General features: G+C 37.5%; 2 protein-coding genes and 1 long non-coding RNA gene across 3 annotated transcripts; all 3 read left to right on the top strand.

The window, feature by feature from the left end:
* Positions 1-19800: 19800 nt before the first annotated feature.
* On the top strand, positions 19801-21751 carry LOC122646810. Its single transcript, XR_006330698.1, has 3 exons — positions 19801-20259; positions 20498-20536; positions 21629-21751. It is a non-coding gene; the product is annotated as an uncharacterized LOC122646810 (long non-coding RNA).
* Positions 21752-25204: 3453 nt separating this feature from the next.
* Positions 25205-40052, top strand: LOC122644979 (protein SENSITIVE TO UV 2). The gene is made up of 13 exons (XM_043838334.1): positions 25205-25345; positions 25511-25829; positions 26289-26399; positions 26587-26665; positions 28086-28183; positions 28293-28648; positions 30602-30670; positions 32928-33010; positions 35283-35621; positions 35735-35841; positions 37206-37366; positions 37906-38102; positions 39629-40052. The coding sequence occupies exons 1-13, from the start codon at positions 25205-25207 to the stop codon at positions 39894-39896; spliced, it is 2328 nt and encodes a 775-aa protein (XP_043694269.1). The 3' UTR covers positions 39897-40052.
* A 16395-nt stretch (positions 40053-56447) lies between these two features.
* Positions 56448-68849, top strand: LOC122645915 (NADH dehydrogenase [ubiquinone] iron-sulfur protein 6, mitochondrial-like). Its single transcript, XM_043839322.1, has 3 exons — positions 56448-56677; positions 68433-68517; positions 68654-68849. Exons 1-3 carry the CDS (start codon positions 56528-56530, stop codon positions 68761-68763), a joined length of 345 nt encoding a protein of 114 aa, XP_043695257.1. The 5' UTR covers positions 56448-56527; the 3' UTR covers positions 68764-68849.
* Positions 68850-70725: the final 1876 nt, after the last annotated feature.

The following is a 70725-nucleotide window of genomic DNA, read 5'->3' as shown; positions in this document are numbered from 1 at the left end:
CAATGAAGAAGAAGAGAAGGGAGAAAACAGATTTCAGGAGAGAGAAAAGAGGGGATGAACAGTTGACGAGAGAAAAGAGAGATATTCAACTCAGTTTTCAAATAAAAATATCCATATTTCACTCACTAATTGATTGGGGCTCAAATGCTTCATAGGAAAACAGAAACAGAATTCTAAATGACCTCAACTACTTCCTAAGCATGCAATTAAATTTCCTAAATAACTTAAACAATTTAAATAACTCTTCTGAACAGATCCATGACTAGGAGATGGGCCCAGAAGACAGATAGCTAATAAAATTTCAGAATGGAATAACTTCCTAATTAATAGCTAACGAACCCCACAGCTATTACTATTGATGCTTGAACCAAAAGACAACTTTAAAAACTATCCTATGTATATACCCTACATTATCACAATACAACCAAGACACAAAATAAAGGGTCAAGCCACATCCAATGGTGGTGATCATGCTTCTACATCACAGTTCTACACAACATTTTAAGTATCTTAACGTATCCGCCGATACTAATCGATACGTATCTTATATTGAGGGTATCAATATGATACGGCACCAATACAACACCTAGAAAAAGTATCAACTGTATCGGATCAATACATGACCCGATATGGTGGATTGATGCAGCTGGACATTGGGTTAGATAGGGATTCTTTGTAATTTTCTTATTTTATTCATGTTATTAGAATCATAGGAAGGTAAAAGTCCAATTTTATTTAAATTTGTCTTCTGTTTTGGATTAGATAGAATTAGAGTCTAGTTATGATCTCAGTCTTACAATAGGATTAGGATTTATGTTGCTGTAATCTATATAAGAGCATGTAATGAAGGATTGAGAGAGCAGATTTTGAATAAAATTTTATTTTGGACTGAACCAATGGCGGCTGTGAGCTGTTCTAACCGGTCTATTTTCCTCTGATCTTCTCTCTCATCTCCTATTATAGCCTTGGTTTTGGAGTTTATTTTTTATTTCTGGGAAGTACTACCAGGTTCAGGAAAAAAGTTTCATTGGATCATTAACACAGGTCGACTGGTCCTGAGATTTGAGTCACAGGCTCTCTTCCCTAGGACGATTTATCTCCTGGATTCCTGCTTCCAATCGGTTCATATGTTGTGAGTAACAACTCGAGTTTAGATCTGGTTTTCTCCCCTGAGCTTATTGCTTGCTGTTCAAGTAGTCAACATTCCACAGGTGGACAAAGAGAAAACTTGACCATCCATAAATCCATTCATAAAACCAGCAAGAAATTACCATTAAGGAACCCTATTTAACCACATGCAACAGGTCATTACCTCAAATCCATTCTCCCAAATATAGTCCAAGTAGAAATCTGAGACCTGCACCTACCTTTCCCCAATATGTGTGATCCTCCAAAGAACTCTAACACATTAAACAATATTCCCAGATGAAAAACAAGGCATTAATTTAACATGCAACCCATAGAACTCAAACAACAGCTAACTATTCATTTTTCCCACAATCCAAGAAAACATAGAAACGTTTACAATAAAAAGAGCTCTAAATTAACTTACAATCATTACTAAAAGAGTGTCTCAGTGCACGAGGCTCCCGCTACTGCAGGGTCTGGAGGGGCAAAATATAGGCAGCCTTACCCCCTGCTTCACAGGAGAGGCTGTTTCCAGGTTTTGAACCCTCAACCAACAGGTCGCAATAGTGCAACTTAACCGTTGCGCCAAGGCTCGCCCACTAATTTACAATCATCACTAAATCCATAAAAATCAAACTTTTTCACAGATCCAACCCCTTCTAATCCAAATTTCTAAGAACCAAGTTCGATTAAAAATCAGATAAGTAGCGCATCTCATCCCTACCAGTCAAAGCCACCCTTCCACACAGATAAGCTGATTCTCTGCATAGTAACTATCTATCTATCTACCCAAATTGTTGACACGGTTGAGGAAATTGAAAGAAGATGTACAAGACATTGAAAGAAGAAATTATCAACAGTAAGTCCGCAAGGATAATGACAATTAAACTGTAAAATCTGACTTTATTCAACTGCAGAAAATGTACAAGACACCCCCTTCCCTTTATATAGGTTTTGAAACATAAATTCCAAACATGACAAACTACTCCAAGCCCCAATTCCCATCAGATTTTAGATACACAGCCAACTATGCTGGTCTTTCAGATTAAACAATACTACAAAAATCCTTTAAAAAATCGTACAACTTCAATTTGTGATCTTGAGACTGAGATTTATAATTACCAGGATACCCTTGTTTCTGGAAAGTAGAGATATTTGTTATCTTTTGCCTTTTGACAGGTCAATAAAAAGGAAAGAGGCAAGGACTTACCGAGAAGAGACTGGAACAAAAACTCGCCGCAGCTATTAACTATCAACTGGCACCAGAGATGGAGAAGAAGGGGGCAATCAATCCCTTTAGGAATGGAGACGGCAGTCACGGCACTCGATTCGGGGCAGTCAATACCCTAAGGGAACAGATACAGCACACAATTGGGAACTCGCCAGCCCCCGCTGCACTCGATTGGGACGTTCAGACGGAGAAGAAGAAGGGGCAGGGGGCTAGTGTTCCAAAACCAGAAAAAATGAAAAAAATTTACCCATAAAAAACATTTCTTTCTTCAATTAGATATATAATACACGTATTATATTAATGGGAGAAAAACGCCACCCGGTTGTGCAGCGCACGCTGCCCTGCGCCTAGACACAAGGCACGGGTAATGACTGTCTCACCCTCTAGAAAGATGAAAATGACCAGGGGTGTGGCAGTCATTTTGCACAATCCGGGTGCAAGGCAGGGTGTAGGGACCAAGTGGCCTATATTCATAGGATCCGACTCCTCTCCAGGGAGCTCAGCTTCCAGGGAGTGTCCAGGGGGCATCCAAGGGTTGGGCTGTGCCGCACATATCTTGGCGCACGCTTAGAGATGTGTGCGGCACAACCCAACAGCTGGATACACCCTGGGCATGCTGGGCTCGCTGGAGAGGAGCTCATTCATATTCTCTTACTAATTATGACTTTAAAATTTCAAGATTATGAAAGAATACACACATGAACATACATGCAAATATACAAGAAGTTATTTCATTGAATCGTTTCCTCTCTATCAATTGATTTGAATAATTACATTAAGAGCAAGAGAACGTTGTTTGGTCATGTAGCACCTATACCAACGTGGGGGCCATTAAGAGTACATGCAAGACTCCAAGAGCATTTGAGTGAATGAGCTTTTTTATTTTACTGGGGGTTGAGCGGTAATTTCACGCAATCCTATGTTTGGACATAGGAAGTTAGTGTTCTTTTTCCCTTATATTAAAGGACAAGAGAATGCTATTGGATCCAGATCCTCTACTTCCATCCTACTTCCATCCTATTTCCATGCCCTTTAAGAGCGTTACTTGGCCTGACTCAAATCCAACGGTTGACATCAGCCAAATTCAATTTTTTTTGAAAATCACCCATGACATGTTTGAACCACCTTAAACCCCCACTCAAACCGGTTCAACCTCACTCAAACCAAACCGAACCTACCCTTGAACCAAACTACTGTTCAAAGAATTCAAACAAAAATCCCCAAATAGGGTTTACTCGTTCTTCTCTTCTTCTTCCCAAAAACGCAGAGCAGAGCAAGCTCCATCCATCATCTTCTTCCCAAAAAACGCTGAGCAAAGCAAGCTCCATCCATCCATCGTTCTCCTCTTCTTCTTCCCAAAAACGTAGAGTAGAGCAAGCTCCATCCATCGTTCTTCTCTTCTTTTTCCCAAAAAACGTAATGCAGAAGAAGCTCCATCCATCAATCATTCTTCTCTTCTTCTTCCAAAATACGCAGAACAGAGCAATCTCCATCCATCATTCTTCTCTTCTTCTTCCCAAAAACGCAGAACAGAGCAAGCTCCATCCATCCTTCTTCTCTTATTCTTCCCAAAAAACGCAGAGCAAAAGAAGAGCTGAACTTCAAAGCACCATGATCGAACATCTCAGCTGAACTCAAGAAGCTCTTCTCCTCTTCTTCCGAAAACTCAGAGCTCTTCTGTAAGTATTTTTTTCATTTTACTCCCTCTCTGTGAACTTTTTATTTTTTTTCTTGCAATCTCGATCCTGTACTCATGGCTTTCTTTCTGCAAACCCTAATGCTTGTGTTCAGTGCCCTTCTTAGGTAGGACTTCACTGAGATGTTGCCATCGTTGTTATGCCCTATTTTAAAACTCTTTATTATTTTTATTTGATTTCTGTTTCGTTGGTGAGATCTTCATTTAAGACCCTCTCCCTCTCACTGGTAGTTCTCTGTTTATCTTGGGTAGGGCAGTTCTGCTATCAACTGTTGCCATTGAAACTTCTCAAAGGGCATGGAAGTAGTTGAAACTTCATCTTGGTCATGTGTTTGTGGTCTGTTGCTACATCGGTATCTAGGATTTTGCTTGGCCGGCATTTTATCTTTGATGTCACTGTCAGTGGCTTGTTTGGGTGTTCTTGAAGCTTTAATAATGATTAACTTGTTCAAGTTTTAGATTCATTGGAAAGAGATTAAAATGAGCTCCTTTTTTAAGCTCTTCTATGCAATACTTTGAAAGCTTATTTTGTTTTGAAATGTGAATTTCTTCATCATTTAATCCTATTGCCTCTACATGTTTTTGCTTATTGAATAGTAGAGTTTAGATATTGAAGAACTAAATTCTCTTTTGTTATATAGATTTGTAGCGGAAAATAGATCAATTCTATTCTAAGTGGATTCCTGGATATCCATAGCTAGACTAGTATGAAAATTCCATTCCATTCCCCTGTTCCCATTCTTTTCATTACATTTCATGCTTCTAAGCTAAAATTTTTGACAACTTGCTGCTGCATTCATGTTTTTTCTTTTAGGATGTCATGTGAGCTAATGAGTTTTCCTAAACTCAAGTGATAGGATATAGATGCTGCTTGGAAAGAAAAAAAAAAAGACAGGTTAATACAGGACATGACTGTTAAAGAGTTTTTTTGGTTTTATATCTCTTTTCCATCTTGTTGTTATTGTTGTTATACAATGGCTATATTTTCATTTTTAGAACATGTAAATGGTAGCAAGATTTTCATTTACCAGTACCCATCCATAAAGAGTGTTTCATTTGTTCATTGCTTTTAGATAGAATTCATTTATATCGATGCAACAGAAATTTAACTTTGAATTGGTATTCACATCGATTGGATCTATGTTTCTCTTATTAGGCCGATCATCATACAATCATAAAAAAAAATTTTAAAAAATGTATTTTTTTATATGTTACTTCATAATTATAGATTTGATGGCCATTATACTAAGATTGTATTTGATATGCATTCTTGGAATGCATTCCATTCGATTTTGCATTCTTAGGCGATAAAAACAACTATTTTTATCATCTAGGAATGGGAAATTGACTTAGAATGCATTCCAAGAATCAGTTTTCACCCATTGTAGCTCATGTAGGAGTTTGGACTTGACACTAACCAAAATTTTAAGGTCTCACAGCTGAAATTAAGGATGAGTTATTATGATGTCTTAGCAAAATTACCTCCCTCCCCCCCCTACCTAATAAAAAAAAATCAACCGTAATGAGTTTGTATGTAGTTGATTAAGTTTGACATTGATTTCAATGTTCTTGTTTATTTTGTAGATAAATAATGTCAACATCCAGTGTAAATAACAACAACGAAGGTTACTTGTCTTTGAACATGTAGTGTTTTTATAATAAAAGAGCATCAATAAGAATTTCACAATCTTCAGACAACCCAAACAGGCTATACCAATGTTATACAGAGTATCCTGGAGGTGGCTATAATTTCTTCTCCTGGTGTGACCCCATACAAGTACCAAGTGTAATGACTGTGCCCAGTGACAACCCGCAGATAGATGTAGGTGATCAAATTTCAGACTTGCAACATATCAAAGAAGACAACCGCAGGACAAAGAATACACTGAAGCGGATGGAGAAGTCGGATGAAATACTACTATATAGAGTTAATATTGTAATAGTCTTGTTGGTTGTGGTAATTATATTGCTTTTGAAATGCTAAGTATCATTCATAAGGTTCTTTCTAGGTTGTGTTGGATTGTATAAACATATATAGTTAAGAAAGATAACTTCTTATTTCTTTCATTAGTATTTTATTTTCCATATAACTTGCGAAAACTCTCTTCCTCCTTCTTAACAACATATCCATACTATACTTGCTATGATTTGAACCTGTGGCACTCAAACCTTATAAATCTACTAGTTTCTTCATTGTAAAAAATTTTCTACAGGAATTTGCTGATTAACAAGCTGATAATAACTAGTGTTGTCCTCTTTCATCAAAAGAAAAAGATGAAATGTCTATTAATAATGCCCTCAAATCATATGACTTATATCACTGAGAATATTATTGCTATGGGGTTCCCTGCTGGTGATATGAACTCTGAGTTTTTTGAATATTTTGAGGGATTTTACCAAAATCATATGGTTTAAGTGATCAATTTTTTTTTAGACTCACCACAATGGAAATTACAAAGTATACAATCTGTGTTCAAAGAGGCTGTAAGATGCATCATTATTCGAGGGGAAGGTTGCGTGTTTTTTATTCAATGATCACAACTGCCCCCCACTTCATTTCGTATTATTATTTTGTCAAAGTGCATACTCATTGTTATTGTGCACTGCAAGGCTGGTATGGCGAGAACTGAATTAATGATTTCTAGCTTTCTTCTATACCTGGAGACTTCAAAATCCATTTTCATGACTGCCAAAAAGATTTCTACTGTTGGTTTAATACAACAATGTCAGAAAACAGAAAAATATTAAATACCTCTGATCTTGATGGATTTGACAAGAGGGAACTTCATTCCCCAGGATTTCAGGTTGAGGTTATGATGATAGACTATGAAGGAACTATCCCAACAGTACCCAAACCTGAAATTGCCAACAAGGATGGGAGTGTTGTGGCTCCAAACCAAAGAAAATGTGTTCTTAGATTTTGAACTAAATTACTTGTTGTCAAGTGGTTCTTTGTTCTACTACTGAACAAGGTAAGCATCCCTGTGATGTTCCTGTGCTCACTTGGTGATTAAACCATACTCTGTACCACATAGAGATAATAATCAAGAAGTTGCTATAGAGTCAGAACATGGCATATGAACAGAAGCACCACAAGCACCAAATTTTGATGAAAATAACTTTTGGTCTAAAGTATTGCAGCAAATAATATCTTTTATTGATGAGAAAGAATGACTCAAAAAAAAAAAAACATTATGGACCAACATGATTTTTGAAAACTTCCAACTTCTTAAAGACAAGTAGATAAACAGTGAAATACAATTTAGATTCCATCATTGATGCTCCACTTGTTCAATGTCTTTAAGGAGCCCTACTAACCTGCTTTTGTTTTAAGACATTAAAAAAATAATTTTGAGAGTTCACAACCTACAAACTCATATTACATTGTACTTCAAAACACATAAATTTTTTTTATATCATTGTTCTTCATTGTCCAAGCTTAATTAAACAGTCTCTATGCTGCAACAATGAATACAGATATACGTTAGTCATAAGATATTTTAAGAAAACAAAATTAAATAAATAATTGAGAAACTTATTATCATAGTCAGATGTTGAACTGTTTCTTGTCCTAGGGATGGATCAACTCAAGCTATTATTGTTGAACCTTGTAAAATACCTTATGCATGCATAATACAACAAGAAAACATGAAATTAATATTAAGAATAGTATTGTTACCCAGAAAAATTATTAAGAATAGTATCACACATTCTTATTTAATATAGGTTTATTGTTTAGACCTTTAAAAGTGACGTAAAAGTTTGAGGATGGTTCTCTATATATTGCGATCCGTCACGAACATCTAACGTATCAAGGCTTTGAGATAATAATTTTGGTCTTTTTATACTGACTGAGGTCTGAATTTTAATGATTTTATTAGTTTTTTTCTACTTGTCCATAACTTTAAATAAGGCTTTATATCTTTTAACACCACCTTTCGTATTTTTTTTTTTTAGCACCAAATCTCTGTAAGCTTCAGATAATTACACTAAATTTTTTGTATTAGGACTATCCACAGTCAGTACTGCAAACTGTGTACCCAGAATATCGGCATTACAGTTGACAATCTCAAAATCAACTTATGTATTAACTGTTTGATTTGCTAGTTTAACATATTTAAGCATATAATACTTAAAATGATATTTGCAACTTAGTTGGACATCTTCCACACTTTTTTTCCTTTACTATCCTCCATCAATATGTTTTTTGCTTCTCGTGTTCAGCTCTTTAAAATATATTTTTCAAGAATACACTTTATTTCAAGTACATTTAAGACTTTGAAAACATGACAACAAAAAATACCACATATCTCAAATTTCTTGCAACTACATTCTAAAACTTACTCAGATACCTTATACAAGATTACATGTTCTCCTTCCACAAAGTCATATTACATTGTACTTCAACACAAACTCATATTACATTACACTTCATTGTCCAAGCTTAATTAAACAGTCTCCATGCTGCAACAATGAATACAGATATAAGTTAGTCATAAGATATTTTAAGAAAAAAAATTAAATAAATGATTAAGTAATTTATTATCACAGTCAAATATTGAATTGTTTCTTGCCCTAGGGATAAATCAACTCGAGTTGTTGTTGTTGAACTTTGCAAATAACCTTATGTCTGTATAATACAACAAGAAAACATAGAATTAATATTAAGAATAATATTGTTACCTAAAAAAAATTATTAAGGATAGTATCACACATTCTTATTTAATGTAGATATATTGATTATACCTTTAAAAGTGACGAGAAAGTTTGAGGATGGTTCTTCATAAATTGCGATCCGTCACGAACATCTAACTACCAAGACTTTAAGATGATAATTCTAGTGTTTTCAAACTAATCAATGTTTGACTTTTAACTATTTTTTTTTTTTTCTACTTGCTTATAGCTTCAATGAAGCCTTGTATCTTTTGCTACCACTTTTCCTACCTTCTTTTTTTTTTTAACATCAAATCTCTATAAACTTCAAATAATTACATTGGATTTTACGTATTAAGACTATCCACAGTCCAATCTTTGCAAGTTGTGTACCCGGGATATCGGCATTACTGTTGACCATCTTAAAACCAACTTATGTATTAACAATTTAGTTTGCTAGCTTAATATATTTAAGCACATGATACCTAAAACAATGTGTGCAACTTAACTGGACATTTTTCATCACTTATTTTTTTTTACTATCCTCTACCAATATATTTTTTACTTCTCGTGTCCATCTCTTTAAAATATATTTTTCAAGAATATACTTTATTTCGAGTACATCTAAGACTTTCAAAACATGACAACAAATATTGTCATATATCTCAAATTTCTTGCAACTGTATTCTAAAACCTACTCAGATACCTTATATAAGACTGCATGCTCTCATTCCACAAAGTCATATTACATTGTACTTCAACACAAACTCATATTACATTATACTTCATTGTCCAAGCTTAATTAAACAGTCTCCATGCTGTAACAATAAATACAGATATAGATTAGTCATAAGATATTTTAAGAAAAAAAATTAAATAAATAATTGAGCAACTTATTATCACAGTCAGATGCTGAACCGTTTATTATCCTAGGAATAGATCAACTTGAGCTGTTATTATTAAACCTTGTGAAGAACGTTATACCTGCACAATACAACAAGAGAACATGGAATTAATATTAAGAATAATATTGTTACCCAAAAAAATTATTAAGAATAGTATCATACATTCTTATTTAATGTATTTATTGATTAAACATTTAAAAATGACGTGAAAGTTTAAGGATGGTTCTTCGTATATTGTGATTTGTCACGAACATCTAACGTACTAAGGCTTTGAGATGATAATTCTGGTGTTTTTATACTGATCGAGGTCTAGCCTTTAATTATTTTATTAGTTTTTCTCTATTTGTCCATAGATTTAATGAAGATCTTATGTCTTTTAACACCACCTTTGGTATCTTTTTTTTTTATAGCATCAAATCTTTTTAACCTTCAGATAAATACACTGAATTTTTTGTATTAAGATTATCCACAGTCAGTGTTACAAGTTGTGTACCCAGAATATCAGCATTATTGTTAGTCATCTCAAAATCAACTTATGTATTAACTGTTTGGTTTATTAGCTTAACATATTTAAGCATATGATACCTAAAACGATGTGTACAACTTAGCTGGACATCTTTCATCACTTCTTTTCCTTTTCTATCCTCCACCAATATATTTTTTGCTTCTTATTTTCGTCTCCTTAAAATATATTTTTTAGGAATACATTTTATTTCGAGTACATCTAAGACTTTTAAAACATGACAACAAATGATACCATATATCTCAAATTTCTTACAATTATATTCTAAAACCTACTCAGATACCTTGTACAAGACTGCATGTTCTTCTTCTACAAAATCATATTACATTGTACTTCAACAAAAACTCATATTACATTGTACTTCATTGTCTAAACTTAATTAAACAGTCTCCATGCTGCAGCAATGAATACAGATATAGGTTAGTCATAAGATATTTTAAGTAAAATAAATAAATAAATAGTTGAGCAACTTATTATCACAGTCAGATGTTGAATTGTTTCTTGTCTTGGGGATAGATCAACTCGAGCTATTGTTGTCGAGCTATTGTTGTTGAGGCTTGCGAAAAATCTTATGCCTTCACAATACAACAAGAGAACATAAAATTAATACTAAGAATAGTATTGTTACAAAAAAAAAATTATTAAGAACAGTATTACACATTCTTATTTAATATAGGTTTATTAATTATACCCTTTAAAAGTGAAGTAAAAGTTTGAGGATGGTTCTCCATATATTATAATCCATTACGAACATCTAACGTACCAAGGCTTTAAAATGGTAATTCTGGTGTTTCTATACTGACCGAGGTTTGACTTTTAACTGTTTTATTAGTTTTTTTCTACTTGCTCATAGATTCAATGAAGGTCTTATGTCTTGTGCCACCACTTTTTCTATCTTTTTTTTTTAACATCAAATCACTGTAAGCTTTAGATAATTACACTGAATTTTTTATATTAGGATTATCCACAGTCAGTGTTGTAAGCTGTGTACCCAGAATATCGACATTACTGTTGGTCATCTCAAAACCAACTTATATTTAACTGTTTGATTGGCTAGCTTAACATATTTAAGCATATGATACCTAAAATGATGTGTGCAACTTAGCTGGACATCTTTCATCTTTTCTTTTCCTTTATTATCCTCCATCAATATGTCTTTTGCTTCTCGTATCCATCTCCTTAAAATATATTTTTCAGGAATACACTTTATTTCGAGTACATGTAAGACTTTCAAAACATGGCAACAAAGGATATCATATATCTCAAATTTTTACAACTACATTCTAAAATCTACTCAGATACCTTAGACAATACTGCATGTTCTCCTTCCACAAAGTTATATTACATTGTACTTCAACACAAACTCATATTACATTGTACTTCATTGTCCAAACTTCATTAAATAGTCTCCATGCTGCAACAATGAATACAAATATAGGTTAGTCATAAGATATTTTAAGAAAAAAATTTAAATAAATAATTGAACAACTTATTATCACAGACAGATACTGAACTGTTTCTTATCCTAGGGATAGATCAACTCAAGCTGTTATTATTAAACATTGTGAAAAACCTTATACCCGCACAATACAACAAGAAAGCATGAAATTAATATTAAGAATAGTATTGTTACCCAAAAAAATTATTAAGAATAGTATCACACATTCTTATTTAATATGGGTTTATTGATTATACCTTTAAAAATGACGTGAAAGTTTAAGGATGTTTCTCCATATATTGCGATCAATCACGAACATCTAACGTACCAAGGATTTGAGATGGTAATTCTGGGGCTTCCATACTGACTGAGGTTTGACTTTTAACTGTTTTATTAGTTTTCTTCTACTTGCCTATATCTTCAATGAAGGCTTTATGTCTTTTGCTATCACTTTTTGTACCTCTTTTTTTAGCATCAAATTTTTATAAGCTTTAGATAATTATACTGAATTTTCTATATTAAGATTATCCACAGTCAGTGCTGCAAGTTGTGTACCCAGAATATCGGCATTACTATTGGCCATCTCAAAATCAACTTATGTATTAGCTGCTTGGTTGGCTAGCTTAATATATTTAAGCATATGATACCTAAAACGATGCGTGCAACTTAGCTGGACATCTTTCATCATTTTTTTTTTTTTACTATCCTCCACCAATATGTTTTTTGTTTTTCGTGTCCATCTCTTTAAAATATATTTTTCAGGAATACACTTTATTTCGAGTACATCTAAGACTTTCAAAACATGACAATAAATGATGCCATATATCTCAAATTTATTGCAACTATATTCTAAAAGCTACTTAGATATCTTGTACAAGATTGCATGTTCCTCTTTCACAAAGTCACCTTCTTCATCAATCATTCCATGAATGTACCAGTGGGAGACATCATTTATATTACGATATTTTATAGATTAAGCAAGAAATATGTTATGCTCATCCCTAAATTCTTTAAATATATAAGACATATAAACTTTTCTCGCTTGTCTCAGTACTGGTGCATTGCAACCCATGTGCCTATAAAAGCGTATTTCTTGCTTCAAACTCAACCTTCAATTCATTAGCATGTTTATCCTCCACAACCCGTTCAAATTGCTTAAAAAACTGTACAAGATCCAAAGTGGGTCTTAAATAATCTTTCAAATCACTATTAATACTTTCACTGAGTTGTGTGCTCCTCACATCTAGTGTGAAGGTGTATTTCATATAACAGCGTGCCCATTTTTGTTTGATACTGTAAATCCGATCTAACAATGAATTATTCTCAAGTTAGTAATCATCTAGCATATTTTTCCTAGCATTCTCAAAATTCTCTTCATTTTCATAATGGTATATGCATTTATTCAAATATTTAAGAAAGGATGATCCATGCCTCATCAGATTACCAAGATGCTTTATCCTATTCTGCATTATGTGTCAGGTACACAATCTGTCACACCCCGAAATCACCCCCTGGGAGGATTCGATGGATGACCCGAATACCCGAAGTATCCGAAGACCTCCAGGATCCAGATGCAGTATTTATATGTCACAAACACAACACCATATCAAGATAGAGAGTATTTCATTGTTTAGAGTCGTGGAAAAGAAATATTTATAAGTTATACACATATTGTCTACATTCCTGCTTTCCCCCCCCCACACCAAAATCTATATAAACATCAGAAAGAAACAAAATGAGTACTCTTCGTCATTAGTCCCTATTTTATGGGGACATCCTGATTATCCGGATGATAGGGGTCACACCCCTCTCGGTCCAGACCAACATCATTATCCTTCGCCTCAAAATAATCTTCCTCGCCACCATCACATCCACCTGCAAGATCTTCTAAAAGAAAGTATTCCACAGGGATGAGCTCCACTAAGCTCAGCAAGTAAAAGATAGACCATACACAAGCACATTCACACACAAAGCAAAATCCTATATGTATGGATTCAATTTTAATCTTAATTCCACCTAATAAATAATGCCTAAATCTCTAAGTCTGTGCTACGCCAATAACTCGAAAAACATTCTTGGTTCATTCTTCACCTCCGCGAGACATAACATCAATTATTGTATGGGCCCAAACCGATTGTAATCCCCTAGATCCCCCATGGGTAGACCCCAAAAATCATAGCCTAAACCCCATCTCGGTGTACCACCACACTCCTCAGTGATAAGGAGCTATGATTACCCAACACTTGAACCCCTACTAATAAGGGTTGTAGCACCAAGGAATGACATTCCTAGTCATATGCAGGCTAAATGGCATAGTACGAGGTGTATAGTGCTCCTGCATCCTATACTACGACACACCAAACCTCTCGTTTCCAAGCCGACTGCGGCATCTATTATAGTACAAGATTTACATTTTAAACCATTCCACATCGCATCAACATAAGTCCACAGTTCTATATCTATAAACCAATAAATCATTTCCAAGTAAGAATAACATTCATTCATATACATGATTCATAGCAAACGATCTAAATAAAATAAACATTCCAAATTAATTCAAGTCTATCCCCACTTACCTTGTCTCTTTTGTGCATAGTCTACCAAGTCTAGGTCAGGAATAGGCTTCGAATTTGGCCCCAGTAAAATGTCTAATTCTCTGTTACAAGGTTCATTTCATTAGAATTCTTAATCGGTATTTTGTTCGAACTTTGATTTATGTTCATTTGCGTTTCGGGTGACTTTATCGTATTATCGAGTCTTATATGTTAAGTTTCGGTATTGGGCTTCTTTATGAAAATTTACTTCTTTTTGTTGTGGTTTTTTTAATGGCACAAGAATTGGACCGAAATCATTTACGGTAAGGGACATACGATCGGCGTAGCCCAACTGTCCAAAATCTTTGTTTTTATCTAAACTTCAACTTCGAGATTAAGTTTGGGGAGTTTCTGTACGGAATGAGTGTTAGACCAAAACATGGTTTTGAAACATGTTTCTATTATGAAAAGTTTGACATTGATTTCGTGAATTTATGATATACGGTTTGTGAGTTGTTACTATTTTTATTAGATTTATTCAGAATTTTCAAGTCTGTCGATCAGATGTGTTCATCGACCAAAATGGGGTCCATAAATTCCAAATCAGGTTTTGGTCCCTAAACAAAAAATGTCCATCATCAAGTCTAGTTTACAAAGGTTTTGAAATTATTGGATTTGAAGTTCCAGAGAGTGAGATATCTCTATTTTTGTATAGGGTGTCAATTATGAAATTTGTGTTTTCAAATGATTCATGTTGTAGGTACTGTTTGGTTTTTCATAATAGGCACCTAATTGTTGTTCTTTGTCTTGTTGTCCTTCTAAATAGAACTTAGGCTTTAGTTTGAATTGGAGTTTAGGATTTGTTTGTTATTGTGTATTATGAGTTTGACTATTTTAGTGACATTTAAAATAGTGTTGCCAAACAAGGATTAGCTAAATTGGGTTAGACTAAGCCAACCCAAACCAAATCGGGTAGAGAGAGTTTATCTTCACCCATCTTCAACTTCAAGATCTCTTCTTCTGAAATCTAAATAGTTTTATGTTCTGAAACTTCAAGAAAGCGGTCATGACAAAGTTGGGCTTAAATGTTTATGGATTTGGATTCCTAAGTTTGAATACATGAAGAATCGAGCATGGGGTCTAAAAGATGGGTAAATCTGATTATGAAATGGTAAGGATCAGAACCTAAAGAGGGGTTTCACAAGGTCTCAACATAGTGTAAAAGATAAAAAAAATTGTTACAATTAGATTAGAACATGGTTAGGCTTGAGTTAATGAGTTAGAATCTCACATACATGTGATGATCTAACATCAATTTCATGGACTTCCAAATGAATTCTTATGAAAACATAATAGGTAATAGTTTTTATGAATTCTGGATTTTGTAAACAATTGATCCATAAATCATGAAAAGAACTTGACAAGCTAGACTTCATTTAGAAACTTAGGAATAGGGAAGGCTGGTTCAGTAAATGGGTAGGAGATTTGGTTCAACAAAATCAGCTATGGAGCTTTACAAAAAATTGGAGGAGAAGATGATGTTCCTACCTCAATTTGTTAATTCAAGACTTCTTCCCTTTATCTTCTTCCACTGCTACTTCTTCTTCTACTTCTTTCTTTTTCTTCTCTGCTTCTAACGTTTACAATAGTGAAAGGAATAGTGAATGAATTTATTTTTTTTATTTAATAAGCTGATGTTGGTTATATTTTATTCCCACCATGTTCAAATCCTCATTATACTAACAACCCTCTTACTCCATGTGCTAGATGGCTAAACCTAAAGATACACTTCATACATTCATATGCCATAAGTTGCCATCTCCTAACCCTACTATGGCCATGTTAACAGTGTTAATGAAATAGGCACTACGGTTTCCCTATTCATTTAGCCTTTGCATGACACCTAAATCCCTCCTTAAGCCTTGAAGCTTAAAAGTCCAAGTGGAGCAAGCTTGGTACAAAAACCCTTGGAAATTCGTGTTTGATCGGCATCGGATGCAAGGCCGGATCCAAGCCTGGGTGTGAATTCATGCTTGGATCCTATGTACCCTGCTGGTCAGCTAACATCGGACTCAAGGTCAAATAACAAGACTCTGTTTGCATCCGTGCTTGCCTCCGATGCTTCTGTCATGGCTTTTTGCCCATGCAATCCTAGGGGCTCTTATTTGGAGGTCTTCCCTACCTTCTCTAACACACTCTCGCAAAAAATATTTCAGTTTAAACTATTAAACATGGCTTATGCTTGTCAGTTAGTGGAACTCACCACGATCTGTACATCTGACGATGGGTCTTGCAACTGTACGGGGGAGGTATCCGTCGTTTTACTGGCATGAGATGCATTATCATAATGATTCATTCTTCATCATAAATCCATTCGAACACCCAACCGGCATTCTATAACGTACTCGATGCTACAACTCGGGTTCCGGATCTACATTTGGATTTGGGTTAGGATTCATATTGAAATAAGCTAAAGTGTAACACAATTTGTGCCATGTATTAGGTAAAATCTCATCTATTGGCCTTGCCATTGTAGCATCTTGATCAGTAAAAATGGTACTGGCTTCTTTTTTCCATGAGCTTTTAAGAATGTCTCAAACAACCATTTGAAGGAAGCAACTGTCTCATCATATAGTAGTGCAGCTCCAAATATGGTCACACCCCTATGATGGTTGAATCCCACAAAAATACCAAACGGCCTATACTCTTTGTTTGTGTAAAAAGTAGTGTCCAAGATAACAACATCCCCAAACAGTGCATAGTCAATGGGCATCCTCGGATCTAGCCAAAATATATTTGTTATCTGTTCTTCATTATCTAGTTGCAAAGAGTATGTAAAAGATGGGTTGTTTCTTGTCTGGTTTTCAAAATATGATAGCAAACTCCCAGCTTCACTGAAGGCTAGATGACGCTGACGTTGGTTCAAAGGTAATTCTTAAGATCTTACCTGGTTTAACCCAGGTTTTCGCTACCACTTACTTGCATGCCCATTAAATACCGGAATCACCAGCCAAATCTATTCCATAGGCATCTACATTTGAGATTTTACACTGAGACAACATCAAATGAATAGTAGCTGGTGTATACAGTTCATGCTTGTGGTCATCAATAAAATCTTTATATTTGTATTGACCTCTTTCAACCTAGTTATACACAATCTTGTAAGACAATTGATTCTGGTTTCTGCACGAGGTTCCTTTGTGAGCATATCTCTCTTTTCTTTTTTTTGGTCCGTGTTTATTACATACAAATCTCCTCTGTTTAGTGATTGTCGGGTCATCCTTGCTCTTATGTGCATGATCTCTCCTAATACTAAAACCAACCTTTCTACCATACTGGTTATAAAACTCTTATGCATCATTTTTCAATTCTAACGTCATGCCAATCCGAAGCATATCCTCAACATGCACCTCTTCAACACTATTATCAATCGGTGAAATCACTGGATTGGACATATTTGACCAGGCAATGACCTACTGCAATTCATAGACATGTGCAACAAGAGTAACTACATAAAAAATTATAAGAATGACGAGTACAAACATATGCTTATAACTACAAAGTGTTATATTTTCAGGAAATATCTAGATAATTCTGATGTAAAGAAATAGAACATTAAGGACCAGCATATCAGACACATTTAACTACTCAAACCAAATAGATACAGAGAAACTATCAAAAGTTGTGTTAAGATGATGAATCACTGAAAAAGAAGAGAGAGAGAGAGACATGGGAATGGGGGAATCAGAGGTTTCACTTGATTTCTAAATATTGAAGTACTTATTCCTGTTTACTCCTGCATTCTCAAAGCTTTTCTTTCATATATGTTTTAGTTTACAGTGATATTATACCTGCATTAATCTAGTATAATCAGTACTTCTTGTTCAAGTCTTCAACATACTCCAAGTATGGTAACTTCAATTTTAAACCAAAACATTTAAATTTTGACACTGATCTGAACATTTGTTTTCTTTCAAGAAGATGGGTACAATTTAGATGCAAGTGTTAAATATCATTTCCTGTCCTATCTTTATCCTGATAGAAAATTTTCGCTAAAGCATGTCCAATACATTTGAGGTATGCAAATTCTACTACAGTTCTTTGTGGCTTAATCTTAGTATCAATTGCCTGTACTGTTCGTCTTATTATTATGCTTAATACTATCCTATTTTTTCTTTTCAACTACTTCCATGCCCTCTAAGAAGTTTCAATGGCAATAGTTGATAGCAAAATTGCCTTACCCAAGATGAACAAAGAACTACCAGTGAGAGGGAGAGGGTCCTAAATGAAGATCCCAACAATGAAATAGAAATCAAATAAAAATAATAAAAGAGTTTTAGAATAGGGCACAACAATGATGGCAACACCTCAGTGAAATCCTACCTAAGAAGGGCATTGAACATGCATTAAGGTTTGCAGGAAGAAAGCCATGAATACAGGATCAAGATTGCAGGAAAAATAAATAAAAAATCCATAGAGAGGGAGTAAAATGAAAAAAACAACCTTACAGAAGAGCTCAAAGTTTTCGGAAGAAGAGGAGAAGAGCTTCTTGAGTTCGGTCGAGATGTTCAATCATGGTGCTCTGTGGCTCAACTCTTCTTTTGCTCTGCGTTTTTTGGGAAGAAGAAGAGAAGAACGATGGATGGAGCTTGCTCTGCTCTACGTTTTTGGGAACAAGAAGAGAAGAACGATGGATGGATGGAGCTTGCTCTGCTCAACGTTTTTTTGGGAAGAAGACGATGGATGGAGCTTGCTCTGCTCTGCATTTTTGGGAAGAAGAAGAGAAGAACGAGTAAACCCTATTTGGGGATTTTTGTTTGAATTCTTTAAACCGTAGTTTGGTTTAAGGGTAGGTTGGGTTTGGTTTGAGTGAGGTTGAACCGGCTTGAGTGGGGGTTTAAGGTGGTTCAAACAAGTCATGGGTGATTTTCAAAAAAATTTGAATTTGGCTAATGTCAACCGTTGGATATGAATCAGGTCAGGTGGCGCTCTCAGAAGGCATGGAAGTAGGATAGAAGTACAAGTGATGGAAGTAGAGGATCCGGATCCAATGCTATTTAGGTGAACAAATCATCCCAGTGCCTTAGTCTCTTGCGGTGCCCTGCAGTTCGGGCCTGAGAGCTCAACACTTGGAAGATGCTTCATCCAACGGTACGAGTTTAAGAAAGAAAAAAAAATTGGTTCAATTGGAGCTCGCACTATTGGATGAAGCATTTATTGTGTTGAGTTCTCAGGGCAAACTGCAAGATTAAGGCACAAAGGATTTTTATCTACTATTTGGTCATGCCGCACCTGCATCGAATTCGGGCCAATAAGAGAAAGTGCAAGAGCATTTGAGTGAATGAGATTTTTATTTGACTACACTGAACGGTAATTTTGCATGACATGACCCAAAAAATTTTAATGGTTTTGCAAAAAAAAGACAATAATAGTGGATATGTAAAAATATTTCCTTCCACACGTGTGTAGGAGCCATTGTCCATTCTAGGTCCTAATTATAGGAAGGCGCTCAGGACAGTCGATGTGGCAAGTTTGATAAGTTCTGTAGATGGAAGGTTATAATCCAACGGTCTATAACGAAAGAAGATAGCCGTTGCAGTACTCCTTGCTACACTTCAAAACATCCTCTCTGTCTTCTCAGGTCTCGCCATGACTCCTCTTTATAAAGCTTTACTGATGAGTAGAGATAACTTATATCTTCAAATGCTCAATCTCCCGCCGATAAATCTAGAGATTCTCAGAGAAAGTGTTCTTCGTTAGGAGAGATGAGTTTCGAGGGTTTCGATGACTGGGATGAGACATTCCTCGATCAAGCCATTCGAATGGAGGAAGATCACATCGCTACGTCTTCTACAAACCTTACGCAGCATCAACCACATCAACAACAACAGCAGCAGCAGTTGCATTACTCTAATAATCATCAACATCGACCTACTACTGTGGTTTTCGATCCACCACAACCTATGCTTGCTGCTTCTCAGGATCCCTTCACAAGTTTCTCTCCGCCGCGAGAATTCTCTCAGAGGTTAACAGATAAGGAACCCCAACAATCCACCATCACCACCACCGCTACCCAAACTCTGAAACTTTCTCCCCGCCACCTACTAGTCGTGCCGGGAAGGAAAAACAAGTAGAAATCGATAAACTGAAGGTTAGAAGCTCTAATGTTTACTGTTTATCTTTTCTTTCCAACTTGCATTGTCCTTCTTTTGGGGAACAAAAACGAATAATTTTTTTCTGTATCTTTATTGGGCTAAATAGAAAGGGTTTGGGTTTATATGAAATGAACAGCTTAAACTGACCCTATTTAGTTGGAATAAGGCTGAGTTGTTGTTGTTGTGTTGTAAGCAGCTTAAACTGACGTGTGTTAATGTTGTGTTGAATTGCAGAGAGAGTTAGGGCATGCCTCAAAGCAGCTTAGTCAATTGGTACGCTATCCGTCCAATTTTTATTAAGCATTTTTTCTTTTTTGGGGGTTTTCGGTAGGTTACAAAATTATACTTTTATAAGTTCGAAGCAAAGAATATGGTGAAGACCAATTGCAAAACTATCCCCTGAAAACCTTGGGAGGTCGAGGCCCACATGGCCACAAGAGCAGTGCCCTGAAAATGGATCTAACCAGATACTCAACCCGGCTTACATATCTTTGAATACTTGTCTGTTTTCTATTGCCAGATTCCTCCATTAAGTATAAATGGGATCTCCTTGCATTCTAATCTACCTTTCAAACTGGAATGCTAGTTCTCCTGTGCAACAGGAACCCCTGAAAGAGGAAGTGGAAGTCCATGACATTAAAAAAGATTAAAAAAATGCTTTTATATATAACGCAATAATGCTTGGGGACATGATGGACAGCCGCCAAATCATTTTTCTATAGGAAGCTCATGTCTGCAAGCATGGACCTGTTAGATTGTTAACTCATCAAATGTTAAATGTTATGTATCTGCTTACCATCCACGAAAGCATGTGGCTATGTTACTTAAGATTTTGCCAATCCCAATCAGTTCAGAAAGGTGGTTCATTTTGAACTGTGGTTCTTCTTGAATAACCATAAATCTTTCTTGAGAATTAAACTTCCTGTCTCTGAACTCTCCATGTAGATATTAATGATGTATTACCCAGTTATACGTCAAAATAGCAATGCAGGTATCTCTCAATCATAAACTTGTGCCTTATAGGTGTTGTTAGTCCAAATGGTATTCCATTCAACTGCTCATAGGTCAGTTGTCCATTGCTACACAATGCCACACCAGTGTTCTCAACATCCGCAGGTGACCCTATATAATTGTGGAGGGAATATTTTGCTAGGCATTTCTTAGGTACTTATTGAGGGCCAAACTTTGGCCTAGTTCTCCCAGTCCCTTCCTAACATATTACATATGCTGGTACGAGGGGGAAAAACATAAATATATGATGGAAACATAAAATCTCCCTCTCGCTGAGACTCCTCTTGGATTTTTATTTAAAAGTTGATTTAGATTCTCATAGGGATTTGATATCAACTGCTTGTACACTTTCAGGAACAAGAGTGTGTGGAGCTTCAAAAGACCGAGACAAGGCAACGGAGCAGCTTAGATCTGCCTTTACGCAGATTAGTGAAAAGGATGCTGAAATTCAGCATTTGAAGAGGATAAATGTGTGAGTGGAACTGCTTTAGTTTATAGTTGGTGATAGCCTAGAAGATACTTGTTGTTTTATACCATTAAATGTTTGGATTCTGGGTTTACTTTGAAGTTGAATTTTTGTTGAGGGATAAGACAACTACTATTGTTTCCTATTATGTCTCGGTTTGGGTATATTATATTTTTACCCAAGGATTTAAGTTTTGGTATTGGATATCGTATCGGAGGGTTGATTTAAGAGATGTATTGTATGGTATGTATCAAAGAGACGCAAGATATGCTAAAGATATGCGGAAATGGTCAAGAAATGCAAGGATGTACATCTCGATACATATAAAACACATTTTTGAAGCATAAACACCTCATTATGAAATATGAAAATATATATCATCTTGATGCAAGGATTTAACTCGTTTTTACCTAATCTAATGATGCATAATACAAAAAAAGAGGAAAAAGTGATCCGCAATTTTACCACTTTTTTGGCCAAAACTGTTTCGATCCATAATTTAAGCATTGTAATTTGTAAGTCTCCAAAACTTGTTGAAATGGTGAAGCTTAGATTTCATGTCTCACTCACGGTTTCTGTTTTGCAATTTAAAGGAGACTGTTGTAATATGGGTTCATGAGTAATATTGTCCTTGTACCTATAGTGTCTAGGCTCATTATGCACATGTTAATTGTGCTAGTTGAGTGTTAAAGTCACTCCATATTTGTAAAATTCTAAGTTTATAAATAAAGGCATGGCCACTGTCACAGAGACAAGCCAGTATTCACAGAATTCTACATGGCATCAGAGCCAAAAATATTCTGGGAATATGGGAATTGATTTTTTTTCAATTTTTTCTCCTCTCTTCTCCATCATGATTCTACCCTAAAGAAACAACACCACCAGCCCCTCCACCACCTACCGCTAGCTCCGCCAGCCCCTCCACCACCTAGCGCCACCTCTGCCAACCACCGCTAGGCCCTCCACCCCCTCTGCCAGCCCCCGCCAGGTCCTCCACTTCCTTCCGCCACTTTTGCCAGGCCTCGCAGGCCTCTCCTTCCCTTTCCGCCACCTCCTCCAGCCCTGTAGACCTCTTGCGCGAGAGGCTTCTTTCTTGCTGCTCCTCTTATAAATCTCTTTGGGGATGAGTTGGCTCCCACCGAGGGTTTTTTACTTTTCCTCCATATGTTCTGAATTTCTGAATTTTTTTGGAGGTTTATTTCAACCTTGTTTTTTACCAGCCACCATGCCTGACATTTCCGAGACCTCTTCTGCTTCCTCTGGTTCTGATGGTTCATTGCAACGTGACTTTATTCCGTTCCCGGTGAATCCTATCAAGTTGAATGGCAGCAATTATCTTTTATGGTCTCGCTCTTTCTTGTTTGCGATTGGTTCCCGTGGTCTCTCTGGCTACATCGCGGACACTCAGGTTAGGCCTTCTACGGCTGGTACTGCATTTGATCGATGGACAAATTTCAATTTCCTGGTTATGTCTTATCTGGTTAATTCCATGGAACAAGAAATTGCCGGGCGTTATCTCCTCCTTGATTCGGCTGCAAAGATTTGGAAGACCGACCAGGACACCTATTCTCAGGTTGGGAATGCCGCCCAATGTTATGAGCTTCATCAGAAGATCCATTCTACCAAGCAGTTGGAATTGTCCCTTTTTCAGTATTACAATACCATGTATACCATGTGGCAGTAGTTGGATTTTCTGGGCACTTTCACTGCCACTTGTGATGTTGATGCAACAACCTTCTAGAAATGGGAGGATGGTCTATGTGTGTTTGATTTTTTGGCCGGACTGAATATTGAGTTTGATCCGATCTGAGCCAATGTTTTTAATTAGGATCCACTTCCAACTTTGGAGCAAGCCTATGTGATTCTTTCGGCTGAGGACAGCAGACGTACAGCCAGGGTTCATCCTGTTACTCAGGAACGGTCAACACTTGTTTCCGGTTCACAGTCTTCTCGTGGGAATTCTTCCCGTTCTGCTACATCTGATTGGACATCTAGTGATCACCCTCCTATTAAATGCGATCACTGTGGGAAGGACTGGCACACCAAGGACCAATGTTGGAAGCTTCATGGCCGCCTGTAGATACTTGGGCGTGGGAAGGGGTTCCAATCGGCCGCTCGCGCCATCTGACTGAGACCCCCGATCAACCTTTAGAGCGAATCACCCTCTATTGAGAATCGCGCATAACATCTCGTACCCCAGGCTGGGAAGGATTGGCACACCAAGGACCACTACTGTTGGGGCTCATGGAAGGGTGGTTCCAATCAGCCCGATCAATCTCTTTCGCATGGTAGCCACCCAATTACAAAGTCTACAAGTCTGGGATATTGTGAATCGCTTGTACACATCTTCTTCGGCATCTATATCTCCTTCTATGGCTGCCTCGGATATGTCACGCCTACCAATCCACTACACCTTCTTACAGAGGTATTTCATTTGGTGGGAACTGCACCTTGGTCATGCCCGATTCCTAAAATCGGTTTATATCAAAGAGTTATGATCAAACTTAATTCGCAAAGAGTTATGTCACAAAATCGCTTGAAACTTAATCCGACCATATGATAGGTTCTTCCTCTCTTTTTTCCAAATATTTTCTTTTATTTGGTCATAATAAGGTTCATGTTCTTGATGGGTCTCTTTCTCCTATCTTAGGAAAGGGAACTATGCAGGTCGCACCTCCTCTCTGAGTCTTTCCTCTTGTGTTGCATGTCCCGAAATTTACTACTAATTTGCTTTTCATTAGTAAGCTTAACGAAGGCCTTAAACGCAAAGTAACCTTCTTTCCCAACCATTGTTGGTTCCAGGACTTGGCAGCGAAGGTAAGATTGCATGTGGTAACGTGGTTGGTGGTCCGCACGCGTCTTGATAGTTCCCGGGCAGCATTGACATCTCAGAATACATCTTCTGATTTTGATTCTGCACTTTTTGATTTGAATAATTTGCATTGTTGTTTGGGTCATCCACCGATTGGTGTTTTATCTACTTTATTTCCTAGCTTGGTGAAACTATGTAATAGACATAATTTTTCTTGTGATGCTTGCACTTTGGCAAAGCAAACTCAAAGTATTTTTCCTATTTCTGATAATAGAAGTTTGACTCCATTTGGTTTGATACATTTTGATGTGTGGGGCCTTGTCCCATGTGTTTCTACCTTTGGGTTTCGATGATTTGTAACTTTTATTGCTTGTTTTAGCCGGATGACTTGGGTGTATTTGATGTATAGTAAAAGTGATGTATTCACATGTTTCACTCTTTTCCACAAAATGATCCAGACCCAGTTCGATGCCAAAGTGAAGATTCTTCACTCTGATAATGGAAAAGAATATATGGTGGTGCATTTCTCTCATACTTGGACAACTATGGAATCATACATCAAACTTCTTGTGTTGACATTCAAGCCCAAAATGGAGTGGCTGAACGCAAGAACAGATATCTTTTGGAGGTTGCACGTTCTCTCATGTTTACCATGGCTGTTCCGGCGCGTTTCTGGGTTGATGCTGTCCTTACAGCTGCTTATCTTATCAATCGACTTCCATCCCGAGTATTAGATGGCCGCTGCCCATTTGACGTTCTGTTTGGGAAATCCACGTTTGTGGTGCCTCCCAAGGTCTTTGACTGTGTCGTGTTTGCCCAAAATTACCATGTACACGGCAAGTTTGATCCTAAAGGGCTACGATGTGTTTTTCTTGGTTACTCTACTACTCAGAAGGGGTATAGATGCTATCATCCTCCTACACGGAAAGTGTTCGTCATTATGGATGTGGTGTTCCAGGAATCTGAAGCTTACTTCAAACAGCCTGCACCTCTGCAGGGGGAGATTCTTAGTGGTGAAGAGGGCCCGTTGATTGCTCCTTTGGATATTGAGATTCCTACAATAGAGGATGTCCCTGTTGAGTTGGAAGATGGAGTTATAAGTCAGGAACAAGAAGTGCAGACTGAGCAGCAACCGATCCAGGGGGAGAACAACAGACAGACTTACTCTTGGGGAACTGATTTTTCGTTACATGGCCCACAGTACAAAGAGTCCACCACCACCGCTCCTACTCAATCGACATCTGCTCCTGCAAGTCCTGCTCCTAGTCATATTTCTGGTAAGCTTCCTCCTGATCCCATCCTCGATCTACCTATTGCTATTCAAAAACCAAAGAGGAGGTGTACATAACATCCTATTTCCAACTTTGTGTCATATAACTCTCTCACATCTGCTTTCCATGCCTTTATATCTTCTTTATCCTCTGTTTCCATCTCTAACAATTGGCAGGAAGCAATAGCTGAACAGAAATGGAAGGATGCAATGAACGAAGAAATGCTTGCCCTTGAGAAGAACCAGACCTGGGCTTTGGTGAATCCTCCACCAGGGAAGAAACCCGTTGGTTGTAAATGGGTATTTGTTGTCAAACACAAGGCTGATGGCTCAGTGGAAAGATTCAAAGCAAGACTAGTTGCCAAAGGGTTTACTCAAACCCGAGGAATTGACTATCAAGAAACCTTTGCCCCTGTAGCAAAGATGAATACCGTACAAGTCATCATCTCTTGTGTTGTGAATAAAGGTTGGGAACTCCAACAACTTGATGTGAAGAATGCCTTCCTGCATGGAGACCTAGAGGAAGATGTTTACATGGAGATACCTCTTGGTTTTACTCCCCAGATACATAGAGAAAGTATGCAAGTTGAAGAAAACTCTGTATGGTTTGAAGCAGTCACCAAGAGCTTGGTTTGGCCGGTTCAATAAGGCTATGATTGCTTATGGGTATAAACAGAGCAATGTTGACCATACTTTGTTAATTAAAAGAATGGGACAGCAAGTGACAATTTTGATTGTTTATGTTGATGACATAGTTATCACAGGCAGCGATGCACAGGAAATCCAGAAGCTGAAGACTTATTTGGGCATTGAATTTGAAGTCAAAGATTTGGGCCGATTAAGGTACTTCTTAGGGATTGAGGTTGTCTATTCAACCAAGGGCATATCTCTTTCCCAAAGAAAATATACCCTAGATTTATTGAGTGAGATAGGGATGCTTGGTTGTAAACCGGCAAATACTCCTCTTGAGCCCAACACACCTTTGAAGAGTAAGGAAGGTGACCCGGTGGATAAGGGTAACTACAGAGATTAGTTGGCCGGTTGATATATCTTTCACATACCCGACTGGATATTACATTTACTGTAAGCGTTGTGAGTCAATACATGCATGATCCTCACTCTTCTCACTTGGAGGCTGCATACAGAATACTTCGGTACCTGAAGTCATCTCCTGGAAAAGGAGTCTTGTATTCTCCACCAAGTCATCTTTAGATAGAAGCGTACACTGATGCAGATTGGGCAGGAAGTCCAATTGATAGGAAGTCAACCTCTAGATATTGCACATTTGTTGGAGGAAATTTAACTACGTGGAGAAGCAAGAAACAGGCAGTTGTGGCTCGGTCAAGTGCTGAAGCTGAATTTCAAGCTATGACTCAGGGTATATGTGAACTCCTCTAGCTCAAGGGACTTCTCCAAGATTTGGGTATGATTGTTGATCTTCTAATGCGACTCTACTGTGACAGCAAGTCTGTAATCAACATTGCCCACAACCCGGTCCAACATTACTGTACCAAACATGGGGAGATCGATTGGCATTTTATCAAGGAGAAATTGGAGCAAGGAGTTATTTGTGTTCCATTCATTCAGTCAAGTGAGCACCTGGTTGATGTTCTTACCGAAGGAATTAGTAGTAAATTATTTTGTCCTATAGTTAGCAAGTTGGGCATGTTTGACATGTATGCTCCCACTTGAGGGGGAGTGTTATAATATGGGTTCAGGGGTAATATTGTCCTTGTACCTATAGTGTCTAGGTTCATTATGCACATGTTAAATGTGCTAGTTGAGTGTTGAGTAAGTCATTCCATAGTTGTAAAATTCTAAGATTATAAATAAAGGCATGGCCATTGTCACAGAGACAATCTAGTATTCACGAAATTCTACAGAGACATAACAGGTGTATCTTACCTGTATTGGATCGTATCGGACTGTATCGGTCCCGTATTGGTCAATACAAAATTTATTTGAAAAATAAGTATTGTATCGGTACCCATCAATATGATACATATCGGCCGATACTAGACGATACCTATCGATACTTAAAACAATACTGGTTTTACCTGTAATTCATTATCATGATTTACTTTTGTCTTAACCTTGTCTACTAAGTGGTCAGGGGATTTCTGGTTTGTATTGTTTAAATTTGTATGTTAACCATTACTATTTAATTTTTTTCCGTGGAGGGACGAGTCATTTGATTATTTTATTTGTAACAACTGTACATCAATTTTTCCTGAAAATTATGCATGGACTGGTAAACTGGCAGGGAGTATGGAGCAACTGCTGAAGATTATTACCTCACCTCTCTCCAGTGTCAGAATGCAGATACTTTAGCCGACCTGGCTGGCCCTCGGATTAATAGTGGTGAGACTTGAGAGTTGAATAGGAAAAGGAAATGCTAAATAACACTACTTTTTCAAGAAATTTTTCTTTTTTTTCTGTTCTGACATATTTTTGGGTTGTTGGTTGCTAGCCTTGATATCCCGTAAAGCTGTTGGAGTTCAAACAGAAACATCTTATGATAATTCTCACCTTATAAGAAAGAATGATATATCTTCTCAACAAGATCTTTTGAAGAAGTTGCTTTTTGTATGGGGTTATCCAGGGGGCCAAGTCTCTGGCAAAGATCTTGTCTCCAAGTTGGTTGTAACTTGTGCGGAAGATTTACATGTCCTTTTCGGGTGTATGAACATGAATATATCCTCCAAAATAAATCAGGATCGTCTGGCAGACAAAAAATTTTCTGATGTGGCTTTGCATGATCACATGCAGTCTGCTCAGTCGGCTGAAGCTGCAAAAATTTCTTGTCTCTACTTTTTGTTAACCAAGGTGCCAACTACTTCTCTGAACAATGTGATTACTTGTACTTCTCTTTTCTTCCTAAAAGGTCTTCCAGTATATTGCTATTCTATTGGCATGCATCATAAATTTATCCAAAAGTTTATTGCTCATTATGAACCTATTACTTTAACTGGAAAAGAGCTTTATCATTGTTCTTATGATAAAATTTTGGGGATATAGTTTATGACCTGAATTTTTGGGTAAATATTACAGTTTTATGGCCCATTTGAATCTAACTTTGTCTAAAATTCTGCCCCTCTACTGTTGTTTGTTGTTAATACGTTGTCAGTGTAGATCTTTGATCATATCACTGAGTTGGTTACTCAGTGAGACAGTAACTTCGAGCTTCACGGAGTGCTACCTTCTGTTGACTGTAACACACCAAGTCAGCCATCTACGTACTCAAATAAGAAGACCTGTGCTTGATGCGCCCAGGCTTCTGGCTTTTCAGGCTTGTGCTTCTGTTTCAGAAGAAAAGAGGAATTAATGTTTTAGTGTTCTAAAATTGCCTTCAAGATCTATAGATGTTTCTATTACTGTCTGATGCCTTGTTGCAGGTTTGCAAGCCCCCCCCCCCCCCCCCCTCTTTCCCCTTGAGTCTCTTTTTAGCTTGTGAGCAGGGTACTTTTTAGTTAGAAAAAAATGAGAACAATACTTTGAATCAGAAAGCTATCCTATTTCCACCATAAATTATGTCATACCCGCTAGAAAAAGAAGCAGTGACCCCAGATAATTAAAGACTTTGAATTTCCTCAGAGTGGAGGTGCAATGGCAAGAAGATTTTACTGTTCTTAAGATTGCCTCATTTAACTTTTCTTCTCCTCTTAAGTGCAAATTTTTTTCTGCTTTATAGAGCTCTGCAATGTAGCAAAAGGGTCTATTCTCCAATGCCTACAAACCCTGGATCCAAACATTTATAATTTACATTTGGATGCACTCAAATGCGCTTCTGTAGTTGACCTTGGATACAGTGAATATGTGTTCTTCGATGCCTGCATAGCAAATTTGCAGAAATAATTTGTTATTTGCACTTTAGTTGTCTATTTCCCCCATTATGGAGACATTTGTCATAGTTTACCTCTTCTGATCAGCTTGTATACATTGAGACACTTATTGTGCTCTGCATTATGGGAATAATGTACTTTAGGTGATACCTAGTTCCAGAATATAATTTGGTAGAAAATTTAGATCCCTGGAGCTTGATAATTGATTTTATAGTCACCAAGGTATGTTAGTCATTCAGGAGGTTCATGGGCAAATGCATTTCCAAGTCCTGAAGTTCACCTTAACTCAATGAACTACCAAGACAACATAAATCTGAAAGAAACAGCAGCAAACCCAAACATATCCATTATTTTTTGCTCAAGTTGTATCAAATTTACATGTGAGCTAAACTAATAATCGTCCTTTTGCCATCAATCTGATGTTTCCTTCACTCAGGCTGTAATGCATAGACCTGATGATAAAAGTATTGCACACCTGATGCAGGAGCTGGCTTTGCCTCTAAAATTTGTCATTGAATTTGACTTGGCAACAGCTTTCGTCGAGTGATTAGATTTGGGGTTTTGGAAGAAACCTTATAAGAACTTTGGGGTTTGCACTTATTCCCTCCCCCTCCGCGAGAGAAATTTGCAGCATTTGTGTTATCCCATCTGAGTTAATTACATGGGATGAAATATTACTTACAATGGTTTAACTAAATAATTTATATTGTTCTTGTCTTGTATTTACATATGACTCGCCATCCTGATAGATGATAATGTCTGTACCCTAATAGGCAAAAAAGGCAGGAGCCTGTAAAAACTATACTCTTCTTCCAACTTCACATTCAACCAATATATATTTTTGAAATGTTACTATTTTTTTCATGACATGTAATATGCTTGTTTGGTTGGTTTGTCTCATTTATGGGTTGATTTCTCATTTGGATCTATGTTGCAGATAAGTAACGAGATGGTACAGTTGGATTCTTTGTTCAAAGCATTACTGGACCTCTGTTTTCTGGAAAATGTGAGTGAACAAAATAAGTTGCTTGGTATGTGTTTAGGAAGTTGTTCTTTTTTGCTCATTTTTGTGATAATTTTTGTAAATCCTTTAATTTTCTTTTAAAGCAATAGAACTTGACCCATTAATTGAAGGGTTATCAAGTTTACTATGCATGATTTAACAAATATGTGCGTCTTGGATTTTTATCCCAACATCTTGCATCATAGCACTGGGTTATCTGAGTTACATGGATCCAATATTCATTTCCCCTTCGGTTGTCAAAATGTAATTGACATTGTCAAGCTGGAACTAACTTTAGGTAGCTAGAAAACAATATCTGCAATGTCCAATTTATCCATTATCCTCTAATGCATTTCTGTTAACCATGTTTCAGATAGACTGTTTTTATTGTAGGTATAGCTGACGGTTTTTCACTTCTTATTCTATTTTGCTGACATTGGATTTAGTGACACTAGATAATACTTGCAGTCTTGAGCTTCGAAGTCCAATGCTCCTTTACGAAGGAATATAGTTTTTGTTGGATCAAAATTAGTTCTGTTCATATCGGAAATAGATCTATGACATCACATATGCAATGTTTAGATAATTTTAGTTATGGGTTCTATTATGGGACTGCTTTTCCCTTGCAATTTCTTCTCTTTTTTTAATTTTTTAATTTTATTATTTGGATCTTGTGTTGGTTTGGTTTGTTTTGAGCCTTTCAAACTGGGTCTTGTTTCTGGGTAAGAAGCTGAGCAAACATTATTCATTCTCACTACTTTTTTCTGTAATAGTTCTTTAGATGATTAAATTAGCTTGGTTGGCGTACACCACACTTCCATCATTTATGTTTCAGAGCTGAAAGCTCATTATGGTGAACCATTCACATACTTCTGATGATCCTCAATGTCAAATGGCATGCCAGCTGGCTTTTACTTTGAACTTTTTAAAATGACAACATTAACCTCTTTTAAACCCCCCCCCCCGGGGCAAAAAAAATAAAAAACCCCAGTTTGCACTTCATTTCTTCTGTAAACCTCTCATCTGCGGATGAATCGTAGATGAAGCTCCTATCACTCTAAACAGGATGAACCACTGTCAAAGTATGCCTTTGATGGGGTTGTATGTCTCTCTCTCTCTCAATTGTGCTGGAGAAATTGTGAAAAGAAGCAATTAAGTGCTGGTGAGATTGCGAAAGGAAGCAATCTCCAATTTCAGATGCTCTTTGAGAAATTGATTCATCATCCAAAAACTGTTGGTTTTGCTGGTTTTGGGTTTTGGAGATGGGCAACAAAGAATTTTCTCTCTTTTTCTCCTGAGCTTGCCTTGGAAACATATAACTCTCTCCGAATGAGTTTCGACTTTCAAAGGTCACACAAACAGATATAAAGTTCAATCGTAAACATTGTAACCCTTATGTCAGGAAAGCAAAGGCAATTACTAAACAGCTCAACAACCTTTCTTATTTCAATCAAACACCCATTGACTTCATTTTATAGAAGTTGCATGGCCACAGTCAACCTAAGATTCCTGATGAGTGGAACATTAACAATAAATGCTTCACCAATAACTTATCTAGGATTGTAATATGATTCGTAGCTCCCATTTTATCCTGGAGGCTGATTCTAGTCTAAATCTGAGCTATCTTCCTTTGCAACGGCAGCAGAGACGACTAAGGTGCCAAAAGCAAAAAGGGCAATGAGAATGCTATATTCCCAACTGATAGAACAGAAGGGGAGGGAATACAACTGCAAAAGGCTAATCAGAGTTTCTCATGTCTTGATGTCAAGCCAAACATTGTCTTTCTACTCTTCAAAATCAGGAAATTGGAAATGGGGAGTGATTTCCTTCTGTTCTTCAATAGTGCAAGTTCAAATTTTCGTGGCTAGCTTGCTTTCTTCATCGTCAGGATCTCTTCCTGATGCTCCTGTCTCTGCCCCAATGTCTCTTTCCTGTTCAGATTTCCTTTCAACTGCTTTGTTGAGAGGGTAGTATTGCCATTTCTAAAGAAAGTCAAAGTTTAAATACAGCTTGCAGTGAATGCACCTCTTGTAGCAAAAATAAAAAAATAAAAAAATAAAAAAATAAAAAAATAAAAAAATAAAAGAGTGTGCCCAGATCACTACTGCTGTATTACGTAATAATCTAATACTTCATCGTCTGTTGAATGATAGTTTCTGTATATTCTTTAATATATGATACTTGTATTCACCGTGGAGTAGTGTTTTCTCTTCTGTTGCTTTCTATTTTCTTTTTCTGTATTTGACTTCAGTTAGTGCAGGTTGTTGTTGTATATAGATCTCTTCGTATAGTACGTGTAATATTACAGCAGTTGTTGAGGTTCAACGGGAGATTTGAAAGAAGGTAGAGCTTGCAGCTTCTCATTGTTTCTATGTTATTCAGGATATCTTTTGTTTCCCATTCAAGTATCAACCTACAAGTATGTGTTCTTGATTAGGAAATCTTGTGCTTAACTAATACATGTGCACAGTGCCTCTATCTGCTCCACCATACATTGCATTTTTGGATATTTTTAAAATCTGTTGTGCTTCTGAATTTTGAAATGGTGAAACTTAGCTAAACCTTGGCTGCAAGTTAATACTTCATATGATTTTCGAATATAACTCACCATTTGGTTTGTACTAGGAAGTTGGGGGGGGGGGGGCACCACCAATTCTACAAGGATCAATTACATGATTTAGGGCTAAATTCTTGTCAACCCTCCCAAGGTGCCTTCTCCCTTTTTCTTGGTAGTAGGTTCAGTTCATTCATGGGGCTTAATGTTTGCTTTGTACTGTGTCAGCATTCAGTTTGTACTGGAAGTGTGGGGGGGGGGGGAAATAAAAACACCACCAATTCTACAAAGATCAATTACATGATTTAGGGCTAAATTCTTGTCACCCCTCCCAAGGTGCCTTCTCCCTTCTCTTTTTCTTGATAGTAGGTTCAGTTCATTCCTGGTGCCTAATGTTTGCTTTGTAGAGTGTCAACTAGTTTGGCTTAAGGCTTGAGCCCATGACTCAAATTCTCAAATGTTAATGTCTCAATGTTGGCTATGTCTTCTCCCCATAAAATTCCCAAGTTCTTCTACCCTAAACCTAATTGTGGATGGCTTTGGTTGGAACCCTTGGGGATTGAATTAACCTAGACTTGAATTGAGCCAGTCCAAATGGTTGAGGCCTTGGATTCAACTTAAACACACCTAACTTGACCTTAGCTCTGACCCCAAAACAAAAAAAAAAAACTTGACCATAGCACGATATGATCACCACTGATTTCAGCGCTCTAGTGACATCGAACAATAAAATGAAGCTTTGGATTGACTCATACGACACTAAAAGAGTATAAGTTAACTAGAGGTTCTAAATCAACTTTTGCTTATGCATACTGTGAATTTATTGTGTTAAATAAGAATATAAACATGTTAAAAGGAACAATGAAGCATGGCATTGGGTTAAAGGGTATTGCATTAACAAACAGATATTTTGTACTGCCAAAAAAATCATAAAATCAAGTATTAAAAAAAAAAAAAAAAACTACCAGCACCTGAAGTAAAATAAAACAGGCCATTGCTTGACATGATAAAGATATTTAGGTTTTTTTCAAACCCCTCTATGGAAAAAAATCTGGTTTATCAATATGGCGGACTTAAATATTCCACACGCATGTGCGCACACACACAAGCACAGAAGGTAAATGAAACACAGAAAACTCAGAAAAGAAATCTCCCATTTTACCTGAATAATTTTGCAGTTTTTTCCCCTTTGTTTGGAAGAGGCCGGAGGTGGGGACTCAGTGCAGTAGTGATTTTGGATAATTCAATTTTTAGTGTGAACTCCTAGTGCAGTAGTGATGTTGGATAATTCAATTTTTAGTGTGAACTCCTAGTGCAGTAGTGATGTTGGATAATTCAATTTTTAGTGTGAACTCCTTGTTTCTTTCAATGTTGTGTCCTTGCTGAACCTCACACATGTTTTCTGACCTTTGGTTTCTTAACTTATGAATAAACTTAGTGTAGCTGAAATAAGGATGTTTAGATAGATGAGTGGTAAAACTAGAAAGGATAAAATAAGGAATGAACAAATTAGAGCTAATTTAGGAGTAGCTCTTATTTATGATAAGTTGCGAGAAAGTCGTTTGTGGTGGCATGGACATGTGCAACAAAGTCCTTTGAATGGTCCAGTACAGAGGGTGATTTGATTTAGATTGAAGGGAGCTAAAAGAGCCAGGGGTAGGCCTAAAATGACTCTGGGAGAAGTGGGGAAAGACATACATTGCTTAGGACTAGTAACAAGTATGGCTTTGAATAGATCTGACTGGAGACAAAGAATCCATGTAGCCAACCCCATTTAGTTGGGATAAGGCTGAGTTGAGTTTCTCAACTTATGATTCTAAAAATTTCCTAGTTCAACTATTTGCTTGTAAAATTTTGATGCAATTACTTGCATGAGGCTGATTCTTTACATTTGTCCCCCTCCCTTTTCCTTTACTTTTTCTAATACTTTGAGTGAGACTTGTCTTTGCTTATTTAATGATCTAGCCATTACATTGATCTGCTTTTTAACATTTCCAAAAATTCTTTTACATGCAAATTCTTATGAACTTTGATTTGATCTTTTCAGTGTACTCTACTCAGGGACAATGTGATTGCTGAGGGCATTTGCTCTGAGAGTGTTAAGGATTTGCATGAATCTGAAGGAGTACATAGTGAAGTCCAGTTTGGTCTGCCTAAGGATAATTCAGTATTGTCAAACCATGCTTCATCCAGTGTTAGATCCTTCAGTGTGGGAATTCTATCCAAGAAGGATCATGAAAATCCTAGCAACATGACCTTTCTTTCTGGTATGGATTGGATGTCCCTTTTTGAAATGATGCATCAAATTGCTGTTGGGAGTAAAGAAGAAGTACAAGTAGAAGCTTTATCTATCCTGAATATGATTCTAACGAGAAGTGATCCCTATTCCGAGAGAGAAAAGTAAGTTATGGAGCTACTTTCATCACATGAACTTCTGTGTATGTGTGTGTGTGTTTTTATTATTTAACAATTGGACATGTATTCTACTGAACTGTGGCTTGAATCATGATAAGGTATGGGTTGGCACTATCTTTTAGAAGCATATCACTATTATTGAGGAAGGAAATCGGTTTCCGTGTGCGTGAGCAAGCTCTGCGTCTTCTATTTCTTCTTCTGAATTGTAAGTCCACTCTATTTTTTTTCCTTCAGATTGATTCCATCCAAAACATAAAGATACAACTGGTTCCTTGAGTTTTCTTTATTTTAGACTGGTAGGGGAAACTGGAAAGCATCGACCTTATAAATTATCTTATGTTAGGTTCCTTGTGTTGGTTGTATTTGAATTGCATTTGTGTATGAATATTTAGAATGAGAATGTGTTAAAATATTAAAAATTGCTTTTTGTTTATTGAAATGCTAGGAGATGCCCAAATATGTTTGATTCTCAGTAAGGATGAACGGGTTATGGAGAATGTTGCTCACATAATTTGTGCTGGGTGGCTAGAATGATGATGTGATTTTTCTGAGTGCTATACTGCTATGTGCTTAGCATGTTCCTACGATATTGAATAGAACTTCTCTACAATGAGAATAAGACTGGCCATCAAAGAGGGACAAGATGTTGACTCTTTGACAATTAAGACATATTTCATTTTTTAGCATGGGCCAATAATTAATGTTTAGATGGAAGGACTATGAGAAACAACATAAAGGTGAATGTATCCAATTGGCATTGCAGTCCTGATTGGTGCTAATGGAGAGCAGATTGGTTTTGTTTGGTGAATTTCTTGGATCCCTTTTTCTCATACGTTTTCTTTTCCTGGTATTGTTGTAAAGCTTCTATGTCATTAGTAATATTATCTTTAAAGAGCATCCCGGTGCATGAGGCTCCCACTACTGCAGGGTCTGGGAGGGGAAAATGTACGCAGCCTTGCCCCCGCTTCGTGGAGAGGCTATTTCCATGTTTGAACCCGCAACCTGATGGTTGTAATAGCGCCACTTAACCGTTGCACCAAGGCTCACCCACTAGTAATATTATCTTTCTTGTCAATAAAAAAGGAAAAGATGATGAAGTGAATACTTATGTTTTTATGAAGATGTCTCTGCAGATATTGTGGATTGGTGGATATGGTTCATGTAGTTGACTCCATATTGGGAGATGAGGCTCAAATCATGAGATAATTTTCGCCTTGTGGTGAAAGATACACCATTACATGGAAGGCACCTTATGTGAGCAACCATGTAGGAAATTTAAAGAGAAGGTCTTGAGCATGTTGGGGGGGGGGGGGGGTGCATGAAACACCTTATGACAAAAAAGTGTGGGTTTTCAATTTTCTCATGTTCTTTTGGGCTATCTTTTCAAGGGGAAATTGTTCAATAATATTCTTCTAATTATTAAATAAAGATTTTGATTTTCTATAAATGGAAAACATGAGAGGATGATTGCGTCTGATTCTCTGAGCTCTACATCTGAAGTTTTAACTGGTACTTGTACGACTTGGACCAAATCTACTAACACTTTTTGTTGTCTATATTGCACTGAAGGTCCGAAGCTTTTGATGATGTTCTGTTCCGGTTGTAAAGATGGTGATGGAAGTGCTGGAAATGCGCCTGATGGCCCAGAAGATGCTTCAGCATTTCAAGAATTCGGTAGTATTCTGGAGGGCTTGGCAGAATGTTTGGCATGCAGTGGAAATGATACTCTGGTATGCATGATGAAAAAAATGTGGTTTGCATTTGTGGTTGTGCTGCTCTATTTGAGAAAAAACATAAGTTATGTTTGTTTGACAACTATAGCCTTAAGGTTTTGCTTTGTGGAACTAGCAGACCTTGCTCTGTAAATTTTGCACATTGGTCAGGCTATAGAGCTTAGGCTTTGTATCCCGTGCATTGGTTATCTCAATAGAACTTATGCTTTGTTTTTACTTGTTCATTACTTGTAATTTGGTATTGTTGTATGCTGTTATTTTCACCTAGAATAAATTTTCTATGGTTTAGTTCACATATCTTTTCGGTACATTCTATTCTTTCCCTGATAGATTTGATTCATGTGTATTTTCATTATATTTTTCTTATTGTTTCGAGGTATTTTTTTGTGTTCTACTTCAATCAGCTACTTGCTTCTCATCTTAATAACTCTAATCGGTATAGATTAATGAGCCTAGTCTGTTCAAAAAACTCTCTTTGAATGGTGGTTTGGAAATTGTTGCCCATTTCTGAATCTTAATACTGCTGGGAATTTCAGGAGCTGAAACTCCGTAAGCATGCTATCATCTTGTTGGCTTTTGTAACATCTTCTGGAAAATCTGGCTTTGAAGTTTTGTTGGGTCCAGGGACGTCCAAAAGGATAAATTTTCTTGAATTGATTATGCGGGTATTGGCATCAGAGATGGATGCAGAAGCAGAAGAATCGACTGGACCACTGGAAACCTGCAGAGAGAGGTAAAAGTTTGTGTAATACCTACTTATGTTTACTTTTTTACCTTGAAATTTCCAAATATGATTTCGTTAAGGTTCCCAACTTGTGAGGCTAAAGTCGAGGAACCTCGGGCTGAAACTCAGCTTGCTTCATTCTCTGAACATGGATGAGGTGAGTTGACTTGCAAGTCAGGTGATAGGTCTAATTAAGCAATTAGCATTTTTAATGGACATCAAGCAGTTCACGGTATTTAGTACTTTACCTGTTCAAGGGATGAGTTTACTAGATGTATAGTGTACAAAGGGATCTAAGGACTCGCCAATCTTACAACAAAAATACTTGGGCCAGTTCGGGCCTGGGGGGTGGCGCCCAAAAATGTCTCTATGTCTCATTGCCTTTGGCAAAGTTCATCCAGTAGCTGACTGTAAGATGGCCAAAAAGAAAAGTATTCCAAAAATAGAAAGCAGCAAAAGAAAACTCTTCTTTTCCTTTCTGGTTTGTAATTTAAAATTTTAATTTTGTTGGCGCTGTTAGTGGAAAGTTCCACATGTGAAGGCTCAAAATTGATGTGTTATGGTGAACCGTATGCATTGCTAACCCAGAGGCCTCCTACAAAAAATGGTCTGGTCTGTGGATTGCGCATGTCCTTATTACACCAAGAGGGGATACAGCTAGCTGCTAGAGAGATGCCCTGTTATAGATGGTCCAGAACTCTGGATTGATCATGTCACACCAAGATCCAACAACAACAACAACTCAGCCTTATCCCAACTAAATGGGGTCTGCTACATGGATCCTTTCAAAACAAAGTAGGGAAAACTGAGATCCACACAAAGGGAGATGAACGTAAGAGGAATAAAGAATATAAGTGAAGAAATGCGATAAGAAAAGTGAGATGAAAAATGAAAAATGAAAGTAAGAGGAAAGAGGATAACCCATGAAATAAGTAAAATCTCAGCTAAGCAACGTGGATCCTTGCCCTCCATGTCACACCAAGATAGTAGGTGTAATAGAGGAGGCAGTAATAATGGAGAAAGGCCCGGGGGGGGGGGGGGGGAGGGGAACCATTTTGAAAATATCTGTGTCTTGGTGAAAATGCTAAAAGCTTCTTTTCATAAAGATATTACAAGGTAAAACTGCAAAAGAAAAAAAGGATATTTACGGATTAGAGGAGTTAAAAGATCAAGGGGTAGGCCAAAGATTGCGTGGGAAGTAGTGACAATAGAAATGAATGCCTTTGGTTTACCAATAAATATGGGTTTGAATAGGGTTTATTAGCAAACCAGGATTCATGTAGCCGACCACATTCAATTGGTAAAAGGCTTGGTTTGGTCAAGTACAGCAAGAGGAACAAATGATAGGGAAAATGCAGTTGTGTTAGTCTGGTGGAAAAAGGGGAAATAAGATTCTTGATTGCTCACCAATTTGTTTGCCTAAAATTGATTTGGTTTTTTGGAGTAAAGGGATTATTTGCTATATGAATTGATTAGCCATTACAAATTATGGTTGAAATTTTACTGCTGCGTATTATCTTTCACTGTATATGCAGGACCTCGCTAATACGGGAGGCTTTGATTCTTTTGAATAGACTGGCATCTAACTCCTTCTATTCAGCAACTGTCCTGGGGTTACTGACCAGCTCCAGAGATATGGCAAGCTTGACTGTTGATGTTGCAAATAAAATGTCACGGAGAGGCAGTGCCTTCCTTAAAGCTGATACCATGAAGCGGACCCAGTTAAAAGAGGCTGAAATTGTAGATTTAGCGCGGGTGTTCAAAACAAGAGTCTTTAGCCACTTGGGCAGCAACATTTCTTGATTGGAATTCCAAGCCATCCATACTTGGTTTCATTTTTCTTCTGACAGGTTATCTGTCAATAGAAAGTTCACCAAGTTCCAGTTTTGCAATATGAACCCAGTTTCTCTTCACCCGTGATATTTCTTCACCTATACACATCATTGCAGTGATATGGGTGTCAAAAGCAGAGGGGGGCATTTTGGACTTTCAACTAGTTGGGGGTTGTGTTTAACCTTCCTCCCACGGTTGACCGAAACTTTTTCTTAGCAATATTATCAAACAAGGAGAATTTCTGAGAAGAATCATCTGCAAATGCAAGAGTTTTGAAGTGAGGCCCATATCTCTAGCAGAGATGTCTTTTGCTCGATGTGTAAAACTATGCACCAGCGATGTTGCTCGATGTGTAAGTGGGTTGAGAGATGCATCCTAATTTGTGGGGTTAACTGACCTCAACTGTTTAATGTATATGGAAGTTGTATATAAGACATACGTTCTGTAAATCTTGCCTTCATTTTGCATTCTTGCAGTGGTACCCTAGTGATTGAGGATCCAGTATCCATTCTCACATGTGTGGATTTATCTGATAGAAGAACCTTTTTTTTTTGGTTTTTTGAGAAGGAAAAATGCATTAAAAGTTTAAAAAGAAAGAAAAGAATTAGCATCATAAACCACATGCATCACAAGTTTGTCTAATCTTGCCCTATTAGCTAATTGGTGTTACTGTAATATACATACGATCTTGTTTAAAAAATACGGATTTAAACCGTTTCAAATATTACCTAATGTCAAGTAAGAAAGTAAAGAGTTCCCAAGTCCAAAGATGAATTTCTCCATTCAGAAAATCTACTAGACTCTGACAGAGTCCAGATGGTGGTGATTTTTTTATGCCCGATTATCTCGCTTTTTGTAGTCCCTCGAGCATTCCCCTTGCCTCCGATTCTTGTGTGTCTCTTGTATAGCCATAATTAAGAGTGGCACCAACAAATGTTCTATCAATAGCAATTACAGAAGGGAAGGCCAAGTAGATAAAGGAGATGAAGGTAAATGTGGTAGATATAGGATTAGATCATGAATCCATTTTGAAATGTTGTGCATAATCTGAACAGAGATCGGGGGACAAAAAGGGCATACCCAGTGCACAAGGCTCTTGCCACTGCGGAGTCTGGGGTGGTGGACATTGTTTAAAAATACATTGATTCCTGATTTGCCAAAGGAAAGAACGAGTAATACCAAAAATGGTAAGATAACAAGAAAAATCCTGCTTGTTACCAACCAAATGTTGGAAATGTAGAGGATCCAAAAAGGAAGGGGCCATCCGATACGCAGTTCTTAAACCCAGTAACCCTGCGGATCTTTGTCCCCTCTAATTCCCTGCCCGGTCCAGTTCCCCCAGTGCCTGTAATAAGGGGGGGGTACAATGACCACCTACCCCTGCCCGAACACTCTGCCTGGGTGGGTCCACCTCCCCTTATTACAGGCACTAGGAAACCAGTTCAGGCAAGGAACTGAAGGAGATAACTTTTTTGTAACCTTGCTACCCAAATGTGTTAAAAAAGGGACATGAAAGAAGGATGTGCCACTTTGTTTTAGAACAAGATATGCATAAATGACACACATCTTCCACAGAACAAAATCTAGCTATCTTCTATTGGTTGAGAGGCCGGAGTCTAAAATTTTTCAGGTAAATAACTGAAATTTAGAGTCATTTTTGGTTTTCCAAAGGATGGACCAAAGGGGCATCCTGTCATTCCGCACAACCCTACTATGAGATTGGACATACCGAGGAGAAGAAAGGAAATTTGCGAGCACCCTTGTGGTGAACTTCCCAGACTTGGTAAAAGGACAAAACAAAAAATCTTCATGCGGATTGTGGGCTAAGGATATAGCCAAAATCTGTGTCACTAAAGTAGATGGGAAGACCAATTTCTTCTCATCATTAAATCCGAAACTCTTGAATGGAACCAGAGGGGGGGTATTCCTACTCGTATAGTTTTTGAAAAATATTTGGTATCCAAGGCTCTTTCTAAATATCAATGTTCCTATCTGTAACAAACTCGAGTTTGGACCCGAGGCCCATACCCACGTCCACTTGGGGCAGCTGTGGGCTAAAGGGGCCCACTAGAGTTAGGGTGTGAGTAGAGGGGGTCACCTTGTGGTCCCCAACTAATATAAAAGAGAAGGAAAAGGGAGCTGCCGCCCGCCTCTCCTCTTGACTTCTCTCCCTCACTTCATTTCTCTCGTCTCTCACTCTCTTTCTCCCATTGGGCGTGAGTTTGTTCCTAAGGAGGCTTCCATCATTGACTCTGATCTTGGTGTGTGGAGTATCGGTTTCGATTGATTGCCTATCAGGATTCCTACGACGGAGTGTACGTAGATTGTAGTGAAGCCTGTGACGTTAGAGTTTGTGCGGATCGACGCATAGGACAACTAGATCCTTTCCGCTGCGTACAAACCTGAATTATTTTTGTTTAACACACCAGGCGTCTGAGATTGGGGAGAGAGTGTGAGAAACTATTCCAAATCAACGAACCTCTTTTGGAAACATAATCAGGGTTCAACAAACTGGTTTGAAGGAAATATTTGGCTTTGAGAAGACAACCCCATAAAGAAAATGGATTGCTTATTAATCGCTGCCCGAATTTAAATAACAGGGTTTCATTATGGGCTGTACTCAACTTCCCAAGGGATTAAGGAAAGTTTCCTCTGACCCCTTATGTCTCCTCTCCAAAAATGGGGGTTTGTCCTACCTAAAAGGGTGCAAATTTTCTTGGGGAAAATGAAAATTAAAGAAGTACCGAACAACATTGGATTTGAATGAAATTTTGCGTGCATGTTTAAAATAGCCATATGAGACTAAATGAAGAGTTTTGGTTCAAACTGAGGTGGTTCAAATACCGAAGAAAACACCAATGGCAAAATGATCATTTTCACAAAAATAGTTCCCAGTGATGATTATGGAATTTTCTAGGGTTTTGACCATTGGGGAATCCGCTCTTACTAAAAATAAATATTCTACGGTTTATTTAGTAAAATAGAACCCCTTTTTGGGTAAGGTTTGAGTTTTACTCCACCCACGGTGGATGGGATCCCATTCACTACGGGGCGGGAGAAGGCGGGAGGGGGTATTGGGGGCATTCTGGGAATATACTAAAACCCTACAGGGGTTTGTGAATCCTATGACGGTGTATGAACCGTCCTCTATGGGTGGAGGGAAACTTAATCCTTTGGGTAATATTATAACTATCATTCGTGGATGTTTTAGGTGTTTTTATTTTAAGGACTCATTTTATATATCTTGCAATTGTGTGATCTATAATGTGATTTGACAATTCAAGTGATATCCTTGTGGCCAAGATCATTCATGAACAACATTGCTTTGATTTGATAGTTCGTTTGATATCTTTGTGATTAGAGATCACTCCTCGACATCATTGCTATATTCTCAATCTGTTCATCTTGGTTTAATTGAAGAAGCCATGACTTTTATACCCACTAAATGGTGAATTAGGATTCATAACTTACCTTCACTCACCATATTTTGTTTATTAAATATGTTTTGATACAAACAAGTAAGTAGGAGTCTGGATCAATGCCACCCCACATGCTGAGAGTCACACAAGTGGAATCTCACCCATCTAAAGTGAAGATTCCTCTTGGGTGGCTCTCGACATGTGGGGTAGCACCCCACCATGGGTAGAGGATCCGGACTCTACAAGTAGTTATCACAGTTCGTATTAGTTCATAAGTAACTACTATAACTTCTCCCTATTACTAAAATTAAAAAACAAAAACTCCTATAACTTCTCCCCACAACACCTTCATCACTCCCCACCTACCATATAACTTCCTACCGGATGGCCATATATGTGAATCTACATTTAGATTCTTGTCAAAATGTTGTCTACATTTTGATTAAACTAATTTATTTCTATTTTATGCTATCATATTTGATGATATGTTGTTCGATTTATTAAAATCCATTTGTTTTAAATTTATATTTCAACTATGTGTAATTTTTTCTTTTTAGACAATATTCCCAAATTTCTTATCTTTAACTTCAATTATCTTATAGAGAGATGAAAGGTGAAGGACCATGTGTCTTTGTGGGGTAGGGTCCGATGGTGTTGAAGATGTATCGTACATGCTGAAACCCAAGACGATGGTTTTTCAAATGCTCTGCAAATGAAGATCATGTAGGACATCAACTCTAGATATATGTGTTATAACTGGTTCAAACTCAAGGATGTACTACCTAAACAATTTAAGTAGTTTTTAATTGTGATGTTTTACACCTTTTTTTTTCACTTAAAAAAACATCAGTATAAAAATTATGGTGTAGATGGCATTTTACGTAATTTTTGGTAAACAATAAAAACAATTCTGTTAAGTGCAACCCATACAGATTTTTGTTTCTTCTTAGTTACAGAAACGTTTTTTTTTTTCCTAGTGTTACCATATAATTTTTCAAGACCTAGAAACGTTCAATAAACATAGAAACACATAAAACTGTGCCGGACCTAAAAATACTCAAAAAACATAGAAACATTGCCATATAGAGTAAGAATTTCCTTGTTACTACACCAATTCTACTGATATACGACCAATGACGCATAAAAAACATAGCAATCTCGCCACTAAGGGTCTCAATTTAATACAGAACCGGGTATTTGGTTCTGATCCGATTCGGTTCCAAGCAGCGGTAGTGGGATCTAGATCTGGACCAAGTCTCGGATCGGTTCCAAAATTGAATACTCTAACCAATCTTGGTCAGTTTGGTTCGGATCTAATTATAATTCGGTTCTTATCTGGTTACTACATCCAGTTGCTATATCCAAAAAAACAAAAACTCATGGAGAGAGAGAGAGAGAGAGAGCACTTCCATACACAACGTTGTAGCCTTTACTTGCTTTGGAACAATGCAATAAGACCAATTGAGGAGGAGAAACGGAGAACTAGAAGGATGATCCCACAAACTCTACCTTCGCCTTCATTGTGTTTGTTTAGGTCTCATGAGCATAGAAGAAGCTTAGAGATTGCATGGATGTTGAAATTACAAGGCTCTTGAAGATGGAGAATCAGTATGAAGCTGCTGCAACACTGCTAGAGACGGAGAAGATGAAACGGTAAAGAGAAAGAGGTGATCAAAGAATTGAATAATTATAGAAGAAGTCGTGATCGTGAAGAAATCTGTATTTCGTAAGACGTAAGGACTAAGGAGTAAGTGAGTCTAAGGCTTTAAGGCACTAAGGGTTCACCATCAACTTAGAGTCTTAAATCGCTTTAAGGCACTAAGGGTTAACCAACAACTTAGAGTCTTAAATCATTAAAGCTCTAAACTTGATAAACGATTTAGGGTTTTAAGTTAACTTTTAAGGCGGGTATTCGGTTCGGATTTGATTAGATCCGTCAGTTTAGTGGGGTAGATCCGAATCCAAACTGAACCGAATTATGAAGACATTTTCAGATCCAGGACTTAAACATATTAAATTCGGTTTGGATCAATTCAGGTTATTCGGTTAGGATTTGGATTCGGTATTTGGTTCCTGGTTATTGTAGGCGCAACAGATGAAGATCGATCCGCGACCTCTTTCTGGCGTGGTGCATCCGAGTGTGGGAGCGGTGCGGGGATTGTTGTTGATGGTGTAGGGAGTCGCCACCTAGATCAGGGTCTAGGACCCACAAATGGTGCCCGTTCTTCAGAGAAGGGCGCTAATTAACTCCAATGACTCAATGGATGGTCTGCTCTAGATCTTTGGGTAGGTGTCAAGTTACGGGCTGGGAAGGTGTTAGGCACCCAGCAACCGCCCGGCCGACGGCCGGTCTTCCTAGACCAAACTCTATTGTATACTGTTGTGTTATGCGTATTATGCACCTAATTAAACTATTTTATTTTTTGTGTTTTGATTATCTTTGTTGAAATTTATGGACCTAATTAGGCTAATTAAAATTAATGTTTTAATCCTAATTACTACCCCTAAGTTAGGTGATTATGTAAAGCCAAAATGACCAAAATTATGAAAATACCCCTAGAGGACCAAAATATGTACAAAGGCAAAAAATCACATTTAAATGCTGAAATGATTAAAACATGATTAATGGCATGCATGTGAATCATTAAAATATATACAATACTATAAAGTGGTAAAATTACCAAAATGCCCCTATTAAGGCAAAAATACAAATATGCATGAAAATGCAAACTTATACTTAAAACATGCTTATGAAAGTTAAAACATGCAAATAAAGTGATAGAAACCTTTCCAGGGCCCTAAATATGATTTGGTCGCAAAATGACCAAAATACCCGAGGGCGTAAGTGACTTTTTATGCATGGTTATGATTCATGGTGTGGGCATGTATGCATATGAAAACATTCTAAAACAACTTAAAACAGAATTTAATGCTTAGAAATGTATTTTTTTTTATTTTCTTGGATTTTCACAACAAATAGAAAAATGACATCTACATCCCTAACATGGTAAGGAACACCTATGAAAATGATCAAACTTTCATGTCAGTCATTAATGTTCCCATAAAATCAATCCTGATGAAATATGTATCCCATAATTTTTCTATGAATTTTTATGTATTTATACTATTTTTAATATTTTCTGAAATGCTAAAAAGAAGGGAAAACAAAGAAAAATACAAAATCCCCATCACAGATCCGAATTGGATCAAACCAGAGCCCACACCCACTAATCAAAACATGATATTTAACATGGTCATAATGATTTTGTCCAAATCCCCACCCACAGGTTCAGATTTTACATAATCCGAAATCCTTCACAGGGGCAAAAATGTCACAAAATCCATGATTTGGTGCTTGAGAAAATTAATGGACATCAAGCACAGTGGGAAACATCTTCCCTAAAATTTTCAGAAATTTACCACTCTTGTGTTATTTTTGAAGATTTTTTAACTGAAAACAGCCTCTTTTAACTAAAGAAAATCAAAAGAAATACATAAAAACTAAATAAAGATATATAAAACCTACCCTTGAAGCGTGGAAGTGTCTGGGCTTAGTCTACATATCCTTGGATAGCCGGAATTATCGTCGGAAGGCACCGAAAGCCACTCCAAGTGTGTTTGCCCCGAATGGCAAGAGTGGTGAACAAGGGGTATTTGAGGAATTTTATATGTCTATGGAAGCATGATATGGAGATGTCTCTAGAATGGATGGACAGAGGGGAGAACGAACTTCACAATGATAATTTTTTCATGAATTTTCTCAGTCCCTAAACCCTCCAAATGGCCTGTTATTTATAGGGGAAAAACTGTTCGAGGAAAGGTCTCAAAGACCCCTGGTGCATTAATGGCTAAGATAAGGAGTGCTGAGCTGGCTTGCGTGTGGCCAGGCTTGCTGCGCAGCCTGGGCTTGCGTGTGCCTAGGCTTGCGTGTGCCTAGGCCTGCTGGGCAGGTGGGCATGGGTGATGGGCCTTGTGTGGCTCAACCTAAATGGTGGGGGCTTGTCCCCTGCTCCAGCTGGGTCGGGTCAGGCCGGGTTGATCCGGTCGGGTCAATCCTGTCTGACTCGGATCGGTCAATTTTTTTAAAAATATTTTTCTCTCTTTCTTAAAGATTCCATTTTAAAGGCCCACATTCAAATATTGATATCTTCCAATCCGTGTGGCCGATTTTGACGCGCCACATATCGCCGCGAAGGTCTTAACAAGTACTTTCCATCCGTGTGGCAGATATGGCCTGATTTTGCCTAAAAATGGCACGGATATCGAGGAAAGCACATAAATGGTGTTTCACACTGATCAAGGTCCAAATGATATCGGAATTACATGAAATTTTATGTGTAAGCACAATATGACCAAATAAAGTTATCCAAATGGTTTCAGGTCACATCGGGTGGCTTGGGTACCAAGAACCATGCCAGGGGCAAAATGGTCATTTTCATAAAAGTTATCCGATTTGGCCGAAACTTTTTGTGAAAGCTTAATATGACCAAATAAGGTCATCCAAAGTGTTTTGGGCCAAATCGAGCAGTCTAGATACCGAGAATCAGGCCAGGGGTAAGACAGTCATTTTGACAAAAAGGCGTCAGATTGGAGTGAAATTTCACATGTGGGCTTAAAATGGTTAAACAAGGCTATCCTAGAGATTTGGGCTCTACTTGGGACAGTTTGGTTAAAAAAAGTGGGATAAGGGTAAATTGGTAATTTTCTACCATTTGGTCACCAAGCAAGCCAGCCGAGCTTTAATCATCATCGTCGAGTCACACTTCCAAGGTGCCAAAATTCAGCGTCTACAGTTATTCATTGTCATTGACACCCTCGCCACCACCCACTTTAAGAAAATAAAAATAAAAATAAAAATAAAAAGGGGATTTATGTCCACCACCCATGGGGTTCCAAACAATTACATCTATCACCCCTAAAATTTAAAAAATTACTTCCATACCCCTGAGTACTAATTATATTAGTTTTGAAATGAAATGACAATTTTGCCCTTGTTCTCTTCTTCTTTTTTTTTTTTTTTTCTTCTTCTTCTTCTTCTTATTTTTACCCACCACCACTACCGTAACCTCCACCACTGTAACCACCCCCTCCTCTTCGACCACCACCACCAGAAGGCATAGCAAAACACTACGTCTGCAAATCAACACCATATATCACAGGAAATTAGAGAGCAGTTCCATAGCAATAGATACCATGTCGGCAAGTCAAAGGATAGGGCAAACCATCAACAGATTAGCATCACACTATCGCAGGGAAGACAAACCAACACAAAACAGACTAGATTAACGAGTTCTTCGTAAAACAAAATCCACAGCTCTGATTTTAACAAAACTTGACTGAGTGCCCCTTATAATGAGCCGACACAAATTCTAAAATATGGAATGATCCAACAGATGCATAGGCTGATCTATTGGTTATATAGAAATAGTGACTTGTAAATTGCAGAAATTAGTAACTAGCAAGATATACCAATCCAATGAGCTGATCAGAACCAAATCTTGTCGATGACTATGCCTAGTCAAGTGAGATGAACTTCAAAATATTTCAGTGACATAATGGTTGGATCTAATGAAAAGAACAATATTCAGTTGCTGAAAATTACCCCTAAAATAGGGGTGCCACAAGCTCTGCCAATGTAGAATAAAACAAACTGTAAGAGTATTATGGTAATATCCCTTTATATGTTTTGATATAATCCTACTTGTATTTATGGCTCAAGTTGTGAGGGGTAATCTAGTAACTAGTCCATCTGACCTAAACCCTAGTTTCCCTATAAATACTAGCTGGAGGCAGCAGCCTGGGTATTCCAAACTTGATACACAGGGTGTAATGCTTTAAGCAACCTAGTGCTTAAACCCTAAACCTAACAATCTTAAAACATTAATATTTTATTTTCTTTGCGATTGGCTTTGGAGATCGGATTACGATTGTGCAATCGGCTTTAAGAGATCGTGCGTCTTGGTTCTGGCCCCCATATGAGTAATCGACTTTGTTTTGAGATCTTCATTCACGGTGCGTTACCCTTTTGAAATCTGCATGATTTATTCCTTTTCTATCCGAAAGCTTTGATAATCGAAAACCTTTTTTTTTATCTAAGCTTTTGCTTTGTTCGTTTGATTTGGGGAAAAAAAAAAAACGATAAAAAGGAAGTTGTCAGAAAGCTTTTCATTAAATAATTGGTTGATTGTTTGATTTGAGAAGAGGAGGGACAAAAGAAAGTTGTCAAAGCTCTTATCAAACTTTGATTGAAAAGCTTTTGTACTTTAGCTTCTGATTTGACAGAAAGCTTTGAAAAAAAAAAAGGGCTTTAGAATTTTCTTTTGGGTTCAGTCACTACCCGAGAGCAACCAACACCTGTGCTAGCAGCTAGCACTATCGCGCAGCACCAACGACCAAGAAGTGCCTCTGCCCACGCAGCTCTCTTGGATCTGTCATCTCCGCCCAGCTTCGTTAGTCTCTAACTTTCTCAGGTTCTTCGTTCCTATCAGGTGCGATCATTTTGATTTGGTTTTTAATTTTTTGAAAACCTAAATAATTTGAGATGGAAAAACACACAGTTCCGTTTGAGATGACCAAACTAGAATCGTTTGGTGGATCTGAATTCAATGCCTGAAAGCGGAAGACTCAGTTCGGTCTAAAATACTTGAATGTATTTTACACTGTACATGATACTTTCAATGATTATGATGGCATTGAAGAACACCAATGGACGAATGATGAGGATTTCTCCAAGGACTATCTATTGAATTGCTTGTCAGATAGACTTGCAGAAACATTTAGCAAGTTCAAGACTGCTAAAAAAATTTGGGACAATTTAGATGCCCAATTCAAAAAGGAGGAGAAACTATCAAAGACCCACTTGGTTGATAAGTTCATGGATTTCAAGTTTCAAGAAGACAATGAAATCACTCATCAAGTTACAGACTTTAAGAATTTGAGAACAAAACTGAACCAAGAAAATATCCCTGTTGTTGATGCATTCTTAGTGGGTGCAATTATTTTTAAGTTACCCTCTACCTGACATTCCTTTAAAACTGAGATGTATAGGAAGAAAACACAAGTGGGGTTGGATGATCTCAAACGGTTCATTAGAATAGAAGATGAGAACAAAGTCAAAAATAATTTGGAGATGGTGAAACAACAACAGGCATCTGCCAATTTAGTTTCACAACCCAAGAAAAATCCTAGGAAGTTCAAGCCACCTAAGAAAGAACCTTAATAATTGGAGACCAAAAAGACTAACCTTAAAAAGAAGGACAAGTGCAACAATTGTGGAAATTGGAGTCACTATTAAGGGTGTCAAACGGTTCGATTTCGGATATTCGGTTCGATTTTGGTTCGGTTCCATGACTTGAGGGTGTGACCCGGAACCGAACCGAAAACCAAGTCGGTTCTAGGATCACCAACCAAATCCGAACATTCTCGGTTCGGTTTGGTTACAGTTCTAATTTGGTTCCAATTCGGGTCTAATTCGATTTCGGGTTACGATTCTAATTCGGTTGCACACTTGAAGAGTTGCAAAGGGAAACTGAGAAAGGTAAATAGAGAAAACCTGGAAAGTGAAATATGAAAAGTCATTAGGTTAGATGGTTGCCAAAAATACAAACAAAATTCACTGAGTTTTTTATTTTTCCCTATGGAAAGTGGCATATAAATTTCATTTCGTTGGATAGTTACCAAAAAAACAATGAAAACATAGGAAAGTGGAATATTTAAAGTCATTTGGTTAGATATGGTTACCAACAATTTTTACGGATATATGGATTAGGATTAAGTGATTTATTCGGTTCGGTTTCAGTGCAAACCGACAGGTCTTGGCATGAAACTGAAACCAAACCAAACCGAATCGAATTAGAATACCATATACCAGAACCGAAACCAAACCAAATTAATTCGATTCGGCTTAGTACGATTAATTCGGCCCGATTTTGGATTCGGTTTTCGGTTTCGATTTGATTTTGACACCCTTAGTCACTATACATCTGAATGTAGGGGTCCTAAGAAAGGGAACACTGACACACCAAAGAAGGAAGTACAGATGATGATGGACAAGATTGAGCCTACTAACTTTGTTGCCATGGTTGGCAAAGGTAAGGGGTTGGCCAATACATCTTCAGATTGATGGTTAGACTCTAGGGAGACTTGTCATGTTTGCAATAACAAGAATCTGCTAAATGGTATTGTTCAAGTAGCAGAGACTGTAACTGTTGCAAATGGAGACGTCGTGAATGTGGCTCAACAAGGGACAACGAACTTGGTTCTATCATCAGGTAAAATACTAACTTTAAAAAATGTTAAAGTCTTTCCTGATTTTGAAAAGAATTTAATTTCAATTGGAATTTTACTTGATGCTAGCATGTATATTATTTTTAATAGTGATAGAGTAACACTGTCTATTAACTATTTTTATTTTGGATGTACTTACAATTTGAATGGTATGTTTAGGTTGAGTTTAGCTAATGAGACAATAAAACAGGTTAATCATATTTCACTTGATCACAAAATACTACACTGTAGGTTAGGACATGTGAACTATAGGAAAATGCTCAAACTAGCTAAGCTCATAATTTACCATTAAACATTTCAATTAGATTTAACAGATGTGAAGTGTGTGCTCAAACCAAAATAACTAAAAAATCTTTTAGATCGGTTTCTAGGAGTACTCAACTTCTTGAACTTATACATTCTGACATTTGTGACTTTAAAAGCTATACAACTAGATGAGGTCGAAACTATTTGATAACATTTATAGACTATTTTTCTAGATATTGTCATTTATACCTGTTAAAATCTAAAGATGAAGCATTTGAAAATTTTAAAATTTTCAAGAATAGGGTAGAAAATCAGTTGAACTTGAAAATTAAAAGATTTAGAGTGATAGAGGAGGAGAATACAAATTGACAGAGTTCAAGGAATTCTATTTAAAACTACTACTCCTTACTCACATCAATCAAATGGCATAGCTGAAAGAAAGAATAAGACGTTAATAGAGATGTTAAACTCCATGCTATTGATAGCTGACATGCCCTCTTGCTATTGGGGAGAAGTAGTGTTGACTGCAAATCACATTCTAAATAGACTACCACATTCAAAACTGACTTCTACACCTTATGAACTATGGCATAACCATCCCTGTAAATATGACACTCATAAGGTTTGGGGCTGTATAGCTTATGTTAGGATACAAGACCCTAGGAGACCTAAGGTGGAAACTGGAACAAACACTTGTGTGTATTTGGGCTGTGCAGAAGACAGTGCTATAGACCGATTTTTGGATCTATCAACAAATGTGATGATAGAGTCTGGGGATGCTATATTCTTTGAGGATAAATTCCTCAGAGATAAAGGCCTGACCTTGCCTGGTCTGACAGAAATGGTTACAGAATCACCTTTGGAATCTGAACCAGTTATTTCTGACACAACTCCCACAATGCTCCCTGAATCAGAGTCTAGAAAAGTATCTATTAGAGATCGAGTACACAAGAATTTTGGTGAGGATTTTGTGACTTACTATTTAGAGGCTGATCCATCCACCTATAAGAAAGCAATGAGATCTAGGGACTTACTGTTATGGAAATAAGTTATTGATGAGGAAATGAGCTCTTTAATGCAGAATGAGACCTGACACCTTATTGATCTGCCTAGAGGGGCGAAGACAATAGGATGTAAGTGGGTACTGAAAAAGAAACTTAATCCGGATGGGTCTATAGCTAGATATAAAGCACCGTTAGTAGCTAAGGGCTATACCCAGGTGCGTGTGATAGATTATTTTGACATCTACTCCCTGGTCTGTCATTTGGCAATGATAAGGATTCTTCTTGCCATGACATCTATTGAATACTATGTTGTGCATCAAATGAATGTAAAAATGACTTTCCTAAATGGAGACCTAACAGAAGAAATCTACATGAACCAACCTGAAGGGTTTATCATGGAAGGTTCTGATAAGAGAGTTTGTAAATTAAACAAATCTCTCTATGGTCTTAAACAAGCACCTAAATTGTGGCATGAGAAGTTTGAAAAGACAGTAAAGAGCCTTGGTTTTCGGACCAGTAACTCGGATAAGTGCCTATATTTTTTGTCTGAGTCAAACAAGGTCACGATTATTTGCTTATATGTAAACGACATGTTGATTCTAGGTTTTGATCTCTCTGTAGTGAGTGACATTAAAGAAACCTTGTCCAAAGAATTCGACATGAAAGATCTTGGTGTCGTAGATATTATTCTTGGGATAAGAGTAAGCTTCAGTGAGTAAGGGATCACCCTTAGTTAGTCTCATTACATTGGGAAGCTATTTTCTAGTTGGGGATACAGTGATTATAAACCGATTGAGACGCCCTATGACTATAACAAACGGTTGAAACCTAACATAGGTGACACCGTGAATCAATTAGAATATTCTAAACTGATTGGTAGTTTCATGTATACAATAAGTTACACTTGGCCAGACATAGCCTTTATGGTAGGCATGCTGAGTCGTTTCACTAGTAATCCTAGAAAAGAGCATTGGGATGCCTTGTCGAGGTTGATGAGATACCTTAAGGGCACTCTAGGTTATACTCTATGTTATACTGGACATCCTCCAACTTTGGAAGGATATTTTGATGCATCTTGGTGCTCAGATTTGGAAGACAGCAGATCCACTAGTGGTTATGTATCTACACTAGGAGGAGCAATTGTAGCATGGAAGTCCAAGAGACAGACTGGTATTACTCTGTCATCTATGAAATCATAACTTTATGCTCTAGCTTCTACGGGAGATGAAACAGAATGGATAAATGATCTGTGATAATCAAGCAACAAAGACGATCATGAATAACTCACTCTTTAATGGTAAGAGGAGACACATCAGGCTAAAATTTACCATGTTGAATTATCGAACAGAACAAGGGATTATCACTTTGACTGATGTGAGATCAAAGGATAATACGGCAGATGTCCTTACAAAGGGATTGAACAAAGATCGAACATTCAAAGCTACGAGGGAGATGGGGTTAAAGACCATTTAGTCAGGTCTTAACCTAACCCAGTATTATTTTGAATTATTCGAATCTCATCTAGCCTTGGAAAGCATTCGGGATAGTTTACATGTTTCAGATAACTTAGTTAGGTTACTAAATATGGGGGTTTGTGAAACCATTCCAAATTTGATGGTGTAGTAAATTTTTCATGTGAAGTTTCCTTACTTCGTTATTCCATAAAAGAATATGAAAAATGTCTGATATGTTTCAATGATATTGTGCTAGTCTTTATATCATTCCAAATTTGATGACATGTCTTTCATAATATGGGATATCATTCCAGATTTGATAATACAACATAAATCTATGACTGATATGACGAACACAGTATTTCAAATGGAAACATGGTATGGTCCTTGTGATAGAGACTATATAGGATCGAGTTCTTGTAAAGAAACTTGATAATGATGCTTATTGTTTTTTATTTACCTTCAACCATATATGGAATGTACTACGTTCTTATTATTGAACTAGATACTATTGTACAAATGATTGAATTCATGTTGTCTTATAAAATTCATATTTGACAAATTACAGAGAATGACGAAGATGAAGAAAAACGTTTGAATCTGGATCTCGATGAGGATGACTTACTTGATAAGTAAAGTCACATGGATTGCAATGACTTTTCTTTATTTCTTTTGGTTTAACCACTTGCATATAGAACTTCGGATTTATTGTTGAGTTTAGTTTTGATCTAAAACCCTAGTTTTATTTCTTGAAAATTACTTACTTGATTCATTGGATTGTTGATATTCAACTTATTCAATTTATTTTGATTCAATTACTGATTAAACAATGGTTTCTATATATGTGTGTTGGACATATGTAGAACGTAGGAGATTATAGGGTATTATGGTAATATCCCTTTATATATTCTAGTATAATCCTACTTGTATTATGGTTCAGGCTGTGAGGGGCAATCTAATAATTAGCCCATCTGACCTAAACCCTAGTTTCCCTATAAATACTAGATGGAGGCAGCAGCCTGGGCATTCCAAACTTGATACACAAGGTGTAATGCTTTAAGCAACCTAGTGCTTAAACCCTAAACCCTAAACCCTAACAAAAACTTCAGATCATAGTGGACAAAGAAAACAGATAAAATCGGATCGATTTTAAAGGGGTAATTTTTTTTTTTGGTAAAGTTTAAAGGGGTAATTTTCAGTTGCAAGCCCTAGATAAGAGAGAGAAGAAATTAGGGTTTTTGCGAATGCCCAATCCTTTCTTTTAGTTTCAATGGTTCGAGTTCGAGGCACTGCTGCAATAATGAGAATGGATCTTTAAAGCTTTATTGGCTCATCGCCTCATTCAGACAATCCTGCAAGAGTGCTAACACACACCTATATGTATATATTCTTTTGAAATAAATTATATTAAATCGATGGGCTGTCCGATAGAGGTTGAAGGAGCAGGATCGGAGTGGAGTTGCAAGAAGAGGGTTAGAGGAAGAAGAGGGGGGGGGGGTTCAAAGGCAGAGTTGTAGGAAAGGGATTGGAGGAGGAGGAGGAGGAGGTGGAAGTAGGGGTATAAATGAATAGCCAAAATCTGTTTCTGTATTCGTGTCCGTATCCGTTTAGCACTATCTGAATCCGTTTAAAAGCTGATTGGATGCGGATACAGATAGACAATAGCTATCCAAAAACTATATTTACATGTAAACGGATAAAATATCCGATTTGTATCCGTGTCCGTGTCCGTATCCGTTTAGCACTATCCGAATCTGTCCGAAAGCTAATCAGATGCGGATGCAGATATAGCACTATCCGAGCCGAATTCGATCCGTTTACATCCATAGGTGGAAGAAGAAGAAGAAGAAGAAGAAGGGGGTAAAAGGGCCATGTTATATGGACCCAGGGTTAGTTTGGGCATTTAGATTATATTTGGGCGATGACATATTAACTGTTCTCATCTAACGGTAGAAATACGTTTGTAAGAATATTTCAGGGGAGATTTATGAAATAAATGAAATTTTAGGGGTGATAAACGTAATTATTTGAAATCACAGGGGTGATAAACGTAAATTTTCCAAAATAAAAAGACCTCTTCGATATTATCCCCCTCCCCTGCCCCCAAAATAAAAAAATAAAAAAAATTCTACCTTTGCGACACCGACGACCAGAAAATCTCTCTCCAGCTCTCACTGTTTCTCTGTGTCTCAATGGCTGCGGGAGCAAGAAGACAAGGACTAGTTATGGCGTCAAATCTCCTGAAAACCCTAACGGGTCCGTCACCTCTCTCGTCTAGCGCCAGAAGTTTCAGTCTCGTCAGCAGTGAAATCATCACCAGTCACACCGCTAAATGGATGCAGGTACTACTCAACATTATCAATTGATCCATTGCTTCAATTTTAAATTTTGAGGGTTTTGGGTTTCCATGTTGGTTTACCTTTACTGCGTTTCTTTCTCGAAATACGCAAGATTGCCTTGAATTTGACTTTGTTGATTTGATTTGATATTACTCTACTGGCTTAAACGAATCCCTCGATTCATCTCTGTTTGCAAGGATTTGGTCTTAGTTATTTTAAATTTTGTGAACGAAGCGAATGGAAACACAAAATTTCTGTTTTAAATTCTTTTAGTAGAGACCTTAACGTGTGAGGATGAATGTTAGATTGATTAATCACTGTCAGAAGGCTTACAATACGGAAATCCCTATGATATTCCTGCTGTTTGTGCCTGTTGTGGTTAAACCAAGACGAAAGCCTACACGGACTACCCTTTTCCTGTTAATTGTTAAATCTTCCTCCACTTCCAACAAAAGCATTTACTCCTGCTTCTTGGGAGGTATTGAACTAACTGCTTGTGCTGAACCTTTATGACATCCCCCTTTGCGCCCCCAAAATTCTTATAGTATTAGATTGGTCGCCAGAGGAAGTACTTGAGCGTTATTAATTTCACCTTTTTCTTATTTTTTTAATAGCTGGTCGGGTTTTGTCCTCCGAGCGTGCCACTGATAAATTCCTACCATTCAGTTCATATTCCTTTCTTCACCCCCATCATGTTGATGTTCATGTCGTAACCACATCGTGCTAAGAAAGAAATACAGAGGAAACATTATTGCTTCCAAATTCTAGCATGTCATTCTACTAGTTGTTGACTGTCCGAGAGAAAAAGAGCTTTTCCTCATAAAGGTCCCTGGAATTCCTAATGAGGGCTGCAAAATGTCCATTTGTTTCCTAGTGCAATACCCAAGGTAAAAAAGAGTTCCTTGTGAGAGCTTTATTTTCCCTGATTTTCAAAATCTGTTATGCAGACAGACTATTCCTTAGCTCTTGTGCTTATAGGTTATAGTTGTGTTTGGTGTGCAAAATCTCTGGGTCATTGCCCCTGGATACCTTGTAGAACTGGCAACCCGTCACATGCGTGGCTGGGTAGGTCAGGCTTAATGAACATTTAATATGGTTGGTATTTGTGAAACATGTTGACCGGTCCCATTGTTATCCCTACTCCATCCATGTTTCAAACATAAATTTCTTGTTAAAGTATATCGGGTCCAGGGGGAGAAGAGGATATCTCGATTCTCGAGATTCCTCTCCTCCTCTTGTTACTCCTATTTTGAGTATGAGTCAGTCCTAGTTCTACTTTGAGTTGTTAGTCCTAGTTTTACTTTGAGTTGTTAGTCTTAGTTGTAGTTTGAGCTTGAGTTGTTAATCCTAATTCTAGTTTTATTTAATTGTTCTTTTCCTATTATAACTTGGAATCCTATCATGATTAGGAATTCTTAACATGATTAGGAATTCCCCTCTCTATTGTAATTAGAGATTATAAATAGAAGCAGTGTGAGGGAGGCTGTCATATTCGACAGTTCTCTCCTCTTCCTCATCTTCTTCTCTTCCTCTCTTCTTCTCATCTTCTCGGTTTTGGTTTTCTTCAGTTATACTCAGTTACGTGGTATCAAAGCATCATCTTTAGACTGAAAGTGACTTGCAATTCTGGTTTGAGGGTCTTCTAAAGCATTTTCTCTTCAAGGGGTGCAGCACCCATTGCTGCATATTGGTATGGATTAAACCCTAGATGAAGTTTTCAATTGAAAACTAGGGTTTTTACTACTACTATCTACTTGAGTTTTTAGATCGATTGGAGATCCTTAAGTTGAAGCTGCTAATTGTTATTTGAAGATTCCTTCTACATATAATCCTAATCCAATCTGTGGATCCACTCTACTATTGAATACTGCAGATTCAACTTTTTATTTTCGAAGTTTCTCTCTACTACTTCTTGTGGTAACCTATTGAGGGTTTCATATTAGGTGTTATCTTATCTCCAATTGATTCATTAATCTGGGAAATCTGATTTCTCTACTTCACCTTACAGTGCATCTTCTCTACTGTTTCTTTTTTGGGTTTTCAAAATCCTATTTACTTCTGCTACTTTTGGGTTTACAAACCCTATTTCTGCCGATTGGTTCCTGCTACTCTTCTCAGATTTTCAAACCTACCCTAATCAGGTTCTGAGTAAGAGCCATTTGTGATTACTGCTACTGCTATTGCCGGTTGGTTTACTACTACTGTTTTTGGGTTTCTCTGTTAGAGCCAACTAAGTTCTTTTCAAAGAGCCAACTACTTTGCTGCTGCTATTACTTTTTGGACTTTATAAATTACTCGTATGGCTGATCCTAAACCACCATCGGACAATGTCCAAGTACAAATTACCACTATTAAACTATTTGGAGTTTCAAATTATTTATTATGGGCCCAGGCAGTACAACCTTACATACATGTCAAGGGCAAACTGAAATACATTATAGATGATCTTCTTGGTCGTGATCCTAAGGATCCTACCACATTCACAGCTCATGAGGAGTGGATGCGTGAAAATTCAATTATAAAAATATGGCTATGGAGCAATGTTGAACCTGTTATTGCTTCCAATGTAATGTTTCACACTCTTGCTAAGGATGTCTAGAATGATTTATGGGAAAGCTTTTCTCAAGAAAGGAATATCTTCCGTATGTATGATCTCTATCAGAAACTTTTTACCTTCCAACAAGGAGATAAAACCTTGAATGAGTATTTTGTTAGTTATAAGGGCATGGTTGAAGAACTGCAGATACACCAGCCCTTGACTACTAATCTGGATCAGTTAAAGCAACAACGAGCTGAGTTTTATGTTGCAAAACTTGGTGATATGTTTACAAAGGCACTGTTTGGACCTGCTTTTCGTCGAAATTGTTCCAAGTTGGGTCTAGGTGATTTATACGCTTCAGCTTGTGGGGGAGTGTTAAAGTATATCAGGTTCAGGGGGAGAAGAGGATATCTCTATTCTCGAGATTCCTCTCCTCCTCTTGTGACTCCTATTTTGAGTATGAGTCAGTCCTTGTTCTACTTTGAGTTGTTAGTCCTAGTTCTATTTTGAGTTGTTAGTCTTAGTTTTAGTTTGAGTTGCTAATCCCAGTTCTAATTTTATTGCATTGTTCTTTTCCTATTGTAACTTGGAATCCTTTCATGATTCGGAATTCCTAACATGATTAGGAGTTCCCCTCTCTATTGTAATTAGAGATTATAAATAGAAGCAGTGTGAGGGAGACTGTCATATTCGACAGTTCTCTCCTCTTCCTCTCTTCTTCTCATCTTCTCGGTTTTGGTTTTCTTCAGTTATATTCAGTTACATTTCTAAATACACACATATATGTACATGTGGTGCTGTTGAGGTGCTCTAGTGTTCTAGGCGTTTGAAATGTGAGTATGTCTCATGGATCTCCGGCCATAAGCCTAGAGACTCAAAAATAGTGAAGTGAGTCCATACCTGCACTGACGTATCATATTATTCTGGCTTGAATGTTTGTCTGGAGGCAAATATTCCATGCTTCAGCGCTGTTAAACTGTTAGTTTGTCAAATGTATTCTATATAGGAAATCTTGTGGGGAATTTCGGTTCTCTCTCATTTTCCGAGTTGTAAAAGGAATTAGGAAAACTAAGATATTTAATTTTTCCATGTGATTTCAGATTATGCTAAAAGAGATGATTTTATTGGAGATGTTTGCACTTTTTTTGTGTCAGAATATTAAGCAGCTCTAGTATGTATGTTTTAAAAGGTGCACTTACTTGGGAGGTAAGAGTGCCAAATGGTACGAATCCAAAAAAAAAAAAAATGCCAAAATTGTTGAATTTGCAAAACCAAACACATACTTATGATGCATAGCAGTGAAAATCAAAGCTAAGTTGCTTGTTCACTGATGGCTGTTTTCACTAGACATGGAAAAAAATTCACACCCATGCAAGAAGTGAGAAATCAATGGTGTAGAAAAAGAGATCGCATGGGATTGCATTTATCAGCAATTTAGGGACAGCAATGTTTCCAATATCAGAAGTCCATGTGTACATGTAATGGCCTAACTGCCTCCATCGATTACATGAATGAAGAAGGCATATTGACTGTTCTGGTCTGTGGATTCAGGTTTGCATATGTAGGATTCAAACTCTCGTGGATTCAAGAGTGTTTAACTGGTATGAGCATAGTTGTCAAGGCGTTGCCTAGGAGACAATGCATTTTTCCAACACATGGGTGTGCAACTTCCTTATTGCCAGAAAATGCCTTTTCTAGCATTTTTGTTGGATGGTATACACTATTTAGATACATTGTCATACATTGTATCATCAAATGTATTAAAAAAGAAGAAGAAAGAAGGAACTTGGAAGACGAAGAGGAGAATACTGAAGAGAATTCACTGCCCAATGCTGATGGCGACGTTGATGAACCAGTAAGTCCCTTCTTCTCCTCCTTAATGGGTTCCTAGGGTCAGTAACAAATGATCAGACACCACCCATAAGGTAAAACAGTAGGGAGTATTGAATAAGACCAGAATATGAAACTAAGAATAACTAAAAAACCTGAAATCTAATGGTCATGAAACTAAGGTCTAACATCACCCTAGTATAGTTGAACAATTCCTCAAAATATGGCTGCAATCCATTGGTCAGATTTGGATATATGATCAAGGTACTGAAATTAGTAAGTAGCCTCACAAATTAGTAACTTACTAATAACTAACAAATTGACCAGCAGATGGTACCATAACCTTGGTTGAAGGTAAAGTACTAACAATGGATTAACATTTCAAATTTGGGGTATAATCAATGGTCAGATTTGGAGATAACACCACAGTTCTGAAATTAGAAACTGGGGCAGAATAACCACTTATAAACTTGAAGGAGTTCCAGCCATTGGATGTGACTGAAGCTGAGGTCGATGGAAGGTCTTAAAGATAAGACTATACACCCTGAAAACAATGGTTGATTCTGATGGCCAGAATAGAAGTTGTGGAGGACTGAAAGTCTGCTGCAAAATAACACCACAGAGTAGGTGCCACAGGTCAGAGAAGATGCAACAGTGTCTTTCTCCTTGTAGTAGCTTGATTGATATCAACACTTCTTCCAGAAAAGCAAGTAATATCACTGCTGGAACAGGTATTGAACACTACGCCAAACAGGGTTGCTGTAATAATAAAGAGAAACAAAAGAGAAGAATGAAGAGAGAAGAAAGGAGGAATAGGGATATGACCAAGGCCTCTCACCTATGGCCTTGGTCAGTCTCTTACTAACCACGATGGAGTGTCACCACCACTGTTTCTCACAGTAACTAGGGCAAAGCCATAGCAAACTTCATTCATTAAAATTGTGGGACTTGAGCTCTAAGGCCCTTACAATATAAAGAGTAGTGTCCTACTTCTAAAAGGAAGGTAAGAGTATTGAAACTACTTAAAGAGAGATTTGCGATAGAAGATATCAAGAGATTCCCAAAATTTGCGGTTAAGTTAGTAGTTTTAGTTTAGACTAAGTATGATTCCTATGCGTTATGTTTATTAATGAAGGGTACTTTAGGGATTTATGTTTTTCTTTGTTTCTTTAGTTTTTGGTTGGTGGATATTATAACTTAAGGTTCTGTTTTACTATAAATAAATCCCCCCTCCCATGGTTTGAGTAGGTTACTCATTTCTCAAACCGTGGGTAACATTGTCTCCACTTCTTCTCTCTCTCTCTCTCTCCCCTTCTTCTTCTTATTATTCTCTGGATTGTCAGGTTTTAATGCTGTGACATTATCTGAAGCGAAATAGCTCCGTAGCTATTTTGGGATTTCTACTTCCAATGCTTTCTATTTCCCATAAACCGTGCATCATACCAAATATTTGCATAAATTGAAATTATCCCTAGAAATTGAAATCCAACCAAATAGAGCCTATGTAGTAGTATTACTATATGGACCCCATGATTCTGGCTTTTGGTGAACCAGTAACACCCAGACCAAGTCCGGTCTGGCCTGAACCAAAAGAAGGTCCAGTTGAAGAACCGTGGCCTGTTGGAGAGTGTGGTTCTTATTCTTCTTGCGGCTATACTGTTTGGAGTTTATCTTGTCTACATCACTTCTCCAGTTTCGGTTTCTGCTTTCTTTCCCCCTCCCCCCTTTTACTTATATCGGGTGCTTGTAGTAGCTCCATCTGACAGAGTTGAAGAAAAGAAGCAGCAGCAGCAGAGCAACAAGAGGTCAAGAACTGCCGCCACCATCCCTGCTGGAAGCCTGGAAAAGAAGAAATAGAACAAGAAATGGAGAAGAAAAAAAGCAGCAGCAGCACCGCCCCTACTGGAAGGAGGAAGAGGAGGAGAAGAAGCACATGGACTGGGCAGAGAAAGACTTGAATTCCTTTTGGTAGAAAAGGTGGAGTCCGGCAGCGTAAGATATTTACTTTCATCTGAATTTTATAAAAGGTAGAGTCCTCTAAAATTAAAAGAAAGGACAAAAAATATGGCAGTTTACACATATGCCCCTCATTTTACATAACATAGCGCCCGCCTAGGCGACAAGGCGTCTAAGCACCTGGCCACCACCTTGCGTCACCTTGTCGCTGTGACAACTATGGCTGTGAGATTCGGTAGTGAACCCTGGTGGGATTCTAGGTTAGGATTTGGTGAGATTCCAACCCTGCAGATCAGGTGGGATTCCTGATCATATCTTCTTTCTATTCTTTAGATTTCAGGGTCAGTTTTATCTCTCTCTTTTACACTGCAATTCTGCTAATTTCCAGTTTCAGGTTAGGCCTTGTTTGTATCCTATTCAGGACTTCAATGCTGAATATCTTGCTGAATCATTCCATCGATTTGCTTCCTTGATAAATAGGTTTCAGTTTCTGTTTTAACATTCTGTTTTCAGATCTATTTAAAGAATCCTACTTGCATCCAACTTCCTAAAATTCAGGGTTTCCTGAAGCATCTTCTGTTTTCTGGTTTTCAATTTGCTAACTAATCTTTGATTATTGCCCTAATCAAATACTGTATTGTGGTCTAAAATCCCTGCTATCGATTTATTGGTTTTCTTGATTTTCAGTTTCCTATTTTAAAGAAGGAAACTTCCATATCTTCAAGTTTGACAATTAGATTTAAATCATCTTTTGCGGACCTGTTATATTGACTGACTAGAGCAATTGACCAGAATTTTATACACATCAGATTTGTTCTGGTTGAGTTATACAATTTTCTCCTAATTTGGTTCTTTTTCTTTTCCCTGTTATCCTGCTGTCACAAGCTGATCTCTCACTAGATTTCGCTGGTTGGGATTAGTACTGCCTCTAATAGAAATTCTTTTATGTAAAAGAAAATAATAGGCTTTTGATTATCGTTATCTCTTTTATGAACTACACTGCTTGGGGAAAAATTCAACTGCATGATTGTTCACCATTGTTGAATAAGCCACAACCTTCAATATTTTTTTGTGTTGTTTCTTCTTGGGGTTCTCAGAGTAGTTTTGGCTCCCTGCCTCGATCTCTATACTCTTTCATACGAAGTCGCAGGGGCTGCAGTATTAACAGAGATGTTACTCGAAGAGCTGTACTTCTATGGCTACCACCACTACTAATATTGACTCTCCTCAGTTTCTGCAGTTGTCTGACATTTCTCAGAGTAGTTTTGACTCCCTAACTTGATCTCTATACTCTTTCGTACAAAGTCGCAGGGGCTGCAGTATTACCGGAGCTGTTACTGATGGGGACATCATGCTGCACCATTACCGGAGGCCCTTTGTGCACCACTACTAGAGGCGCAGGAGACCACCACGGGGCCAGTTACTATGGTTCAACGATGCTTTCAGAGACTTCTAGAGGGCTGTTTAGACTTCTAGGGTTATTTTGGTTTTTTTACCTTAGGACTTATGTTAAATAAGTGAAGGGTGTTTTGGTATTTTTATTTAGTTATTTCTGCAGTTTTTGTTTCAGCCTTATAACTTATGTGAGGGCACTTTAGGTACTTTGGTTATGTATGTGGGTTTTAATTAGATTAGGGGTATTTCTGGTATTTAAATTGTTCAGTTTTATTTAAGTTGTATTGAGACTCTGTTTGGAGGGAACGAATGAATGAAGAAAAGAAAGATTGCAAGCAGTTGCTGCGACTCCCTCCTTCTCCTCTTGCGACTTCTCTCCCTCTCAAAGGTACGAACTATCTCTCTCTCATCTCTTCCTCCTTTCTTTCTCTTCTCTTCCCTTCTCCCCTACGGCTCTCCTTTCTCTTCTCCCTTTCCCCCCCTACTGCTGCTGTCGTGAATCCCTATTTCCCCCTGCTGCTGTTGTTGTTACTTTCTTCCCCTCCTTGCTGCTGTCAAAACCCCCCATCCCTTCCTGTCCCTTTGCAACCGAGACAACCCAACCACCATCTCCACCACTCCCCTTCCATTCCCACAGTCGTAGTCCCCTTCTTCCTTCCCTGTCTTTGTAACTGAAGCATTCCCAGCCCATTAAGAAATTATTCCCTCCATTCCCCTCCCTCTCTATTAGCCAAAACCCTTTGTTTCCCCTTCCTAAACCAGTCCCTAACCATCCCTTCCCCATTTCCAGACTTCTCCTTGAAACCCTAACCCCAGCCTAACCCCTACAACCCACCCTTTCTTTAAACCTAGAAACAGAACTTTATTGTTGATAATGTTTGCATGACTTCTCATTAATTTCAGACCTGAAACAGTATTTATTTTACCCTAGTTGTGCTGTTTTGGTATTGTGTATGTTTCTAATGCTCATTATTAATGGCTTCTTATCTGATATGGACTGCCATGCATGCCTATTGAATCCTTGAATGTAATGCCATGAATTTACTTGCCTAGCCTTGTGGATTTAACCATATAGGTTGCTTCCTAAGACCTATTGGTGTGCATTCATGTGATTTCTATTGATGATTGCCATTAGTAAATTCTGCTCTTTTATGTCTCATGTTGAATGTGGCGTTGTGTGAATTCCAGCCCTTGCCTTAGGTCCCCACTAGGGTGTTACACCTGTGAACCTGTCCTATTGTGGGATTCCCTAGCCTCTAGGGTTTGTCCTGCATCAGTTACTCTAAGTGCTCTTCCAGACCACTACAACAACCACCCCCCCCCCCCCAAAAAAAAGAAAAAGAAAAAAGAAAGCTCTGTTTCAACGGCTCCCATCTCTCCTAATATTGATTCTCTGCAGTTTCTGCAGTTGTCTGACATTTGCAGCCATTAGTGCTCATATGAAATTTTTTTTGCATTTACATAATTGGGTAATCATCATTACATCTACTTAAGTAGCATTGAACAATGAGATTTTGTTATTGGAAAATTCAATAGAGTACAAATAAAATTGTGCTGTAAGTTATTTCTTATCTAAATACTTGTTCAATTTAGAAATAACGAGGAGAGGTGCATCTGGAGTGTTGTACGATCGACAGATTCCTTTAAAGCTTAAAGGAAAATTTATAGGACAGTCATATGACCAATTATGATGTATGGTGTAGAATATTAGGCAGTTAAGAAGCACCATATAGATATGCTAAGTGTCGCGGAGATGAGGATGTTGAGATGGATGTGTGGCAAAACTAGGAAGGATAAAATAAGGAATGATCATATAAGTTTCGAGAAAGTCGTCTGAGGTGGCATGGTCATGTTCAATGGAGGCCTTTGGATGCTACAATTCGGAGGAGTGACTTGATCTAGGTTGAAGGTACTAAAAGATCTAGGGGCAGGCCTAAAATGGCCTTGGGTGAGGAAAGACATGCATTGCTTAGGTCTTGTTTCAAGTATGACCTCAAATAGAGCTGATTGGAGGAAAAGATCCATGTAGCCGATCTCATTTAGTTGGGATCATAGTTGTCATGGCGCGCCATGGCGACTCCATGGCGTCTGGCCGAGGGCTGCATGGCGACCTGACTCTCTTTCCTCTTCGATTTCTTCTTCCGTCTTGATTTCTTCTTCCTCTTCGATTTCTTCTTTCCTCTTCAATTTCTTTCGATTTCTTCTTGATTTCTTCTTCTGCTTCTTCCCTCGATTTCTTCTTCCTGCTTCTTTCCCTCGATTTCTTCGATTTCTTCTTTCCTCTTCGATTTCTTCTTGATTTCTGAATTTTCTTCTTAAAACTTGAGAAACAATAGAGAAAAATAAAACATGGCTTGAGTATACATCTATTAACACATTAAAAATAGAGAAAATAAAAATAAAACATGGTCGACATGCTCGCCATGCACGCCATGGCGGCGATTATATCGGGACACCCTCCACCGACTGGATCGCCGTGACGCCGTGACAACTATGGTTGGGATAATGCTGAGGAATTGTCGTTATTGCTGTTTTGGTTTTTTGTTTTTACTTTTTTTTATTAATCTTTTGTCTTTACAAGGATTCATGTAGCCGACCCCATTTAGTTGGGATAAGGCTGAGTTGTTGTTTTTGTTGTTGTATGAAGGTTAATAGAAGGAGATGGCATTCTTCTATAGAGTTTGATGCCTCTCTTGCACACACTCTCTCTTTGGACTAGCACATATAAGCAACACATTGGCAGATATTGATTGTCTTTGATTGTTTACTCTGTTTTTATAAGTGCACTAAGAGCCTGGTTCAGTTCATGCAGCTTGTCAGTTGAACTTTGGTAAAGTATCCTTTTAGGTTACAGTGGCCCTAGTCAATAATCAATATTTTCTGATGGGGGGCTCAGTACAGAATTTGACCAAATAGGTTGTCCTTCGGTAGTTGTGACTTTACCTTCTCCTGTTCTCAATCAATTGATGTCATTCATAGAAGTACTCTGCATCAACCTCCGCCATCAACCTCCCATTTCAAATTGAAATTTGAACTCCCCGAAAGGCGAAGGATTTTTTTGTTTTAATTTTTGTATCCTCTCTGAACTGTTAGGGTTCTGTACCCCCAACCTATATGGATACTGATATGTGTGGATAACCTGTTGCTTTCACCTGGAACACTGCATGTGTTGAGATATGCAGCTTAAGTGCCTGTGAGCTTCCTCTTTTCCATCTCTTGCTGTGTTTTTAAGTCAGAGAGACTTCTCTTCTGTTTTATGGCCAGGTCGTAATCATTAGCTATGCTTTGTCACTAAATAATAGATATTAATTAGAGCGTCCCAGTGCACGAGGCTCCCGCTACTGCAGGTCTGGGAGAGTCAAATGTACGCACTACGCAGCCTTACTCCCTGCTTCGCAAAAGAGGTTGTTTTTAAGTTCCAAACCTGTAACCAACAGGTTACAATAGTGCAACTTATTAATTGAATAACTCAAATAATTATATTTGATCTTTATTTTTATTTCATTTTTCAGTTTATCACATTTAAATGTATACTTTATTTTATTAATAAAATTTATGTCCTTGGATTATATATTTTATTTTTATTACAATATTCTACTATTTCTAATTTATAGTTTATTTTATATAAGAATAAAAAATGTTTAATTTTTATTATTTAATAATTAAGCCGACCCCATTTAGTTGGGACAAGGCTGAGTTGTTTGTTTGCTTGGTTTATTTTATAATTCTATCAATACATCATTACATAGAAATATAGAATATAATTTTATCTATTCTATTATTCTATTTATAGAATTGTTAATATTTGATGAATGACGAATCAAAAAAATCCTTTGGTTGATCGAATGAATCATGAAAGCCGGAAAGATTCTTCGGATCTAGTCATACCATTACATAGTACTGATATTTAAAATCTAGGATAATATCTCTCATTCCCAATTCCCACCTCCCAGCTGCATATTTATTTTGTATATTTGCTTGAAAACTTTGTAAAACATTAGTTTCTGAAGAGAATCTATTTGATGTAATAATTAACAGGATACGAGTAAAAAATCTCCAATGGAGTTGATCAATGATGTCCCACCCATCAAGGTTGAAGGCAGGATTGTGGCTTGTGAAGGAGGTAGGTTCATAATGAACTGCTAGCTTATTATAGTCTTTTTCTCATTCCTGTCATGTTCCAGGGAAGAGGGGAAAGGAAAACCATTTCTGTAGCTTTGTTCTGATGGTATTCTCACTGTCTGCTATTTCTGATGCAGACACCAATCCTGCACTTGGACACCCAATTGAATTCATATGCCTTGACTTGAAGGAGCCTGCTGTTTGCAAGTATTGTGGCCTCCGCTATGTTCAAGATCATCATCATTAGCTGGTCTTCTGATAGGAGAATAGTCTCTCAAAGATTGAATCCTTGCATAACCTTGATTGACAGAATACAACTTTCTTTTCTCGTCATGGCTTTTTGAGTTTTCTGCAGGTTCTGGGGAGGGTCATAATGTATGCAGCTTTACCCCCAGTTCGCAGAGAGGCTGTTTCCAGAGACTCGAACCTGTGAACACTTTCTCTTGTTTATTATCATCAAATAAACAAAAGGTTTCATTGATTCCTTAAGTCTGATACGATGATCTGTTAATTGTCTCTACCATTCCCTTGTTTCCCTACAATAACCATTTTATTTGCTTTTGAATCTGAGACCTCCCACTTTACCACACTTTTTTCCCCTATTGGCTAATTTCTTTAGGTCTTGTTTGTTCCAGGTAAAAAGGTTGATATAAAATATCATTTGTAGGAATAACTTCATGAACAAAACAAACAGGCCTTCAAGAAAAATTAGACAGAATTTTAAAGTAGGGAAAATGAACTGTGTCCAGGAGTGGCCCCTGTGCCAGCATCCCAGCCAATCAGAGTGCATGCATGAGCATCGATCAGTAGGGGCATGGTGGTCATTTTGCACATCCTTGTGTCTGGGTGCAGGGGAGGGGTGCGCTTCGGGACAGAGAACAGATTCTCTTCAAAATATTACGGCTCTCTTCAAAAAATTCTCCTTTATTTTTTATCGGAACAGATTTTTTGAGTAAACCACAGACGATACATTAGCAGATTCTTACCCTCTCTCACATGAAATGACCTTTCTGCCATTAGTACGAAATCATTTCGCCGCTCATCTTTGGTGCGCTTTCCTACGTTGGTTGCTCAGAAAATTCTCCCCCTTCTTTTGTTTGTTGGACATGGTTCCCTAAATGGATGTTGAGAAAGACTCTCCCACCTACATCTGCCAAGTTATGGAAAGAAGGCGAGACTTTCCTTTAGTAGCCCATCTCACCCTCTTGGGTCACCTTGTATTGGTTTTCTTCTTGTTTGATGAACAGTTGAAATTCTTTAAATAATTCTACAGTCTTAAGAATTGTTGGAAACATTTATCTAAAACATACATGTTAATATTTGTAACACGGGGAATAGAATACTTGTTTGAACCATAAACAATCTCAATTGATGATGGCAAACTCATGCACCATACATTTAGTCACAAACTGAAACAATTGAAAATGCAAAGAGCGATGGGAGGGGGAGACGGTAAGCAATACCACATCGATAGTGGTGGTGGTGCCTGATTTTTTTGTAACTGATTTAGAAGAGTGTGCAACAATGATGTTTTTGGATTTGATACCAATGTAGTGTCTATACTCAAGAAGAGGTTTCCTTATTAGTTGTCTTGACCGATTCTCAAAGTCTTATAGTTGTTGCATATATAATCGTTATATGTATACCCGATATATAGTTGTCGGAGTGTCTTTATTCTCTAACGGCTACACTTTACAACTAGGATTCGCCCCTCTCTTTATTACTCCTTATTTCCTCATGAAAGTGGGTGAGGCCAAGTGACCACCTCACTAACACTTCTAACCTTATCTTTAACCTACACCATAGAGAATTACCAATGGCTCCGGGTTTTTGGATAAAAAACATAAAAAACAAAAAAAACTTAATATTCATACCCATCCCAGACTTCCAAAAATTTCTCATGGTGATCTATTACAATGTCATGAACAATTCATAAAATTGAATTGGATATTTTCAAAAAGAAGAAAATGGTTGGCCATTAAGAACTGTCAGATTCTTCTTTACATGGTGTATTCTCTCTACTATCTTTGAGAATCTTCCGTAGCTCACAAGGTGATTGGAGTTTTAAGTGGGTTTTGATATAATGGAGTAGTTTTCTTCTTCTTTGTTCAATTAGAGTCACAAATTAACAAGGGATGTTTGAGAATGGGGTAGCATTTTATTAGTTTTTTGCTTTGATTGTATTTATATCTAGTATGAATTTTCTTGG

This window comes from Telopea speciosissima, chromosome 11 (genome assembly GCF_018873765.1).
Source record: "Telopea speciosissima isolate NSW1024214 ecotype Mountain lineage chromosome 11, Tspe_v1, whole genome shotgun sequence".
NCBI classification, from domain to species: Eukaryota; Viridiplantae; Streptophyta; class Magnoliopsida; order Proteales; family Proteaceae; genus Telopea; species Telopea speciosissima.
This window is presented reverse-complemented; position numbering and strand designations above follow the sequence as displayed.

Coding starts and splice junctions, on each gene's coding strand:
- LOC122644979 (XM_043838334.1), top strand. CDS start 25,205: ATGGCTGTTCCGGCGCGTTTCTGGGTTGATGCTGTCCTTACAGCTGCT. Junction 26,400..26,586: donor TCCCCAGATACATAGAGAAA/GTATGCAAGTTG, acceptor TAGTTATCACAG/GCAGCGATGCACAGGAAATC. Junction 33,011..35,282: donor AACGGGAGATTTGAAAGAAG/GTAGAGCTTGCA, acceptor TACTCTACTCAG/GGACAATGTGATTGCTGAGG.
- LOC122645915 (XM_043839322.1), top strand. CDS start 56,528: ATGGCTGCGGGAGCAAGAAGACAAGGACTAGTTATGGCGTCAAATCTC. Junction 56,678..68,432: donor ACACCGCTAAATGGATGCAG/GTACTACTCAAC, acceptor AATAATTAACAG/GATACGAGTAAAAAATCTCC. Junction 68,518..68,653: donor GATTGTGGCTTGTGAAGGAG/GTAGGTTCATAA, acceptor TTTCTGATGCAG/ACACCAATCCTGCACTTGGA.